Source organism: Phragmites australis, chromosome 11 (assembly GCF_958298935.1).
Source record: "Phragmites australis chromosome 11, lpPhrAust1.1, whole genome shotgun sequence".
NCBI lineage: Eukaryota > Viridiplantae > Streptophyta > Magnoliopsida > Poales > Poaceae > Phragmites > Phragmites australis.
In genome coordinates, this window is record NC_084931.1 from 19,714,975 (window position 1) to 19,787,063 (window position 72,089).

At 41.7% G+C, this 72,089-nt stretch overlaps 3 protein-coding genes across 7 annotated transcripts; 2 read left to right on the forward strand and 1 right to left on the reverse strand.

Annotated features, from left to right (window-relative positions):
• Positions 1-9,606: 9,606 nt before the first annotated feature.
• Positions 9,607-13,866, forward strand: LOC133885598 (uncharacterized). 2 transcript variants are annotated; one of them, XM_062325326.1, is made up of 6 exons: positions 9,607-9,779; positions 10,342-10,788; positions 11,193-11,506; positions 11,646-11,708; positions 12,235-12,674; positions 13,157-13,866. In XM_062325326.1, the coding sequence occupies exons 2-6, from the start codon at positions 10,427-10,429 to the stop codon at positions 13,556-13,558; spliced, it is 1,581 nt and encodes a 526-aa protein (XP_062181310.1). In that variant the 5' UTR covers positions 9,607-9,779; positions 10,342-10,426; the 3' UTR covers positions 13,559-13,866. The 2 variants fall into 2 exon arrangements, with proteins under 2 accessions (XP_062181310.1, XP_062181311.1); XM_062325327.1 differs by lacking the exon at positions 9,607-9,779 and adding an exon at positions 9,824-10,237.
• A 13,804-nt stretch (positions 13,867-27,670) lies between these two features.
• Positions 27,671-33,714, forward strand: LOC133885840 (uncharacterized). 4 transcript variants are annotated; one of them, XM_062325602.1, is made up of 6 exons: positions 27,671-27,759; positions 30,255-30,558; positions 31,296-31,603; positions 31,678-31,725; positions 32,089-32,495; positions 33,081-33,714. In XM_062325602.1, exons 2-6 carry the CDS (start codon positions 30,284-30,286, stop codon positions 33,426-33,428), a joined length of 1,386 nt encoding a protein of 461 aa, XP_062181586.1. In that variant the 5' UTR covers positions 27,671-27,759; positions 30,255-30,283; the 3' UTR covers positions 33,429-33,714. The 4 variants fall into 4 exon arrangements, with proteins under 4 accessions (XP_062181586.1, XP_062181583.1, XP_062181584.1 ...); XM_062325599.1 differs by lacking the exon at positions 27,671-27,759 and adding an exon at positions 29,650-30,027; XM_062325600.1 differs by lacking the exon at positions 27,671-27,759 and adding an exon at positions 29,650-30,023.
• A 21,022-nt stretch (positions 33,715-54,736) lies between these two features.
• On the reverse strand, positions 54,737-59,007 carry LOC133883850 (nucleolar protein 16-like). Its single transcript, XM_062323234.1, has 3 exons — positions 58,562-59,007; positions 55,209-55,330; positions 54,737-55,111 (listed from the first exon to the last, which is right to left on the reverse strand). The coding sequence occupies exons 1-3, from the start codon at positions 58,896-58,898 to the stop codon at positions 55,001-55,003; spliced, it is 570 nt and encodes a 189-aa protein (XP_062179218.1). The 5' UTR covers positions 58,899-59,007; the 3' UTR covers positions 54,737-55,000.
• Positions 59,008-72,089: the final 13,082 nt, after the last annotated feature.

Genomic DNA, 72,089 nt, shown 5'->3' on the forward strand with positions numbered 1-72,089 from the left:
TATTACTGTGATATACATGCTATGTATTTTTAAGATACTTGTTTATTATCTTAGTTGAGATGCATATTTAAATTGATGATATTATTATCTCTTATGTTCAATACATGTTTACTATATTAATAGATATACAGGCGTGCTTGCGGGTGGCCGACGCAAGTATCAGTTTTTACTTGTGACAAGTAATCACTATAAGAGAAATTATTTATATAGATGGTTCAAAAATCCCGTGCGGGACGTTTTTTTAATTATTTGTGAAAAAAAAGTCTATACTATAAAAAATCATGTGACTTGCGACCGTACCTATATAATAATAAAGAGAGCTGGTGTGAGTTGAAAAAATAGTTTTTTAGCTAAAAAAATATAATACATACAAACGATTTTAAACTTAAAAACATCTAAATTAATATTATAAACAGTTCTAAATTTAAAACCACCTGTACTAATCTTTTTATAGACAGGCGTGGGATCGTGTAGCGTCCCGCCTGGCTGTTCTCATGCGCAAGGCGCCGTATGAGCACAGAGCGGGCGAAGGCAGAGTGGCTGGCCGACTTGTCCGCGACACGCAAAGCGTAGGCAAAGATTATGTTAGTGATTCTTGACGCAAAGGCAGTAGTGGGTGCTATGTTGGATCATGCTACAGTCAGCACGCAGCAGCACATGGAAAGAAACGATAGGCCATATACATATATACACCATCATGTCGCCGTTGCTTGTGCGCATTTGCACTTGGCAGGGGCCGAGACCAGTGCTATACGAGACCAGTGCTATAGTACAGACGGTTGAAGTTTGAAATTATCTGTATTCTTTTTTTATAAAGATAATTTTAATTTGGAACTTTATACATTATTATTGTCTACAGTACATATGTTTCTAAATTAGAATGTCTGTATAAAAGTAACAATACAGATGGTTGGAGTGTGTAACTATCTGTATTGTAGCGTTCCGTTTTATTGAAATTGTTTCTTGCTATTTTCTCAAATGATTCTAGTTTGGAACTATCTGTGATACTTTTTATATAGACGGCTTTATAGATTCGTCTGTATAGGAACGTCCCACTAAATAGATTCTGTAGTAGTTTTTGGGTGCGAGTGTGGATTTAAAAATTAGCTCGTAGATATGAGTTTATATAGCTTTTATTCGCAGGTATTATACCAGTTTTCATCCCTAATAGAAGCCCAGTATTGAAACGTTGGCGTTGTTCATGCAACTGGCACCATTGAGAATGGGAATACAACGTGTAGTGTGCGATGTTGGTTACATTTTTTTTGGAGAAGTTTATTTTGATGCTGCGCGATAAGGTTGGCAATCTTGGTGACAAGTGGGCCTGAGGTGTTTCGTGGTACTGTAACACACCACAAATTGTCATTAAAGCTTTTACTTTAAAGGTAAGGCATACGTGCACGCGGTTGTGCTCTAAGGATTGAGTGGTCCTTGAAGCATGATGTCGATGCGGTACATTATTGTAAGATGCTTGATAAGAACAGTTTTGGTACACCATGTTATGCATGAGACTGACTGTTGGAATTTGGCCTATTTATGATCTATTTCTGAAATTCTAAACCATACATAATTTAGTCCCATATTACTAACTCAAGAAGAGTTGAACATAGTTAAATATATAGCTCTCTACTTTGTCTAAACTGGAAGTACATGGGAAAGAAAAAGGAGGGAGACTTTGGCTATACTCACTCACATGCACCCACGAGTGTGTGCATTTCACGTATTTTTCAAGTGAAAAATCACGTGACTTTTGACTCACGAGTAGGGATAGCAATGGGTCCATTCCTACCGGAGAATGTTTTTCCATCCCTATTCCCATTTAGCTATCGAGGTAAGTTTTCTCTCATCCTCGTTCATATAAGTTCACAGGAAGCAAATTTTTTCATACCCATCCCTCAGGGGAATTCTCGGTGGATTACCTAGGAATGGAGCACCATTACTATCCCTACTTGCGACGAGCGTGACAAGTACATGTGAACATGGCAGACAATTGTGCAATATTTTTTTCTTTTTATTGCGATGATACTGTTTTAATGTGATTAACAGGCATTTGAAATTACAGTTAAATATGACATTTTAAATCTGACAATTTAATGAGATCAAATGTCTAATTTGATTGCGATTGATAGCCATTTGTGACAGAGAAACTAACATTTTATGGCTATAAGAAACCAGGCGACGTCCTGGCGCGAGCTCTGATTTTTTGGTCTCTCTAATTTTCCTAAATCCTTCTCTCTCGCGAGTTGCTGCACTCATCTGTTCTTTCGCCGAGCCTTATCGAACTTTCCGATCAGCGTGCACCGATGAGAAAGGAGAGCAAGATCTTCGAAACTGGTGCCGCGTAGAGTCCTCACAAGGCGGTAATTAGATTTTTGGGTAGCGTCTTCACGTGACCACTCGGTGATTGTGAATCACCTTCGACTACTTTCTCGATGTCCTCGATGATGACTACTCCCATGACGTCGAGCTGCTTCCACGACACTGACCAGATAGCCCTTTCGGAAGCACGTATTCATCAAACTGAACAAGTAACTTGTACGTGCAACTTTTAATAATGAGAAATATCTATTTCGATCTGAAGTACATGATAGGTCTGCTAGTTATAGTGTTTGCATATAGATTTTTATCTGTAGTTTTCCTCCTAATAAAATTTGGACTTAATATTTGTCTCATATTTTCAGCATTGACATGGTTGAGAGGGCATGCCATGGGCAACCTTTTTTACTATCGATTTTTGTAGAAGCTTAATTTTGATGTAAAGCTTTGCACCAAGTTAGCACCCCTAGGTGTGTCAATAAGGTATGGTGCAATGCTATTAGTATCTATCATAAGAAGTGTGATTCCTTAGGCATTTCATGTGTGCTTTATGCTATGGTGGATTCCGGAAGAGATTAACTTTGAAGTAAAAAAGGACTTTACGCATGTTTAGCTCCTTAAGAGAGTGACCCTAGGGTTCCATGGTTTTAGCAAAACACTATGGTCCAAAATGAAATTAGTGCACTAATAGGCATTGTTGATAGTAAGCAGGTTCGCGGGCACGCTGTGAGGACCATGGTCACCAAAATTCTTAGTTTGGATGCATTGTCATTTATGCATAAAACTATACGTTTAGCAAGATGGTGGGCTTATGGCGTTTTATATTTTTAATTTTTGACTGAAAAAGTAGGAGAATCCCCTACCGAGCTATTTTATAAAAATAAAACAAAGAGTTTTTGTACAGTCATTAGGGGAAAAAGGATGTATAAGGGGCGAACTATTACAGACTACTCAGCCAGTTAGACATGGAAGCTTTCAAGGATGGTTTAGCTCTCTGGATAACTAGCCTAAACTCGTCCTTTATGGCATAGTGTGGTGCCATTGGTTGCCAAGGATTCCTATAAAAGGATCTGATGAGGATTATATAATAGACCTCTAGCGTATGATCAACTTAGAGGTCAATGACCATAACCTTTGGTCAAACACTTCAAACTATCTAATAGACAAAGATCTAGAACAACCTACCTACACGGTAATACCTAAGAAGTGTAACAAGTGGGGGGTGCATCGGGCCATGTTAAGTGCTAGATGGATGGGTATAGGAGTCTAGGTTATTAGAGTCTTATCTTATTCTATTACTGAAAAATAGTTAAAAGAGATATAAAATTAATAATGGGCAATAATATGATCCGTCACTTATGATAATAGTGACGGTCGTAATTACGATCCGTCACTTATTACCGGTAATAAGTGACGGGCATCCTAGACTAGTCATAAGTGACGGATCAAATTGTGAATCATCACTTATTACTTGTCATGAGTGATGGGTCATCCTTAGCTAGTCATAAGTAATGGGTCAAGTTGTGACCTATTACTAATAACCAACTCATTAGTGATGGGTCATCCTAGAGAGTTATTAGTAACGGATCAAGTTATGACCCGTCACTAATGATTAGTTTGATAAAACAAAGTAATAAAAATCAATCATTAGATGTATTAATAAATCAGCTTACTATCAGGACCTACTTAAATTTTTGCTTATATAGTAAATATGTATATAGCATTATGCTATAATTTTTTTAAAAACAATTATTTTTCTCTTATATTTTCTCACCTTAGCAGCACTAGAATATGAATCATTATACATTTTTGCTCAAGTTTGATGTAAGGGGTGGTGGCTATAAACACAAGCGCGTGTTTCAAAAATGGTGCATAAAAATCAATCTTCCAGGCCATTTTTAGCATCAAACAATTCACCAAACCTGATAAAGTGGGGCAGAAACGGATGTAACTTTTTCTATAGATGTCCGTAGAGTAAAAAAAGTCAAAATCAGAGTCTGTATGCAAAGTTATGCCTATTTTACCGAAAGGTTACTCCGAGTCACCTATCAAATTACAATTTGGTAAAAAAAAAATAGTAAAGAATATGAGGCAACAAGAATCATAAGAATTGAAGTGTGAAATCTCATGTTATAAAAGATTTATTTAAGGTCTATTCAAAAATGATCGTAAAATTAAGCTAGCTATCAAGATTAAATGAGCTTCATAATTTAAACAACACTTTCATACCAAAGTATATTTTTCCTAGATAGCAGTGATCATAAGATTAATTTTCCAAGTGGTTTCATAATTTTAGGATATCACATTAATTGATTGTGATTTAATTAAGTTGAAACACACTTAAATAAATAAATAAATATAAAACGTATTTATGGAGTTTCAACATTTTTAACATTTATTTCATACTCATACGAAGCTAACACAACTGGTCTAATGATTTTTAGAGTTCGTATGAATTAACTATGAAATTCACAAGCTATCAGCAAAGTAAAAAGAAAAAAGAAAAACCTCTCATAAACAGTAAAATACGGAGGGTCCGGGTTGAACCTGGAACCTCCGGGTATTGGAACCTATGGGTGAGGTTTCGGGCAAGGGTTATCTATTAAAAATTGCTTGAATTAACTTGGAACCTCCGGGTTATAAAAGAATGAGTGTTTTTCGATGATTCGTCGGCTGAATCAAGTTGCATGTCTCTCTAAATTGATGATAAGCATGTTTGGAACTAATGCGAGGATTCTACACCTCAATTATCCACTCCAAAAGCATGAATCACTAGCTCTATCGCATCCAAACTTCTCATATTTGCTCCATTTCAACACGAACAAACGACGTTTCACAACCACATGTTCGCAGCTCAAAAACTTACCCAAAACTAAACTAAAAATGTGCATTCTCCCCATGGATACCTAGGAGACTTACACAAGATCCTTACCAAGGTTTGAGACTGTCGGTTGGGGGAAGAATCTGGAGGAAAAAACCCAGAGAAGAGGAACCAAGCTGTTGAAATTTTCAAAGGAGGAAGATGACGAAATTGGTTGCAAATTCTTCAAAACTTCATGCATGCAAGAACGAATTAGATGAATGGAGAGCTAGAGTGGTGGGGAATGCAGTGATATATCATGCATACCTCGAATCCTTGTCCTTGAGTGGGATTTTGGGTGAGGAAATGGAGAGTTTGAGGGAGAGGGGAGAGGGTGCTGCAGTTCTTGCTCTTTGGTTGGTTGGAAAAGAGAGAGAGTGGGCGTGGGGGAGAGTGAGGGGAGGGTGGGGCTACTGGTGAAAGGAGAGGAGGGGGTGTGGGCTGGCCAAGCCCAAGTGGGCCCACTTGCTAGTGTTTCAAACCCATTTCAACTGAAAATCATTTTTGTTCCTCCTCAATTTATCCTTCCTTTTTATTCACTCAAGAGAGGTGGCTCCAAAATTCTAAGGATTTTTATTCCTCTAACAAAATGTGATGAACCCAATTAAATTGGATTTACCCAAAAGCCTAGGCGAGACTTAAACTAACGAAAGTGCTAACGTCGGTTAGTTTCATAACACATAGCAAAAGCCAAACCACCAATAGGAATAACAAACAAACCATAATGCTTAACATTTAAACATGATACTTATGATGCTAAATTATGCTTAATGACATGATTAGGAATTGGAATGTGACATGTGTTGAAGTGTTCTCGTGTCCAGCTCCGGTCTAGTTCCCCTCTAGACGCGTGGCCTGGGGATCATTGCCGGCACCCGAAACACGGGAGCCTCCGCTACCCTCTGTTGCATGAACTGTCATGCAAACCTTTCATTGGGCCTTAGAGCCTTCAAACTTCGGTTCAATGTCCTATTCCTAGAGCACACCGGGCTCATCTGGGTCATATCCCATGACGTATACCTCATGGTGACCGGGGTCCTTGGAAAGGGACTCAGCGGTTGCCGTGGATCCGACCATGGGTAGCCCAATCTAATCTCTAACACCTACCAAAACGCAGAAACACGTCCCCTACCTAGCACGCCAACTGTCGAGAGTTAATCCCTGACAATGATTCTAGGGTGTACCGGTCGAAGGGCACAACGCTGAAGGTGTGCGTTCGTTGGTATGTGTGCGCGCGTTGAACTCAAAAACACCGGGGTTATCCAGGCTCAGGCCTCCCGAAGGATAACAGTCCTACGTCCTGTGTATTTTGTTATGAGTGCTTGTGAATCAGTTACCCATCCTCCTCTACAAACTAGGTCCTCCTCTCTTTATATACCACAGAGGGAGAACTTATAAGTGGGTCCCGATTAGCAGACTCATGCCTAGCTAGATATTATACTCTTGGATCAAATCCTGGAGAACCGGATGAACCTAACTTGCCCTGAGAGCTTTGAGTGCCTGTCCCAGTTGTGGAACGCAAGGGCTGGTCGCGGGATCTCATAATATCACAAGGAGGTTGGTCCTGCAAACCTTGCACTGGTCGTGCGAGCTTAGGCCTGGTCGCGCGAAGGGCTAGGGTTCAAAAAATACCCCCCATCGGTCGTCATACCTCTCATGGGGCCCGTTAGCTAGGACGCCCTCTTACTCAATACTCCGTTAGCTAGGATCGACAATAGCTGTGGTGAGATTGAGTTCAAATGAGAAAAATTGAGTCTGAATTGCTCAAACCATCGTAAACCCTAACTCATGTCAAATCCAGAGTCTTAGGCCTCCCCGACTATATATGTTCACCCCTGCCCTCCCTCTTGACATCCGCTGGCTATTCCCTCAAGAACCAGAGCAAATCCACCGCTATAGCACTATAGAGGCCTTAATAGAGTTGAACCGAAGCTTCTCATCAATGTTGAGCTACTGCAAATTTTCCTAACGAGGACACGTACCTAAAACGGGTTCACTGTTCTTTACTGATCACTTTCTACCGCTTGTCGGAGACATCTGACCAGCGTGATGTGCTTTTGACCAACTTTTGACATGTTGCCACCGCGAAATAGACCAGCGTTGCTATCCATTGTGCCAGAACCGAGCAAGGTGAGCATTCCATCGTCGGATCTTTCGTGTAGGGTCGCAATTAGATCTAGGGCGTACCGGTTCATTGAATTGACATGTCGGATCTAAATATTCAAACATCATGGAAACAACCTTATCATATGTAGGGGTGATGGCTTTAGAAGCTGCTTTGTCTGTTTTGTCAGCACAAGACTTCATAGGCTCCATTGAAAGAATAAGGTAAGGTGGACAAGGACTATCGCCAGAGAAAACACCCTAAAGATGAAGTTCACACATGTGAATGTATATATGCTATGCAAAATCCCGATAGTTAACACCAAAAAAATTATCGAGCAACAAGGAACAAAAATGTTGCCCGGCGACATCATGAAGAAGTGGCGACGGTAAGAGCGCAAAGGAGTAGCGATGAGCAACGGTAGAGCGCATAGGAGAGCAACAATAGATGCAATTTTTTATATTCAACCCTCTTTTTCCTTAACCACGCTGCGTTGTTCGTGTAGAACAAAGCAAAGCAGGTAAAGAGAAGAGAAAACAGATGGAGCAGGCGACGATGTGTGAGAAGCAGTCGGGCAACTTGGCACGATGATGGCGTTCGGATCCTAGCGGCAGTGGAGGAGCAGGCAAGTAGAGGCGAACCTGGTCGGGCGAGCAGATGGTGAGCCTGAGTCATGAATCCCAACAGTGGCGGAGGAAGTAGAAAAACAACTAGGGGCGGGGAGAGGAGGTCGGGGTTGACCGAGGAGAGGTCGGATCTGTTCAGGGGAAGGTTGGATCCGACCAGCAATGGGCACAACCGACCAATGACAGGCATGAGAGAGAAACCAGTGACGGGTGGGCTAAGGTTGGGAGGAGTTGCTATGTCCCAAAAGAAAATCTAGCTTTAGTAGCATGTTAGAAATAACAACTTGTATTCTATAGAAGCTATAGGGGATATATACATGTACATGTGATCAATATGCAAATAATCTCTTGTTACATGGGGATATTACACAAACACAATTTATCACAATATATATCTCTAACACAATCAACCTATGAAAATTTTAATAATCAATTATTATTTTTATTGCGTTTGGACATTTGAAATTGGTACAAGTAGGTATGCCTCAAAAAGTAATTTCTTAGTCACACTAGAAATTAGTAGTCGATGTCCAAGACGAGGGATAGAGTGAGTATAGAAGTTTTTTAAGTTGTGGCAGAAACAAGTCTGAAACGTATTCGCTGCTCTGTGTTTGTGACGTGAATTTTTTTCTTTGAAAAAAATCTCCTACCCGACTTCATGGATTATATTTGTTTGCGTTGATTTGATTTTGGGAGAAAATGTGTGGAGTTCCGTTCATAGCACCACGATTGTTATATTGCTGCAATTCTTTTACTATAAGGGAAGATGTGATGCAGGGTTCTTGGCTGTTTTTGACACCTTCACAAACATAAGGCTTCACCGACTTCTCGGATACCACTAGCAGTTTACTGGACAATACATTTGTGATCGCTGCACTCTCCACTCTTCAAGACAGCACGCTACAGCATACGTTGCAAAGCATAGAAGGTATTGTAAAATTTCTCTTTCTTAATAGCTGTTGGCCTGCGTTGCTAATTCTGGTATTAGGTGGCTATTCTGTGTTTTAAACTCTGCTTGTAACATGTTTTAATTCTCTCTTCTAACGTTAGTTGGCGGAGCTCCTGCCATTTTATTAAAAAAATCACTTTCAAATGGTATCATTTTTTAATCACAAAGTCTACATATTGTTAGACATATTATTGTTCCAAGAACCAGAAGCTTGAATCTTGAAATACTAAGCACACATCTTACGAAAGACATTAAGGTAGTAAGTTTCACGACATATGATGTGCCCAACCACATGAAGATGACAATTAGCACGGAGGAACAAAACCTCAACACAAAAATTGTAAGGACTCTAAACAAATTTCTAGCCCACAGAAGCATAACACGTGGTCTTTTGGTCTATCAATTTGGACACTATTCAAATCATACAACACCAGACTACATCAAATCATAAAACTCTCATTTTATTTGATTATTTTTCACCTTCGTAAATATAATGTTTAACCCACTTCTCGAATACCATAGGTGTATACAATAGTAACAATCTATGCACGTCTAACGAGAGCTAACTCGTGGTTTATAATTGATAGTGATAAGCTAACATTTATCACTGTTTATATGCTATAAGATTCAAAATCTAACTTAGTTGAAAAGACCGGGCCAGTAAATTTTATTTTGTTTCCTTTACTAGCTTGGGTGTGAAAACAAAATCTAGCGCCTGGGCGATCCTAGATTACCCCGAAAGAAAGGGAAACAGAATCCAGAAAATAGAATACCAAAAACACCCCTCCCCTTCTCTTCCCTTCCGTACTTGGCGGCGAGCCGAGGCGAGGCGACCAATCGACGACCCTACTATATCCCTTTCGCCTCCCGGCTCCGCCGAGCAGCACGCACGCCTCCGGAGTCTCCTCCTCCCATCGAAGCGAGGTAAGAAATTCTTCTCCTCTCTTGGATTGGAGTCTGTCCGCGTCCTCCTCCCCTCCCCTCCCCTCAACTGAGTCTGGACTGGAGCGGAGTGGAGTGGAGATCAATCGAGACTTGATTGATTTGATCCCTTCTCTTGCTTTGGTGAGGAGCCCTCGATTTCCTGGATGAATTTTCGTTTTGTTTTCGAAAGATTTTTGTTTTGTTTTTCGGAATCCAAATCTTTCTTGGAAAGAAAAAAAAAATCAAATATTTCTTGCTGGGATGGATACACCGGTCCGTGCAGTTTGTCGCGGAATTTTCTTTCTTGGATGGTATTCCAGTTCGTCTAGTTTGTTGCAGATTTGTTTGCTGTGCTCCGGGGGTACTAAAACCGCTTTATTTTCCTAAATCTTGCTAAACCCCTAAATTGCCAGGGGTTTTGGTCGCGAGTGAAGAGCTTCAATACTTTTTCTTGGATGGTACTCCAATTCATTCAGTTTGTTCTCGATCGTTTGTCTTTTTGCTTTTTGTAGCATTTTCTCGGAATTTTGTCGCTGATGTCTGTTCACCGTGGAATTGGCAGGCCCCTTGCGTGATCTTGGGCCATTGGTGAAGGCGCAGAGGTTCTTCTGGTCACAGGCACTGAGTTTTTTTTCTGCTCTGTTGCCATGGCCGCGGCTCCAGTGATGAATGGCAACAATAATGACGTTGACAGCAAGGCTCGCAATGTAGTTGTTAAATCCGAAATCGTGGATACGGTAAACGGCGAGGATGACGTGCCTCAGCACACGGTGCCTGCCTGTACTGATCCCATGGTGACATTTGGCTCTCTGGGTAACATGGTTGCTGATGATGTTCAGTTTGCTTATGATGAGCATGGGGACAGCACAGAGTGCTCGAGCTCGTTCAGTGCTTCTTGCTCTGTGTCTGATGACGACATGGAATCAGCCACAAGTGCCATGGAAGTGGATTCACTGTTTCATTCACATATCAATGTGGATGATACCACTGCTGTGCCACATTCGGTCAGGTGAGCATCAGTTATCAGGATCCTTGTACACTTTGAATTCTGTTAATTGTCTTAGTGCAATTAGCATAGTGTTGTTGAAGTAGAGATGCCGTTAGATATTTTTTGTGGACTATCTTAGGAACTTAGATACTTTTTAATCATTGGATGCTCTAATATTTTTTATTTACTCTTTACCACATCGCAATGCATGAAACAGGGCCTTCCCACAATTGTGAAAGCATGTGGACTTGTAGCCTTGTAGGTGTCTTTTACTCTTTTTTGTGGAAATAGATAGGCAACTAATTATTTGGGTGTCTTGCACAATACTTCCATTGTGTGATATCTTTTCATGACAATCGGATACTTATGTTTTTATATCTTTTCCTTTTATGACTAATTTGTAAATAAGGTGAATCATTTTTCAGAAAGAAAAAAGTGACAGCTGAATGGAGAAAGTTTATTGGCCCAGAAATGTGGCGATGTAAATGGTTAGAGTTGCGTATGAAGGATCTTTTGTCGCAAGTAGCAAAGTATGACAAGGAACTTGCTTTAATCAATCATGAAAAAGATCTGCAGTTGGAGATGATTAAAGCAGATAGTCCTGAATCAGAATGGCCACAAATAGCTCTCCAAAGCCATGAGAGCAATACCATGAAGAGGAGGAAACGGAAAAGACATGAAGACATTATGGACACCTCATTGTACGCTGAAAGGCACCAAATATTATCCTATTACCATGGTCTGTAATCCTGTCCTTTTCATTTGTAAGGCTAGAGAGATTCGTATCTTGTATGAGTATCCATATTCTGAACTGAGTTCATGTTGATACTTGATAACAATGACTTATTGAAATGTTCTGATATTCCAATCTTTTGCAGAAAAACAAAAGAAAAAGACCGAAACAGATGAGGTCTTGGATGATGATGATTCTAACAGTTTAGGTATGTTGGATGGCTGTGTCTGTGCACTCAAGTCGTTGTTGTTTTAAAGTAGAAAGTGTAGTCTTTGTTGTATTCTACATTAAATTTAAAATACAAATACTAGTAATATCCATTGTTAGAAGTAGTGTACATGATTTTTTTGTAAGTGGCCAGATCATTGAATTGTCAAGTGTCAAGGTAGCTGAGTTCAATATATTAATGTAACGTTAAAGGCAAAGTATCAGGTGCGGCACACCCTAGGGTTTAACCGTAATTCCGTAAAAAATGGCTTCAATTGCGGAACCAAATCAACAAGAAAGTTCAAGAAAAATTTAACGCATAGTCTGTGGCGTGTTATAGTACCCTTGTTTTAGAAGGAAAATGAGATAATTTTATGTAAACAGTAACATTTAACTTATTCTTTCTAGTTATTAGAACTAGATTAAAGAAGTTGAAATGTCTTTGTTATCTATTTTGTTTATCTGTTTATTGGAGTATTTGTCTCTTATCAATAGCTAATCATATATATCCTTGATTCCTAATGCAGCTGTTGAGAACACCATAAGAAGTCTTGGTTCAAATGATACATTGCTGGAGTCCAAGGAAAATGATACTATCTTAGAACAATATTCTTTAAGAGACATTCTTTCATCAATTGATGGTATCCAGTCCAGAATCATTAGTCTTCAAAATCATATCAGCGAGGCTCAGAATAATGTAGACCATAGCCAAAAGACTCAAAAGGCTCAGAAAAAGAAGGATATGCATAGTTTCCTTCGAAAAAAGGATATGGGTAGACCACTTGGCGCAGCATCATCTATCTTATCAGATAGATCCACTGATCGTGTAATGGAATATGTGAAGAGAAATATTGTGGAACCTGGTGCTGTTGATATAACACAACAAGATGATGAAATCACAGTTGAGATGCTCTTCGGTGTAGATAATCCCCTAATTGATGCTCGTATTGGAGGGTTATACAAAGAAGTAAGATCATGCTACATAGTGCATAATTATTCTATATTTAGTTAATGTAAATATTTAGTAATGATAAACTTGTATTTCATTTGTCACTTACTGTACTAGATTTTCCAATTTTATTGGTGTATGTCTTTATAATCTTCTTTGAGTATATTGTTAAAAGAATTATATAAAAGTATTTGAGCTCAATCAAATGAGCTGGAATAGGTAGAAGATAACTTAGTTGCTTAAGTACCGTTTAATAATCACAAGGAACAGTGCTGCATCTTTTGAAGCTTGTGTCTAACTTTTGTTGCAAAAGAATGCACATTATTATTCACGATGTTCCTTTGGTGTTTGCTAGATCAACAGTTACTTCATGATTGCAGTTGTGCCATGTTTAGTATTGAACTATATCATTTACATAGTTTGTGAAAAAGGTTGTTGCTACTATCTTCTGGCAGATCCTGTTCCGAGGACACTTTTGATGTTTTTGGTGATCTTTGCAGAGTGCCGATGATGTCCTAATAGACAATCAAGCAGCCAGGGAAGAAGGGTATTGGCTGTTTGAAAGGGTCAGCCAGACAGCAGAGACACAACCAGAGCTAGTTAAGAATGTTGCTGGACACCCTTCTTCCAAAGAAGTAAAAACTAGTGCACAGGTGGGGGACGATCTTGTTTCCAGAACAGCTCCAATTGTGAAGCTTGTAAACAAGCGAGGGCCAAAACCAAAGAAGAAACATGATAGCACTCTGCCTCGTACAGAAGACCAAATAGAAAAGAGTCATACTATACATACAAAGAAGAAAAAGACGGAGAAAGACCTCAACAATGCATACATTGAGAAGACTATGTTGGTAGCTGTAGACACGCGGAGGAGCCATCGAGTACGAAAACCAAAAATATACTGAAGTAAATGAGTTCCAGGGATGCCATTATCTGTATTGGTGGAAATTCTTTCTTTTGCTCTCAAAAGCTGCAGCAGCTCGGTTGCCATGTAATTGGCTTTAATTGGCTTTGTAAAAAGATTGGTTAGGAAAGAGAATTTCAAGTGACATCTCATTATTTTTTGGAAGTAGCCTTTCTTTGAACGTAGCAACAATCTGCTGAGTTCGCACGTTGTGAACTTCCCTGCTAGTTTTGCAGACCTAGCAGCGATTTTTTTTTTGGGTAGCATCCTTCTTGAGTTTCCCTGCTAGCTTGACTGAAATCTTTTCTATATTTGTTCTGCATTTTGTCCAGAGGTAAAATCCTACAGTACCAAACTGTAGCGAAGTACATTTTTCATTTCTATATCTTTGTGCACCGAATCAACATGGCGCCAACAGCTTTGTAAAGTTTGTAAAGTTCTTTGTTTTTTTGTAAAAAACAGACTACGACGAAACACATCATTTAAGGCTGTTCTGAGTTTGGTCATAACTTTCAGGATTCGAGTATCTGCTTGTTTATTGGCTTGTGCCTCACAAGACAGATATCTTAATCAGCCTGTCAGAAACAAATCAGAAGTTCAGCAAACCATTGGCGTTCCAAGCACGACACCTTATTTATTACTAGGAAGAATCCGAAACGATATTTTTTGCGTTGGTTGATGTTCTATGAGCCGGATGACAATGGCGAAATTCTGCACTTATACGGCGATTGCTCCAGAGCCGACACCGACACAAATGGGGAGACTCATCCAGCTGCTCTTCCTCTCCGCATGGCTGCTGCTGCTTCTGTCTGCACACGGTGTGAGCTCACTGCAGTTCACAAGGGATGACTTCCCGGATAGCTTTGCGTTTGGAGCTGGAACTTCAGCCTATCAGGTACCATAGCACCATGCTATTCTGACCCTAGTACACTCTGCAATCAGAACATTTTTGTGACGCTTTTGAGTAAAATACTTGCCTATGCGTATTTATACAAATATTGTCTAGAAGTATTTTTCTGCACTAATATTATCTAATTTTTTGAAATTTCACATGATAAAACCACACACATGTTATGTGGCGATATGTCGTTTGTACTTCCTACTTTGGCGAGTTACTGCAGTGTCCAATGTCAAGACAGAACTAGCACATGGTGTTGATTCATCAAAAGTCACATCATATGACTCTATGATGGTGTTAGTGTCAAGATTAGAGACATTGTAAGAATGACTATGAAGAAAATACCCTAAGAAATACCATTGGAAGAACATGACTCAAACTTGTGAATATTACCACGCTTTAGGATGAAGCGAAGACAACTGAAACTCTCAAATATGAAACCTTCGACTTCCTCCTATGCAACTCATAAGAAGTCAAATTCAAGATCGAGCGCAAGAAAATTCGATCGGAGATGTAGCATGCTGTGCTAATAGCCTCAGCCCAAAACCTCCTAGGAGTCCTATGCTCATCGAGCATCGTCCTAACTATCTTCACCAAAGTGTGATTCTTTCTCTCAACCACGCTATTCTACAAAGGAACATGTGGGACAGAAAACTAATGCTCAATGCCATGCTCAAAACAGAAAGCATCAAAGAGATAGTTCTTGAACTCGGTGCTATTATTATTGTGAATTGCTTTTAATGTACCAGGGAGTTTCTTGAACAATCTCAAAGCTAAGCTATGAAAGTATAAGAACATTTCATCTTTGCTCACAAGAAAGAAGACCCAAGAGTAGCGAAAGAAATCATCAACAATGACAAGAACATACTACTTCTCACCCGCCAAACGAACCCAAGAAGGACCAACAGTGTCCATATGAAAAATTTCTCCCAATCATTCAGTCATCACTAGATTGACTAGTGGGTGGAAGATAACAACCATCTTGCCATGTTGACAAGGATTACAAACAAGATTTTTCTCAAATTTGAGCTTGAGCAATCCTCGGATTAAGCCTAGGGCATTCAAACTAGTAATCAAATCAAAGCTCATATTCCATAGTCTCCTATGCCACATCCAAAGCTCAGAAGAAGATTGAGCAATCAAACAACGAGAAGAATCAAGAAACTAAAAAAACCAGCTTCAAAAACTCTAGCAACTTGAGAAATCTTGCAAATCAAAGCGCTAGAATAATCAAGAACTTGAGAAGTATCGTGTTTGAAACGCACTTCCAAGTCCTCATCCAACAACTGCAATGCAAAAAGAATGTTGTATCCCAGATGCTCCACCAAAGCTATATCCTTGAGTGAAACTCTCATTCACCCTTACCATACATTTGGCTTTCACTCTTCCTTTCCGATCATCCCCGAATGTGATGTACTCATGTCGCTTCACGGGGGTGAGGCTAGAGAACCAGGATGAATCTCCGGTCATGTGGCACGAACAATTGGAGTCAATGAGCCACTTGTTCTCTAGACCTCCGCCTACCATCTACATATGAGAAGAATAATAGGTAGATGGCTCAATACTGGGGTTAGTCATAAACCTCTTGGAATCCATACTAGGTCATCTGCTCTGAAGTGGTAAAAGCAGGTGCAGGTAAAATAGGTTTAGTACGCCGAGGGCGAGTACCACGATAAAGAAAACATGGTCCGCCAAAGCATTGGGATTCAAAACCTCTTACACGTGAACTAAAACCATACGAGTCATGGCAAAATCCACGCCGGGCAACACCTCTAGGAAGAGACTGAAAAGCGCTAGGGACTCGTGAGTGAAAGTGAGAAAAATGCTCATGTACACCAACAGAGAGGCGGTACATGTCTCGAGTGCTCCACCCCCACTCACACTACTCATATCTCCTACGGCGAAAGAAAAATCCAACCAAGTGACCCTCTCTCTAGCAGTGGGTGTAGTGGTAGCATCTCTCAGGAACTCATCTGCCGATCACTCGGGGCTCTCTCATATGCTCCCTCATCTTAGGCTATGGAGCTCTCTTGGGCTGTAGTGCGGGTTTCTTCTTTGTGAGTTGAGAAATGAGTTTCTTGATGGGTTGTGGTGTGGCATTGATTTTGGACTTCTCAGCTTCTAGAGTAGTAGATGTGGTGAATACAGTCTTACTCTCTCCACTGTAAGTCATCCTCTTAAAACCCAACCCAAGAGCCAAATCCGCCTTGTCAGCACATATCTTGGTCTTGGCCAACATCAAATTCATTTTTCCTTTGCTCTCTGAGCACTTCTCCACTAGAGAAAGGAGATACTCATTCTTGGTCAAAAGCTTCTGAACTTGCCCTCTAACCCAACTGAGTTTGTCCTGAAAGATGGTGTAGGTGGAACAATTTGGCTACATATCATTATAACTCCCAACACTCTCCAATCTATACTCTAACTCTTTTAGGCGCTTGTCTTTCAGTTCAACATCCTTTGCAAGTAAAGGGCAATTCTTACAAGCAGCTAAGAGAGTAGACCTAGACTCCTCCTCAAGGAGCTTCTTCTCAGCACTCTCAAGCTGACTAGCGATTTGAGCATGCACATTACGAAGCTCAACAAGTTTAGCCATGACAATCAGGCAATACTCACAGTCCTCAATATTGGGCTTAGATCTAAGCAATGCAAGTTTAGTAGAGACAGACTCATACTTAGGCCTAAGATCCTTTAACTTGTTCATAGGACAACACTCACGCACAACTTCTTTAAGTAACCTATCCTGGCTAACGAGAGTCTCATTCGAGGTATCGACTTGGATAGAAAGTTGATCATAGGAAGGCAATACCTCGAAAGGATCCAACTCAGGGTCGATGTCATCATTGTTGTCGTCCGCCATGAAGTAGAGGCCGGTGAAGTCCTTGGCCTTCTTCTTGTTCTTTGCTTGCGATTCATCCTCCTCCGAGCTCTCCTCCAACCTGAAAGAGGTGTCAATGTCACTGAGAGTTGCCACAAACACACTAGAAGTCGCCTTAGCTACCTTCTTGGCCATCTTGTCATGATTCTTCTTAAAGAAGGGTTTTTTTTGTTCTTTTTCTTATACTTGTTGTAGTCGTGGTTGCCGTCCTCCCTCTTCCTGAGCTTGGGGCAGTCCTCCTTGAAGTGGGTAGTGTCACCACACTCAAAGCAGGCACGAGAACCACCCCTCCTCCGGTCTCGGTGATTGTTGTAGAAGCGGGTGAACTTTTTCACAATCAGCACAAGGTCCTCATCATCCAATGCGTCCACCTGCTCCTCTGTGACAGAAACCAAGGAAGACAAAGAAAATTCACTCGATGAAGTGTTAGCACAAGAAAAGCCAGCTGCAGACTGATTGCCACCATTAAGTCTAGAAACCAACGCTATGTTCTGAGACAGGGGATTCCCGAGACAGAGGATTGAATTTCTTTCCATCAGTCAGGTATGGGCAATTAGGATAGCAGGTATCTGAGCCACCTTGGCTATCTCGGTAGACTTGAGCTTGATGAAGAGCTCATCACAAATCAACGTGTCGTAACTTGGAGACTCTTCAATGCACATGATCTTTACTTCCCATATGCTACGGTCAATAGCATAGAGAAGCTTGATCGCTCTCTCGTAGTTAGAATAGGGCAAAACAATAGTTGATTGAAGATTGCTAACAATTAACTCTAATTCCCCAATATTTGTACATATTCAAATGCAACTATTCCAATGTTTCTATTAGTAGTTCTCTAAATTTTCTAAATTTTTTGGCTACTCTGCGTCCCTATGTCTCGATTCTGAATTCTCTCTATTCCTATGTTTCTACCTAAATTTTCTACACCTGGTTCCTATCTAAATTTTCTATTTAAGCCTCTATATCTCTAATAATCCTATTTTCTCTATTTATTCTTATTTCCTAACTATTCCTATTTTTCCTACTCCTAGTCCCTATCTATTCCTATTTTTCCTACCTACATTTCTCTATTATTCCTAAATTCCTATATCACTAATATTCCTATTTTCTAAAAAAGAAAAAAACTTACCTCCTATCACCGTCGCGTCGCCGATTCTTGCTGTCATGCCTCCTGTCGCCGCCACGTCAATTCCACACCGTCGTGCATCGGCCTGCATCACCGCATTACTTGTGGGTGCGTGGAAGTCGATAGGGATGGGATGGGAGGCACCAAATCGGCGGCCGCGCTAAGGCCTGTCAGCACGTGGAGTGTCGACAGGCCTAACGTGGCACCTGTCAGCACTCCACGTGCCAACAAGCCCTGACATGTCACTTGTTGGCACTCGGAGTTCCAATATGCCTCCTTGGTCCTCCAAAAGACTGCGTTGCACCCTCGTTTCACTGGGTCTGCCCCCTATCGGCACTTCGCGTGCCAACAGGCCCCTAGGCCCACTACCACGTAAGATGTCGGCACGTGGAGTGCTGACAGGTCCCTAGTCAGCACTTTGTGTGCCGATAAGTACCTACTCTTTCAGTTTTATGATTTTTGTTATTATTTTTGCAATTTTCTAATAAAATAATATTTTTTAGAAAAAATCACACTGACGAGTCACGAGTGCTACTCGAGAGGTAGGGAATGAAACATAACTGGCACCACTTTTAAAGCGCACAGTAATTTAGTTTCACCTCACGAGCGGTATAAATTTCCTCCGTAAAAAAGGCTTTTGTTTCCGGTCATTGTTGTGAGCCTGCAACAACCAAAACCGATGCACGATGCCTAACCACAGAACAAAGTGTATAAGTGAGGCATGCAAAACCATAGCACGCATGCGTAACCATAACACGTGTGACATCCCACCTAATTTGGATAGAGCCCATGAGTAGCACATGAGTGCATGAGTGTACATGTTCAGTACCAACTTGCTAGTTGAGCAAGAGTGGAACCAACTTATAAGGCTACTATAGTTCATGCCACAAACCATGGGTTAACTCTTTTACATGAAGCGAGGACAAAAGTGTAATTGAGTTGGTGTGAGTGTGTGGTCCACACAACGTGTGAGTGTGCCTAAGCCAGTTTGGACTCTGGACTTTTACAAATGGTGTTAGAGCTGACCCTCGCGGTTACACAGGTTCGAGCAGGCTAGGGGTGCGGGCATATGGTGCATGGCGCGTGTAGGCCCTAAGTGGTCACATGGCATGGCATGTGTGCCAGCACTAACGCACGAACGTATGTTGAGAAGGAACTTTCCTGGTCATTTGCCCAAGTGTGGGTATGTTGGTCCGACGAGGATGTAGAGTCCTTTGAGGGTGTGTGTGACATCCGACCCAATTTGGATAGATCCCATGAGTGGCTCATGAGTGCATGAATGCACATGTTTAATACCATCTTGCTAGTTGAGCAAGAGTAGAACCAACTTATAAGGCCATTAGAGTCCATGCCACAAACCCTAGGTTAACCTTTTACGCGAAGCGAGGATGAAAGCGTAAGTGGGTTGATGTAAGTATGTGGTCCACCTAACATGTGAGTGGGCCTAAACTGGTTTGGACTCTGGTGTTTTACAACAAGTAGTGTGTGGGAGGTCCCCACAAAACCATAGCACCCAGGCATAACCACCGCGCATAGTGTGTCCCACGTAAGCATAGCGCGTAGGCGTGTTGCTACAATATTTTGTGGGTAGAATTATCGAATTGTCCCTACCTCTTGGAGGCTATAAAAGGGGACATGGGAAGCCATCCAATCAAACCATTCATGAGCTCTGTCTACTACTCTTGCTTAGTGTATTATAGTGAATAAGAAATATCAATAAAGAAATAGTCCCCCTTTCTCTATATATCTCTGTGTTCTACTTGCGTTGTGTGATTGTGTGCTTGTTTGGTTAAGGAAACGAATGGTTTCTTAACACTTATGATTTTATTCTATTCTAATTTACAATTGAATGCTCCATTGCAAGTCCGGACACTAGAACTAGAACTACAAGCTATAGTATAGCCAACTCTATTCATATTTCTTTTTTTTTTTTGAGAAAATCATATTTCCTTTTTTCTGAGACAAAGAAAATCATATTTCCTAGTTGGAGTTAGACTTATACTTGGAGCTCGAATTCCATGGGTCCCATTCAATTTCTAAAAACAAAAAGGCTAAATGAGACAAAAACATTGGGAACTTTTTATTTTTATATTTCAAAAATTCAAATTTAGCAATTTTAGGCTCCCAATTCAAAAAATTACATAAATAGCCTTGTGTTGCCCGTTAGAAGGGCGACAGCTACCCGACGCCCATCCAATGGGTGATAGAATGAGGTGGCATGCCAGTGTGCGGCGACCTTACATGGCACAGCACCTGTCGTTCGTTGGTTGTGTGATAGGTGCTATCACCCAATTAGAGAGTGACATCTTCCTATCGCCCGTTAGATGGGCAATAGGTCCTTGTTGCTCAACCAATGGGTGACAAGTTGCTATGGTTTGTTGTGGTTCCCTCCAGGGTTTGCGTCATCCAATTTCGGTTTGCACCAGGGTTTGCGTCGTCCATTGCCATTCATAGTTTTCAAATTAATTTATTTTAAGAATTTGTTGTTTTTGAGATAATTTTATATGTGGAATCATCGAACAAAGAGAGTTGAAGACTACAATTTTATTCGCACAACCAGCAGACATGATGACATGTACGATACACTTTCCCACTAACCTAGCCATATACCGCCTCTAAACCTAACATGCCTTAGGGAATGTAAACAAACCGATTACAACTGCAACTCTACTGAGTGCAATGTGGGTACTTTCCTTCCTCGCAGCATCTGGTCCTGCCTCATGCACTCGACATGCCCTCTCGCACTTCCTCTCCCTCTCTGCTTCACGGGCTTCCTCCTTCTTGCGGGTTTGCTTCTCCCTCAGCTTCTGCTGCTTCTCCTGCATGTATTTGTGTTCAGCCTCCCTCCTCTTATTTGCTTCCATTTAATGAAATCATATACATGTCACTCGGTGCTCCTCGTGTAGGAGGAACATCTGCTGGCAACTGTCAGTATAGAGCCACTGTATGAACTCACAGAGTGGTGTCAGAGCCTACAACGGAGACCAAAATGATCAGTGGTAAATGACAGATAGATGTAAAGCAGTTTGCCATAAGTGTTTACCTGGCGGTAGCCGCCATGGATCCTACCCTCGGGTGGATCGTACTCATAGTTCGGACACATGAAGAACCTCCTTCCGTAGGTGTCCGAGAAGTCGTTCATCTTCTTCAGTCTACAAAGGTCTTCACACCAGTACATCGGTACTTCGACCCTAGGAGGCGCAGTAGCCAGCATATATTTTTTGAGGAGAGGATTGGATACCATTTTAGTAGGAGTTCAAGAGGTTAAGGTGATTGGTTTCATTCTACCAATGGCTAGTAGCTATTCTATTCATAATGAAATTTCGTGTTGGTTCATGGACTAAGTCCATGCAAAATCTCCTGGGAAAAGCAATTGATTACTCTGTATGGAGTGATCATGTTAACTGAATAGACTAGATCTAAAAAGGCTATGCCTGAAAATGCTACGTCTAGAACGGGTACAAGTGTATTAATCGGATGAGTATAGTACAAGTTGGCAATTTTATTAGCAAAGTTGGACGTCTACAATTAACACAAAGTTCATGGTAATATTAAAATGTAGGGGATTGAAAATGGATTCTACTTGGTGTATTAGGGATTCTTTCATGTGTCACTTTGTGCTCAGCTTCTTCCTTCTGACGCAGAAGGGCTTCACACGTCTGTAGTAGTTCCACATGCCTTTGATGTTCAACCTCTTGCCTCCTTAAAATGCCCTCTCGGAGATGGTGTTTCTCTTCCCGCCTTTGAAGTTCCTCGACCTATCGCTTGCATTCCTGTTCTTTGTGTTCATGTTCCTGTTGGTGCTCAAGACGTGCCTCCTGCCGCTGGAGTGCTTCTTCCATCCTAATCTCATAGTCATGTCTACTTTTAGTCTATCTGATGTAGCCCCCATTGTAAGGTGGCCTGACCAGGTCGATCCATTCTTAGAAATGACAAGGCTGGGGAAGATAAATGTGGCATTAGTTGTGTTGTGCGCAATATATTGTTGGGAGGTGCGAACAAAGTGCAAAAGAGGGACACACCATAAAATGAACCTCCTATAAAAAGTCTCCACCTCGAAAAACGTTGACATCTGAGGTCGGTTGCCATGTCTGCACAAAGGACACCCGTGATATTGTGGCACTCCGATGGGAAGGTTCCTCTAAGAATCCATGATGCCCTGTTTAGAGTCAACAATAGTAAAAAATTTGTATGAAAAATGATGAAAAAATGAGGCGCATGTATGGATAGTAATATAGTTACAAATGTATGGATATTTGTTGTGTTGTTTTATGTCTTGTATTATGGTGTCATTTTGGTCCAAAAAGCGATCCTGCATGGGTGCCTTCTCACCGCACAGGAGGCGGAATGTGTGCATCACGGGCCACCACCTATCAACAAGGGCTGCTAGCAGGGCCCTGGCAAAGTTGAAACTCCCCGTGGACTCAACACCCCCTGCACCGTGTCCACCTTCACCAGCCTACACAGCACGATTAGCCCAAGACCACGCAACCTGCAAATAAAATATAATGAGCAGTTTTCCCAAAGGAAGAATTAGACGAGGTCAGAGGAAAGTGTTGCAAACCTGAGGATCCAACACTCGTTAAGCCTCATGAGCTCATCCGGAACAAGTGGTTGTAGTACCGGGACCTTGTGAGCCAAGTATGAGTGGTGCTTGACATCCAACAGAGGGTCAAGTAGCTTTGGGTGCTCTATGGTTATACCTGCAAATACAAAAGTTAATTAGGCTTTGTTAAAGAAAACAAATATAAAGTAACAAATTAGAGTGCAACATATGACATTACATAAAAGTGTTTTAAAAAATACACACATATGTTAACATAGTCCCATACAAACATACCACATTACATAACATACTCAAAAAAAACAAACATAACTTAACAAAGTTCCGTACAACGTATAACAGTACAACATAAGTGATAATAATAGTCCAACAAAAAGAATTACAAACAACAATGTTCGATACACGAATAATCTTGACACAACGAATTACAACATCAAGCAAACTTATGAGTGGATGAGGCAGACAATCGATGAGCACAGGGACATCTCCCATCTGTAGCTAAGCTCGAAGGACCTGCTTCAGCGATGTTAGCACTTGATACACCAATAGTGCATTTCTTGTAAGCGTGGCTTGTTCCATTGCACTTGCTGCACCATTTCACACAACGCCTGACTTCTGGTTCACCCATGTCATTACGAATCATGGTCATCCTATACCGTCCCGTCTTTTGTTTCATCTTTTTGGGATTAGGGACAAACACTTTGTCTAGCCCAAGGTCTTTTGTGAATGAACCTGCTATCCCAAAACCATAGAGCTCATGGTTCCATGCGGCGAAGAGAACTTCCTTCTTGAAGTAGTCAGAGACATACTTTCGAGTCCTAATGTCTATCATAGTGCAAGCAGCATTAACATGGGAGCATAACTTGTACAATAGCATTAGCTTGTAGCAACTGCAACTGCACCTATCCTCAAATATGGTGCACTCCTGAATAACTCTCTCACGCTTGCCCCTGCTACCTTTGTCCTAACACAGAATTTCATATCTATGCTATGAAGTATCCATGGGTTTCACCCGGTGCATCTCTACCTTCTTCATCTTGTTCACATGTACTGAGTGATCTTCGTCCCATATATTAGACAAGCATCGTTGATTACTAGCAAAGCTAATGCATAACTATGCATGAAGTATTTGCAGGTTCCTTGAATAATGAACTCAACAATCCAAACTAGAGGTAGGCCTCTCACACCTTTCCTCACTCAGTTGTACACCTCTACTAAATTTTTAGTCATAATTTCATACCTAGCATTGTTAGTGTCGTACATCAAAGCCTACTTCTCCTTAGACTCATTCTCAATCCACTCGCTGAATGACCTGATAGACGACCTGGTGCTCCTCATCATTCCTTCATGGTCTGTTGGTAGAGCTTCAAGAGCAACGGGTAAGTCCTCCTATCCCCTCACTAGCCTCCGTGCACAGTCTTGTGTTTGCTTCTTGGTCAACTCATCTAGTGTATTTCACAAGACAACAAACTTTAGTTGCTGGTTATGACAACACAACCTGTTAAACATGTTCATGAGGTTCTTGTTCTTGCATTATCAGAAGAAGTTAGCACCCACATGTTTGATGCACCACCTACTCTTTAAATCTAGCCACACATGACCCACTAAGTCATCCTTCATACAATTATGTAGTTCTTGAATTACCTTGAGCATCCCTACATGCCGGTCATGTATAATGCACACATCTGGTCGAGCACCCATAATTATCATCCTCACATGGTACAAGACCTAATACCAATTATTTATGTTCTCACTCTCCACAAATGCAAAGGCCAATGGTAACACTTGGTTATTTCCATCAACCCAATAGCAGTTAGTATCTGACCCTTATACATGCTGGGTAAGGAAGGTCTCATTGATGTAAAGGATATGGTGACATTACTGGAAACCTGTAATACATGATCTGAAGGAAAAGAAAGTGTGCTGCAGGACCAACTTGATAGGTTCAGCCACCGATGATTAGTAGTCAATGTCATAATAAGTCCCAGGGTTCCTGTGAGCAAATAGGAGATTATTATATGATGCTTTGTAGGTACCGAATGTCATCTCAATTATCTTCTTCTTCGCCCTTCAAGTTTTGTTGTAGCTAATAGTGTACAGGTACTACTCCTCAATTGCTTTGATTATGGATCCTAGTTCATAGTTGTGGTTGTTCACCATCTGAGAATACATGACATTGGCAACAAAGCTTGATGAAAGGTTCATGTGGCTCATCTCAAGTTCATCAAGCATACAATTGTGGTCCACGACAATTGATACTTCCCAATAATCTACCCATTTTCCCTTGAAGGTGTGCACCCATCACAGGTAACCATCTTTCAAGCACTTCACATTATAGTCCTTATTGCTAAACTTCACAACAATAATCTGTCTTCGAAACCACGTCGGCCATTAAACCAAAGCATCCTTCACGGCCTAGCTTGTAGGGTACCTAGCCTCCTAGGTCACCTCATTTTGAGTATACTCACATACCACCTGTTTCCCTTCATTTACTACTAGGTTGTTAAAATTCAGATTGTTCCAGTTCGGAGGGACAGGAGCATCATCCTCATCATCCGACATGTCATATTCAGGAGCTTCCTGTCCATCCCGATCCTCTTGCTCCATCTATTCAATTAAACCAGAGATGTGTTCCCTCTTGTTTACCTCACTGGTAGGTTCCATCATAATGGTCGATGATTGCTTAGAATATGGTTCCCCAACATCTTCTTCCACTATTTCATCACCTGCCTCCTCCTCCACATCCTCTCCACCCTGCTTCTCCTCAACTCCCTCCTTGTACTTCCATTGCACAAGCAACATAGGTAGTCAACCACTATCAACTATATCTTGTATGTACCCCCTTCAAACCTGGTTTTTCCTAAGCTGGTACACCTTCTAGTAGACACCATCAGTCATATAGTTGTTCATAATGCTAATAGTCATTTCTTGAAGCTCGAGATTTATTTTGAAACCTTGCATTAACCAATCGTACAAATGCCCAACACTCTTACACATCGGTCTTGATATATCCTTTTCTATTGACTCAAACACCGACAGAATTACCCCTTCCAGCCATAAAAAATATCGCTTTTCTCATAAAAAATCCTAAACTACTACTTATCTGACATACCTATCCATGATTGACAAAGAAAGTCTACTAATATTTCAGCTAGCAACAACTATATTCGCTAATTTACAACAATAAAACATAAAAAACACATATTTAATGCTACCCAGCAAACCTAGTCTAACCATGCAATATTCCTTAAAGAATTAGATCCAACATTTACTCTACAATACTAAAAAAAAGTTAGATCTAATAACATTACATCTAATATCACTAAATCCTACATCTAATTGTTACGATATATCTAAACCTACATCTCATTGCTAAACTATATCTAAATCCTAGATCTAATTCTAAACCTATGTCTAAACCTATATCGGATTGCTAAACTATGTCTAAACCTAGATCTAATGACTACCATAAGTGGTTTGTAAAAAAAACAAAGCAAAAAAATTACCTTCACCGGAGATGTATTCCGACAAGGCATCGCCGCTTCATTTTGCCTCCCCTTCCCTCACCTCTCCTCTCCTTTCCTTTCTCTCTCGGTTAGCACTGGCAGGAAGACCAAATGAGCACAACACGCTGGGGGAGGGCCAAAGTGTGCTTTACATAGAAAAATATGTCGCCCTTTTAACGGGTGTTGCCTTTCCAACATGCGACGCCTTTTCCTATGGGTCCAAGCGCGTGTAGATGATGTTGCCCTTCTAACGGGCGATAGGTCGATGTGGCAACCACATCAACGTGGGTATTAAATATTTGCCATTGCATGGTAGGGCCCACCACTTGTCGTGCGTTGGATGGGTGATAGGTCGCTATCGCCCTTCCAACAAGCGACATAAGGCAATTTATGTAATTTTTTAATTGGGTGTCTAAAATTGCTAAATTTGAATTTTGAAAATATATAAATAAAAAAATTGGAGCCTTTGCGTAGGTTCTGGCCTCGGCCCAGCCCTTGTAACCTATGGATGCAAAAAGATAGAAACGGTCGGGAAAACTCCCTAACTATTTTCATTTTCATATTTTCTCTCGAAAACTTAATCAAATACGGGAAAGCCGAAAACAAGTATGAACTCGGTAACGTCGAGATATCGAAAATGAACCAATCCGAGTGAAAACATACCGGTATCGGTCAAGAACTGATAATTCAAATAAGGAACACTGACCTATAGAATTATGACTTCAAGCATCGATATGACATATAATTAATTTACACCAATAAAAATAATTTATACTATACACAGATAGATCATGTTATGATATAAATCTTAACTGAAAAATAACCAATGTGTCGTAACTCAAGTACTCGACATAACATACAGTCACATAAAAACTATGATTGGAGGTGGCGCAGGTGTAGGAACTTAAACGATATCGGTAGGTCGGTAGCTGATTGAGATCGCGTCACTAGAGTCTGAATGAAGTTTAGGATATAAGTGATATTTGGTTGACCAACTGAGCTTGATCCGTGAGCTATATTGTAATTTGTGAAATTTGATCATAATTAGGAATATAGGACCGGATTTCACCCGTCCGTTTTCATCCCAATGTAACCCCCCGAACTGAATAAAACCCGTTCCTTCCCTCGCTCCACCTTGCGGTCTGACGCCGGCGCTCAACCCAGCAGACAAAGCATCGAAGCCTCTCGCTCGCCGCCAGCGGCCAGCGCAGGTGTCTTCTTAATCGTCCCCAGGTAATCCCCTCTTTCTCTCCCTCTCCGCCTGTCTGTGGAATCCTTTCACCATCACACGCGCACTTTCCGACACACGGAGAGCGCGCGCGGGCGGCGGCCGGGGCCGATCCCAGCTCGCTCGGCTCACGTGCGTCTCCGGCTTGCTCGCCGGTCTTTGCTGTAGCTTCTGCGTCTTCTTTTATCTCCTCTGTTGATCGATAGTCATCGGTTGGTGCCCGAGAGCTCAGACGATTTGCCGCCACCCTGCGAAGTGGAAAGTAAGGGCCGCTCGCCGCCGCTTTCCCGCCGGCCTTTACTGTAGCTTCATGTTTGGAAGGAGACTATCTACTTCCTTGTTGTCGTGTGCCCGGGTTCTCACTACCAGGATCGCGACGGTTCTGCTTGGAAAATCCGTGTCTTCGGCGCCCGCTCTTCACTACTCCTTGCCATTGTTGAGTGCCTGTTCGACCCGCATCGAGCTAGCTTTCCCGTAGTTGTTTGGTTTTGTGTCTAGCGCATGTCACGCACACGGACAGGGTCGGGCCTTCCTTCCTAGTTCAGTCTTGACGAGCAAATACTTGTGAGGAACTCTTTGGAAATCTATTTCCTGCTGGCCTCTTGTTTCATTTGATAAGCGGCATGATGTCTGGGTCTGTTACTTGCTTACTCGGTCTAGGATCACGTATGCGAGATGCCGGCTTTGGGAGCTATTCACCATTTGAAGCTAGTGGAATGCGCAACATCGAGGAAAAGTGCTTCGGTGTGGTATTTAGGATGACATGCAGTGTTATCTCGACACCGGTGTCCAAATTTATTTGCAGAATCGGATACCTAAATTTAAATTAGATTCTGATACCTGTGTCGAATTTCGAGTTGTATATCATGTGTTCAAATTTTCTTTACTGAATCGAAAATCTGAGTCCGAGTCTTATTCCGACATCTATGTCCGTGTCCAAGTAACATTAACGACATGTCATGGTACTCCTCAAGAAACTCCACTTGTGGGGCCGAGGTCTTTGTGCTGTCCTTGTTTGCAGCATTCAGGATCTACCGAGCTGGCTCGCTTGTTTGATCGATATCCTGATGTGTTCAATAGGTTTTGCTCCGGTGGAAATACTCGCTGTTCATTTAAACTAGGATTTGAGGTGTGCAGTTTGTATCCTGCTTTTACTTTGCTGGTTAGAGTTGCCAGCTTCACAAAGAGTGACGACAAACTGGTTGATCCTATGCGTGCCCTGTGCCGTTGGTTCAAATGCGTATGAAGCTGCTCAAGGTTGATTCATTGGGGCTCGTCAGGAGCGATCAGATGGGCGGAGGACGTGAAATGCATATGGAGGCTGAGTAGAAGCACCAAAGTGAATTAATTCCAAAGCAGATGGACATTCTGGGAGCATGAATGCAATGCTATTGGCTTAAGTTCGTCATGTTTTTGGATTGAGATCCTCTTACTTCAGTGTAAAGTCAGTGACTTCAAACGGATCTGAGTTATTAAGATCAAAAGTGAACAGTTCAGATCTTGTGCTACAGTATTTTATAAACAGTAATCTCGTACTTCTGTGTTGGTGAACAGTACCCCCGTGATAAGGTTTCCGACGGAAAAAAAAACTGTTCATCAAGACTCAGTTTACTGTGTCTCCGACAGCTAAAGTCACAGATCTGGATCCCATGTCTTTATGCTTTGCCCTGTTTAGAATGACTGAATTTCTTCCTCGGGAATTTACGATATTTTTGCAATTTTTAACTTTCAAAATATAAAAATAAAATAAAAAATAAAAAAGAGTGGGAAGGATCGTGGAATTTGCAACACCCGACCCATTACAAGGGCCCAATTAGGCCCATCTAAAAAGCCCATTAGGGTTAGATTCCCCTCGCCTCATTGGCCTTCAGTTACTCTGCCACTGCCTCCCTTTTTGTTGGTTCCCTCTTTAGTTTTTCTCCCGCGAATTGTTAATTCCTTCGCCATACTCAGCTGCCGCCGCCGCCGCCACCATCACCGCCGCCGCCGCTGATTTTCGCTTTGCGCCGCGTGAGCAGAGGACAGGAGCGAGAATTCAGAGGCTGGGAGAGACGTGAGATTTGCCGGGTAAGCGCTGCTGCCTGGTGCGCGCGTGCGCCAGGCGGCTCTGTCCCGACCTGCATGAGCCGCCATTGTCCCTCCTCGCCGTGGATGCCGGCCTCTGTGGTTCCGTTGGTCGCATCGCCGCCTGTTAGCTCCGCCACCGCGGCCCAGGAGTAGTTAAGGACAGCCGTGCCAACATCAGGCGGCTGGCGCGAGAGAAGCCGCGGTTGGTTAGTGTGCGCATTGATGCTATATATTCGAATTCATTAGCTCGGACAAGTTGCAAACTGTGTAGTTTTCCGCGAATTGGGGCTCTAACATGTGCTCATGTGATGCCTACATGCCAAGGGAACTCAGTGGGGGATAAGTTCTACAGCCCCCTCCTCAAGTTGTACACTTCATATCCTTATGTTATCGCATTCTTTTGTTGAAAATGCTAACTTCTTAAATTTCTCAGTACATATGGAGGTTGACGCCTAGTTTAAAATGGAGGATGCTAATGAACTACTGGACTTGGAAGTTGACATTGTCGGCCTGGACGGTGGCACCGCTTGGAGCAAATTGGCCACAGCTGAAGACCCCGACGCCACAGAGTGCTCAAGTTCTTTTGGCGACACTCTATCGGGATCAGAGGGTGATGCGAGGCCTTCGGAGATTAGTGACATTGAGGTGGCCTCACCGTTCTGCCGCTATCATCCTAATGGAGATGCTGCTGCTCTGCTAGACGCAGCTGCTTCTGACAATTTGGATAGATTGTTGAAGTAAGTAGGTTGGGTATCCATTAGTACTTTCAAACTTGCTTTTCTGCCTTCTCATAAATGTCGAATTCATCCTTAAGAGACTAAAGATCATCCTTATCTGAAGATCTGATGTTTTTAGAAGATTGCTCTAATAAAATTTTAGGCACTTGCTTACAGTTTCAATTCGTAGGCTCTAGAAGCTAGCTTCTGAAGCTAGCTCCAGAGCAGCTGAGCGCCTCAGACCTGGTGCTTCTCTCTCATAGTTCTTTTTGTGCTCTAAGAAGCTGGGCTTCTGAGCCCAGGATGATAAGGACAGCACTGTGTATTTCAATATCCATCATATGAAAAAAATTGTCTTAGTGATAACAAACCATCTCTAGGATCTAATGTAGTTGATTACTGAAGTAATGAGTTTACAAAATCCTAACTATGTGTTGGCTCTTGTATCCAACTTATGCCATGCTGAATCCAGTTTGTGACTGAGGTCTCCCTTGTGAGTTTGATGATACTGTAGATGTCTATTCCTAAGCGTTTATGAACATACAAATTACAAAATTCAAATCTTGGCAGCATGATGCCTGAACATTAGGTACAGAATATGCCATTTTTATTTGTGTAGTTTTCAATTTGTTTGCAGCAATGTCCAGTGCCTTTGGTTCCAATCCATGGTATTATGTCAATTACTTCACTGTTTATGCATTTCACCTTACTTTAGATAAGGTAAAGTGTATGTAACAACTATTTATCATCTATTACAGGAAGAAAAAGGTAACTGATCATTGGCGAAAGTACGTAAGCCCATTAATGTGGCGATGCCAATGGTTAGAGCTGCGGATGAAGGATCTGCAGTCTCAAGTCTCCAAATACGACAAGGAACTTTCTGTACTTAAGCATGAGAAGGAGTTGCAGACAAAAATGATTGAGTTGGATTGCTCCTCGTCGAGATCAGTACCCTTCTCCTCTCATTGCTGCAGGAAGACTATGAAACGGAGGAGGAGAAAGAAAAACGAAGAAAAAATGGATGCTTCATCATACATCTCAAACCACACCATATTCTCTTACTTTGGTAAACACTATGGTCTACTTTACACATAGAGATACCAATTGTCTTGTTGATATCTCACATCAATTATCCTGCAGAGAAAACAGAAGGAGATGGCCATTCTATTGAAGACAATGCGAATTTCGGTAACACTGTCATTGCTGATTGCATTGTTTGTTTCTTCATACATATTAAACTCCTTTTTTGTTATAGTTTTTGGAGTATCTTTAGTATTATATTTGTTAGAGCAAAATACCTTTATTAGCTGCATCTTCCATCAAGAGATCGCACAGAAAAGTAAGTAGAAACTCAATTCCTGCTTCTGTGATGAGCGTAGCACTAGGTATGCTGACCCAATTAGTAAAAATTTTGTTCTAATGATTACATTCGGAGCTCAGTTTACCAAACCTTGTGACCTGATTGGTACGTGCTTTTATTTAGGAGTACAGTATGTAATTTTTTGTTAAATGGTGCAGTTAAATTAATGAAACCTTTTCTTGACCATCCAGCGGATGACAACACAAAAGGGAACAATGATGCTGATTGGCTACTCGGTATTGAAGGAGGTGATACCACTGCTGAGCAGATTCTTTTAAGTATTCAATCTGTTCAGGACAGAGTATTTCTTCTGAGATCAAATCTCAAGAAAGCAATGGCTAAGAAGAAGGGAATAACCCTTAAAGTTAACACATGGGTCAACAGTACACAGAGCTCCAATTGCTCACCAGGAAAGGGCAAAGTTGCTGGACTGCTTGAGAGATCTCCCCAGGACACATCAGATTGTGACATGGACGACTCTGCCATGCCTGGAAGTGCTGTCTCGAGCTATGGAGAAGCTAGCAACATGGATATTTTTGAGAGCACCATGAGCTTATTGTCAGCTGAAGGTCCACATCAGATGGGACAATTACGTGAAGTAAGCTTCTATGACTATTGTCTCACACCATAATAACTTGGCAGTGTCGTCACCTATTTAAAGGAGCTTGAGCTTCAACTTCTATCAGTTACAAGTTAAAAACTGTCCAGCACAGCATAGTTATGGGTGACTTTCTCCTAAGCACTTCAAGAAGGCCTAACATAGCATTTGACTTAGATGTTGTCAAAATTCTGATTAGTAATAGTTGTTGTCTTCTGGAATTTTTTACGCATGCTCATTGATGAGATGCAGTGCATATCGAATCAAAGGAGGTCTGAAAAGTAGCAATTCAAGTAACTGATTAGATGAAATCAAATATTAACTTGCATTAAAGCTGGGTCTAAAAGAAAGCACAAGAGAGCGCCACATCCTCTCAAATGTTCAGTGCTGTCTGATAATCAATAAACCGGAATATATCTTTATGTTAAGATTATAAACCCGAATTAAACTTCTAGTGAGTTTTCCTTTAGTATCTAGACTCTACTATAAAGTAACAACTTTAAGAATTCTCTCATTCTGCAAAGAATGAGAATTATTGTTGTTTTTGGCTAGTTTATTTACTATTATTTTTTCCTTTGCTTGCAGAGTTCTGAAAATGTATTGATTGACAACCAAGCGGCTGAGGAAGGATACCAAAACTTTGAGGTGATCAGTCATCCAAGCAAACGACTAAGGGTATCGGTGAAGCGAGAAACCGGCGCACATTCCGAGGATGAGAGCGTTGCCCCTGCAGTCGGCGTCAAGAGAGAAGCACTGGAAGAAGGCACGACAAGCTTCAGCCTTCAGGGAGCAATCCTGAAGCCCTGCTTCACGGGAAAGCAGCGGGAGCGGAAGCCGATGAAGCAGGTCAAGCAAAGACGAGGTGGCACAACCGCAGCAGCTGCTCTCATGTCGTGGAGGAGCAAGAGGATTCGGAAAAAGAAGCAATTCTAGGATCGGGCTACCTCCATCTTTCTGTTTGCAGTTTCCGATTTCAGTTTAATTAGATGAGAGATGATGACGGCAACTTCGGGTTTGTTTTCTTTGTATCTGGTGTTATTTAGCGGTGCCATAATCAAGAGCAAGATGGAAAATGGCGCCTTGGGCTCAGGCGAGAGGTGCTTTTGAGGCAGTCTTGCTTCTGTTTCTATTGTTGTTGTTGCTGCTTATTGTCTTGCCCTGAACAGTTGAGCTCGTGATAAGGATTTGTTTGTATGGATTCCGTTCGTTTTTGTTGCTACTTTTGTCTTCAATTGATTCGCATTGCATTTTGTTCTGGTCATCCAATGTTCGAACATATGTGAGCAGAATAATGATTGTTTTCTGCTCATACATTTAATTAAACGTAGCGAAAGTGCAGAACTTAGTTCATTACTGCCATAAGTTCGTATTCCTTGCTATTAGGTGAAAACAGGATGGATATTTTTTCACTGCCCGTCCTATCGAAGTCTTGCAAAATAAATATAGAATGTAATAATAGCTATCTGATACTATTTGTGTTCGATTCTGAATTAAAAAAAAAATACAGAATGATTGGTACTCATTCAAAGTATCTGAATGTTTGATGTTAAAGAGAAAATTTATTATGATTTTAGTTAAAAATATGATAATATATAGGTAGATTGTCGCACATCTGTAGATAGATAATACTGAATACTCTTGTTTTCACATCTCAGTGATTACTTTCTATGCTCACTTTAATTGCACCTATATATTGTCTAATGTGCTGTATGGAGATGCAAATGAAGCGAAAATTTTTCATATATCCGACTAATTGAAAGCTTGCGGCATTGTCTACTCCGACTCTGACTCTGAGAAAAAAAAGAGGATATGATACAAGATGAAGAAATAATTATCTGACACTATCCGTGTTCGACTTCAAAAAAAAATATATGATACAATACATAATAAACTATATACATCTATATCCGATCTGATTACACTCATACTTGCTATCAAAAGCTGCTCCATGTTTTTTTCTTTCTAAAATTTGATTTGTGCACAAGGGATCCTTGCTGAATGCATCAACATAAGTTTTCGAAAACATTTCATGAATATAAACTGCCAAATCGAGCACAAGCTAGAAAGGTGCTGCTATAGTGGGTCAGTTGTTCTTTTTTTTTTGGGAGGGGGGAGTTTGAAAGGAATTGAGGACGTCCTAAAAGGAGGTGAATTAGGACACTTAAAAACTATTGGTTCCAAAACTTTCACAAGATAAGCCTATCTCAATTTCTATCTAAATATACTCTAGGCTTATCTAGTGTGTCTACTCTACCGCTTAAGAGAATTGTAAGGTAAATTACAAGTAAGTAAATGTAAACGTAAATGAGGTAGAAAGACAAATTCGGCACGAGAGATTTTTATCCCGTGGTATCGGTGGCACACAAGCCACCCCTAGTCTAAGTTGGAGTTCCACAAAGTATATATTCCCAGTCGTCAAGTCTCTTCCGATCACGGCTCTTGAGATACTAAATCACCAAGATAAGGCCTCAAGCACCATGAGCCACCAAGCCACCAAGCCACAAGGTGAGGTCTCACCACTAACCTCTCTTCAGGTCACTTGTACGTCATCTTCACTTCGAAACTTTAGTCATAAAGACAAGGGCCTCCGCGTCCCTACACAATCCTCTTGTCACCGCTCTACACCAAGCCAGAGGGTCCACAAGTTACCGACGAGTCACCAAGACTCCAAGGTGCCGACGTACCTCTTGGTATATGTTTGGATCACTCCTTGATCCGCACTCTAGGTTGCAGTACTTAGCAACTCTTCTCTTTAGGCCTATAAGCACTAATCACTCACTAATTGTGCGCTTAATCACCTTGGATGAACATTTTATGCTCTTGGATGGCTTGGATGTCTTCTTAGGTGTACAAGGGTTTCTCTAGACTCCAGCAACTTCAAATGAATGAGTGGAGGGGTATTTATAGCCTCAACCCCGCGGACTAGCCGTTATCCCAACGGCTCACATATTCTGTGAACACCGAATGATCCAGCGTTAACAAAGGTACAAGCACCGAACCATCCGGTATGTACATTCTCAGAAACTAGCCGTTGGAACTCCACTCAGAGTTCTTTTGAACAGGGGATTGTACAGTGTAATCTTCAATCCATCACCGTATCATCCGGTGCCTTCTAATCCATTTCCTCCAAAAATACCAAGCTTCTGTTAAATAGTCCGGTGATAATTCCTATAAGTCACCAGACAATCCGATCAGTTCAACTCAGATTTTCTCCAGAAAAATAGTCCTTCTGTTAAATAGTCCGGTGTATGTGTCCTTCAGATCACCGGATAATCCGGTGCATATAACTTCAAATTTCTCTGAAAAATGACCCTTCTGTTAAATGCTTCGGTGAAGCCTCCAGTGTGCATCACTTCATCATCGGACTATCCGCTGAATAGATCTTCGATTTTCTGCGCTTGGATTCTTCTCTGCAAGAATTAGTCCGGTGTACATCTCTTTTGATCACCGGACCTTCCGGTGAGTGCAATCCACTCTGACTCCTTCTGACAGAATTGCTCCGACGTGTACACTCTTTATCACCAGATCATCTGGTGGGGCAAACTGCCTCTGGACATAATACTCTGGTGAGTGCAAGTCTTCCAGCGTCGGACCTTCCGGTGAGAACAATTTCTTTGGAACTTTTTTCAATTCAATCAAACTTTGTCCCGGCTATGGTGGCTTCTTGATGTATTGCATCCATGAGATCTAGTAACATATATTCTTGACAAACATATTAATCCCATTGACTATATTGTCATTAATCACCAAAATCACAATCATGACCTAATAGGGCCATTTTCGCTACAGAGTTATTGTAGTTTAATAGAACGGTCTTCTTTCCGGTGGTTCATTCGGCAACTTCACGTGCCTCAGTCCAAGTCTCGGAAGCCAGCGAGTTCCTCCGACGAGAGCGAGGGGAGCGGGGGCAATGGCGTTGTGAGTTGTGACAGAGAAGAAAGGGTCTGCGATCTTCGACTATATAGTCTTTCTAGATAATCCCCTTTTTTCCATTTGGTATCTTGTGTGAGGTTGGAGTATTATGTAGTCAATCTCCTCTCTGTCTTAAAACCTTTTTGCAGGAGACTGCATCCATACAACAAAAATGGAAAAATAGACAACATACGTTGGCATATTTATCAAAATAGACAATATATTTGTGTATTTACAAATTTAGTACTCATATTCGGTACCTTAAATTCCGAGAAAACCCTGGAACAGTGTGCCCGGGCCATATTCAGCACTTCAGGTGCTGAAAACTCACCGTATTCGGCATCTGAGGTTCAATAAGTATTTGAATAACAAATAAAAATATGTTACAAGCTTCATGGTTCAATAAATAGGTGAAAAACAAACTTTATGGTTAAAACACTGCAGTTTGATAGTGCGGGATAGTTTACTGTCGGGTCGGACATGTCCTCTTGTCATGGTCAGGTTGCTTACAAAGTTTGCACTTGTGTAGGCCATCAACAGCATCTGCTTTATCCATGTCACATTGCAGCCTCGTGAATCTAGGCCTTCCAGGATCTGTGTATCGTGCTCGGGGATGAGATACCCACGTAGGCCCATCGATCGCTTTGTAGCTGCTTTAGATATTGAAAGACCGCATCTTGGAAAGTCATGTGCTCCTCAATGCATATATCATGAAGTACGGTGCTACGCATTGTGATCCGTCATAACATGTGACAATAGTATGGGATTATTAGTTTACACACAAAAGACTCATAACATATGATTTCAGGTCATCTAGGTCATTAGGTACCTCAATCAAACTCTCTATGTGTTGGCAGTTCTGAATTGTTATGAGCCTCCCGTACAAAACTGTGAGACGTTTTTCATAACAAATATGAAAATTCATACCGTATCTGCTAAACAAAAGTACATCTAATAAAATTACTACTTAGATATTTGCATGATACACATGCTAAATATTTAAGTAATTAACAATGCTAATTAAATCATCATTATTGAATACAAATGAAATAATCAATATTCAATATTGAATTAAAATATGATTTAAAATAACATAAAAGTTATATTGACCAAATATTCAATCTCATTATAAATTGACTTTGCACTATTAACCTATTCATAGATTTCATTGTGCTGAGTGAGCTGAGGGGAGTAATGGAGTCTACGGTGAGTACAAGACACTAAAAACATTCATCTATTTTACTTCATAGCTGCTTCTTTTATTTAACTAAGGCTAAGAGTTCATGTGTACATCGCTATTTTAATGGATTACATTAAAAACTAATTAAACCGACGCACACCACTATTAATTTGAAGATTTCAATTTGATAATTTATCGGTGCATTGTGATTTGAATCAAATCTTTCTGTCCAGTCTAAGTTTTTTTTGACTAATCAAATTCACACTAATGACTATTATAAAATCTACTAACCTAAGCAAATAATTACTATTACACAACATCATGCTAATTACTATTATACAAATTCACGCTAATTACTATTACACTAACTAAGCAAATAATCAGATTCATATAATCAAACTAAGAAAATAATTGAATAAATATAATTAAATGGATTAAACACTCTACTTACTCTAATTACTATTATTGCTGCAAGTACTAATTAAAAACATAATTTAAGTACTTATCGTATCTCGCGCTGCTACTCCTCTTTGCTTCGGGCTGATTCTCCTCTCATCGCGTTGCTGTTACTCCTCACCTCGCGCTGATTCTCCTCTCTTCTCCACGCGTTGCGCTGCTGCTTCTTCTCTCCTCTCCTCCTTACTTGCGCTTCTGCTCTCCTCTAGTGCTGTGGCTCGTGCATGCGCTAATGCTACTCCTCACAAGCGCGCTCTCATTTTATAGCAAAAAACAACAGTGCGAGGATCACTAATTACCAGGGACAGTAGAGACATGAAGTGATAGCGAGATGACATGACATCACCGTGTGCCAAAAGCAGAGATAGGAAGTGATGGGAGCAGCAGGTCGAGCTGTATTCGGTGCCTGAGGTGCCAAATATGGCACTGTGCACCGTATTCATCACCTTAGGTGCCGAATACAGGCAATTTTTGGCACATGAGGTACCAAATACGGCACTGTTGCCCATATTTGGCACCTCAAGTTCTCCGTACCCCCGGTCCTCTTCGGTGAGTCCGCCACCGCTTGATTCCCTTCTATCATCGTGCCGAAGCCCATCCACCGTCGGCAAGACTCCAAAGCATTGCCCATCTTCCTTGGCCATTAGATCCAAATCGCATGGTGAGATCAGATCTATATATACCCCTTCGCCGCCCAATCACATGATGACTTGTGGCTACATAATCCTCGTCAGTGCTTTTTGCCATGTCAGCCAACCACATCAACAAAACCTGCCGACGTGTCAAGCCATCAGTAGAGCCTATACCTAGTCAGCCCAATTTATTTTTAATTCGGGAAAATTGGCAATTTTGCACTTTAGCCCCTAAACTTTCCCGTATATACCTAAAAGCCCCTATATTTTTGTAGTTTAGCCCTTAAACTTTCCTATTTTTATAAAAGGCCCCTACTCTCTGTGTTTTATTCAAAATAGGTCCTTTTCTTTTTCAGATTTAACCCTAAACTTGTTTTTAGTGTAACTTTCTCGTTTTAGCTTCGATTTAGACGATTTTCGCACTCACATGTTTGTAGTAGCATGTACTCTCTTTTAGTACCTTTTTAATAGATGTTAGCTATTGTTTGGTGTACTATTCTTAGTTAGTTTTGTTGTGTATTTTCCAGTGTGTTTCGAGAGCAGACGAGGAGCAGTTCAAGAATCTCTAGGACCAATTCTTTGAAGAGTCTGAGCAGCAAGTTGGAAGAGGCAAGTGTCCTTGAACATTCTGATCCCAATTTTTGAAATGTGTTCTTTACTTCAAACATGTATGCTGTTAATTTTGAATCACATTTACTTATAACACCATGTTCCATATAGTCTTGTCACCTAGTTGTTAGTAGTGGTTATGATGGGTAGCTTTTGCTTAGCTTTGCACAAGGGTATGGATAGATTGTTGGTTAAACATGACTAATGAACTATGCAACTATGAGTTAGAACATTTATGGAGAAGCGGAAGGGAAGAATAGAACTTTCTGAAGATACAAGGTGCAAAAGGAGGCTTCTGGGTAGTGTGACACCACTTTAATGGCAGTGAAACCTTAGCGGGCTTATTCTTGTTGGGAGGATGCTTTGTAACAACCTTGTAGTGATTTTCTGAGCGACACACCATAGGCGTGTGTTAAGTGTCTTGCAAACACGGCAACATGGAAATCATAACTCATGGGGAAAGGTTGACAACCTCTATAGAGTGTAAAATTTTATATATCAATCATGCTCACGGTCATGAGAGACTTGGATCCTCACATGATTAGTTGGATGGTTTGGTTGGTTAGTGGGATGTTACCTATGATAGGTATGAAGTCGGTTAGTTTAGGAACTTGATGTGCTTTCTAAGTAGTTGGGAAACATAGGGAGATGTTTTTAGGAGATGGAAGTCTAGTGATGAATCACATAGTTAAATAGGATGCTTTTATAAATCTACGTTAGCACAATTGTCATTTATGCAAATTTAACCTGTTATAGTATGTTCCTTTATTTAAGCTTGCATGTCATTTATTTTCCATGCTTGCGGAGTACGATATGTACTCACACTTGCTATTTTCATCCAAATGTACATCAAACGCTGCTCAAACACTGAAGGAGAATAAGACTACTACATCGATGAAGATGAAGATTGCTAGGCTGGTGGACCCCTAGTCAATTGCTTGTGGAAGATGGGAGCTTCGTTACGTTTTGCTAGTGTGCTTAGTTAAAGACTTTGAGGTCTTTCTATCTTGGTTAAGTTAACTGTTGTAATAGTGACACTGTGTGTGATACACTGATAAAGTCGTTACATGTATGAAATTTGATCTTGGCATACATGTAGTTTACATCTGGTTTTGTCCCTTTATAAAATCGGGTGTGACACTAATTAACATGAAGCACCTAGCTCAATGATTTGAACACCCAATAATGGAAGCATTAGACCTTATGAGAACCTGATGGTAGGTAGATGAGTTGGTGATGAAGTGGAACAATGATGTAGATGATTGTTCGGTGAAGATGATGTGGCACTCATGGTCGTCAGGGTTGAGGTAGAGGTGGCCAGCGTGATGAAGAGATCGATGTAGTTGATCACATTGTCGATGGTGAGATGTTGAGGATGGAGTGGTGCAGTGATAGTCTTCATCCTGTCATCAGCGCTCATGAGGATCGGTGGGTATGTTGGGGGAGCCAAAACCCTAGCATGAATTGTGATCACGAAAGCACCAGACTCCCCCTCCCCCTATTTATGTAGTGCTGCACATGATGGGACCACAAACAATAATGTTGGTTGCGCCTCTGATCGGTGGGTGTGTGGCGCGTGTGGGAACGGGGATCCCCTTTTTCTCTTGGTAGTTAGTTACGGAAAACGTTAGGGTGTTCGTTACGTAGCCGAGATCAATTCCAACAAGCCGAACTGCAGAGCTATAGTCTCCGGCATGACGGTGAGGTTGTCGTTACACGCGCCCTGGTTTGTTAGTGCGGTGTTGGGCCATGTCGTCACCTTGTCAGCATAGCCCACGGTGCCGACGAGAGCGTCGTTGAGCTGGTCGAGGCTGATGTCGAGCAACTCGACGTAGTCGTACATGCCTGACGATGGCCGTGGCATCGTGCTGCTGGACTGCACGAGTTTCTCCCATCTCCTCGCGCGTGGGATCGCTGACACGCCTGTCTTTGGCGGCGACGACGTATGAGCCCACAACAGCATGTGCACCTTCCTAGAAGGTAGGCTCACCCATCTTGCCCCTAAATTAACTACATACATAACAAAGGAAATTGATCCTCGTTTTTCTTAAAAAAAGAAAAGAAACTGATCCACATACAGAACAAATGAACAACCGAATCCATCCAAGCAAGCTAGAATCCATCCAAGCAAAAACACCTTTGGATGGGCCCATGGGTATTATTTGCACGGTTTTTATAGTTGAAGGGTGCTTGTTGTCTGGTTTTCGAGCTAGGGAGGAAAATTGAATTCGGATATAATAGTTCAGAGAGGTAAATAGACTTTTTTTAATCCAAAAAGGAAAACTGACCACTAATTAGCTATCTAGTGGTCGACTACTAAATAGCAAAAGCCAGTTTTTCTTGCTTGATCACCCATGGTAGTTGTTCAACTACAATTTGTTTTAATAAATTTTCGTAGTTTATTCTTTATTAGGAGATGAAATATTACTCCTTGTTTCTCCAAACACTTACTGTTCTCCTTTGAGTGTTGAACGTATTTTTCTGTTCACAAATACTCGGACTTTCAAAAGTTCTACAAAGTATATTATCCTCGGAGGGTGGTTAAACAAATAAAATGTAATTGCATTTCAAGCCCACATTAGAGAGACACAAAAAGAATTGGTATTCAGTCCTACGTATTGTCGAGGTTGTGGAAGTTGTACATCGCTATCATTTATCGTTCACTTTCTGTATCACTATCTTAGGCTTCTTGTCAGTACATACGAAGGCCATTTCCTGACGCCAGTTTTCTTTATGTGGCTGTGCCTTCAGGGAAGATGCCGGACAAGAGCACCGGCGATTTGGGCGCAGACGGTTACCACAAATACAAGGTCTGCATTTCACTTCACTAAAGCACAAATGCACAATCCAGCCTTGCTATATTTGTTGACAGTGATGTTTGGACCATACCAAGAGAAGTCTTGTGTGTGATCCTGCTAAAACTGCTGTGTCTGTCCTTTCAATCACAATTTCTTGTTAACAAATGGAAATGTAACGAGGGAGTTCTAGTTTTCACTTCAATATACAATTCTTTTGTAGGTTGAATAAATACATTTCCACATGTGTTTGCTTGCAATGCTCATATTATGTGCAGAGGTTACTGTACCACGAGTTCAGTAAATGTTATGGCAGGAGATAAATGCTTGCTATTTAATTAGAGATAAGTTTGGTAGAAGTTGGATTTGATTTGGATTAGGAGATAGAGTTTGATTAGTTTCCAATTTAGCTAGAGATAAATTAGATAAGTTAAGATTTTTAGATTTGGATTGTAATTCCTCCTCTATATAAAAGGACAGCCGCATATCATTGTAATCAAACAAAAGAAGAATTAATCTAGTTTGCTCTAATATTATGTCTCCTCAATATATGGCATAATCTCTCACCTAACAGTCGACGTCACCTAGCTATCCTCCCGGTGAGTGTTTACTCTAACAGTTCAGGTGTAATCTCCAATCTTTTGGTTGCGGTGAAACTCACAAACATTTGCGTGTATAGTTGTGGACTGCTTTTACTAATAAGGGTGCGTTTGATAATTTTCCAGGAAGATGTCCAGCTGACGAGTGACGCTGGGCTGGAGGCCTACCGGTTCTCCATTTCTTGGTCCAGGCTCATTCCAAGTAAGAACATTGTAGCAACTTTGGGAGACTCATCTTTCTAGCAAAATTGCCAGAAAGAAGCTGTGAATATCATCTAAAATACCTCACGGCAAGTTTTAATTTTAATCTTTCCCCTTTTATACAATCGCGGGAGGAAGAGGACCCGTCAATCCGAAAGGACTCGAGTATTACAACAACCTGATAAATGAGCTAGTAAAACGGGGTAAGTCTTGATGGATATACAGTATATACTATACTTCTCAGAGCTCGTTTGGAACACAAATTTCACCGGAAAAATTCATTGCAAAATGCATAAATTCCACACCTCAGCTATTTTGTAGTATCACCATGTGTATGCCAGCTCTCAGAAGAACAACAGGAAGTAGTAGACTGATCATCTCTCTGAATTAATCCACTGCAGGAATTGAGATACATGTGACCCTGTACCACCTGGATTTCCCTCAGATCCTGGAGGACAAGTACCACGGCTGGCTCAGTCCCAGGGTCGTGTAAGATACTAAGATCTCCCTCACAGATCACTAGCCCTGCCTGAACACTTGCCACTTCTTCATCTCAAGTCCTGCTAAATGGTATCCCAGGAAGGAAAATTCAACATGCTAGAGAGTTGTGTCAGGGTGATCCCCCTATCTCCAATGCCTTTTATTTTGGCGATCGACTCATTACAACGCATCATACAAATGGCAGCACAAAGGAATCTGCTTAAGCCAATCCTTCCAAGAGCAAGGCAGCTTCAATGTTCATTATATGCCGATGATCCTCTTCGTGAATCCTGACAAAGAGGAACTACTATTTCTAAATGCAATACTTGTTGCTCAGGACAAGTGACCAATCTACAAAAAATAGAGATTTTTCCAATACATTGCTCATAACTACCTATGGATCAAATCTTGCAAAGCTTCCAAGGGACGGTAGGCCAATTCTGATGCAAATACCTAGGTCTACCACTACACACCAGGAGGATACGAATGGTGGACGTTCAACTGTTGCTAGACAAGTTGAGTGGCCGGTTGCCACGGTGGAAAGGGAGAATGTTCACCACACCAGGAAGAGAAACACTAGTAAAGACGGTGCTATCATCACAACCGATTTATCACTTAATAGTCTTTCCTTTGCAGAAATGGTTATCAAAAAAGATTGACAAGATTCGACGCAGCTTCCTATGGAAAGGAGACGAGCCAGAGAAAGTGAGCGGAGGACATTGTCTAGTCAACTGGGAGATTGTATGCCGACCTCAAAGTTTAGGTGGGCTAGGAATCTCAAACGTACAGAAATTTGCCCGAGCCTTGCGGCTTTGATGGCTATGGTTCCAATGGAAAGAAAAAGACCAACCGTGGGCAAGAATGCACATTCCATGCAATCAGACGGACATGGATCTGTTCAACGCATCAACGGTGGTCAATATCGGGGATGAAAACAAGGCATTATTCTGGCATTCTAGCTAGGTCCATGGCCAAGCCCAAAGAATATAGCACCGGCCCTATATAACAAGGCAAGGAGGAAACATCAAATGGTCAACAAAGAACTGCCAGATCATAACTGGATGCGAAGCCTGGTGCAAATTGATACACCTCAAGAACAGGACTAGTTCCTGCTATTGTGGGAGAGCATACAAGACGTGGTTATGCATGCAGGAGTCTCTGGCAATATCTTATGGCGATGGATGAAAAATGGAGAAAACACCACTAAAAGTGCTTATTAGATGCAGTTCCAAAGATAAATACAACGCCATAATATGAAGCATGTTTGGAGCACGCATGAGGAGCCGAAATGTAAGTTTTTCGCGTGGGTACTTCTATAATAAAAGATCCTAATGGTGGATAATTTGGTTCATCGTGGATGGCCACATGATCCCACATGTAAACTTTGTGGCAACGCTGATGAAACAACACTACATTTATGCAAAGATTGCCCATACACTAAGGAGGTTTGGGCATGGGTTGCAGTTGGTTTCACCTAAACACCCTACCAAGCCTAACAGAGTACCACACCATCAAAAGATGGTGGCGAGAAGCAAGCAGAAGGGTGGACAAACAACATAAGAAGAAAGTCCTGGGGCTGGTGACTTATTTCTGGTGGAACGTATGGAAGGAGTGGAACAGGCGAATGTTTCAAAACTAAGTCCAGCCACCATTGCAGGTGGCTCACGGCATCAAAGATGTTGAATAGCGGTGTCGTGCTTTTCTTTTCAATAATATGTTTCCTTTAATAGTTTTTCGTTGCTAGTCAGAGTGTTATGTTCTTACTTATGACTCTAGTTGGTGTGCCGTAGTACTCTGTTGGCAGGCTTCTTGTTTTGTCTATACCCTCTTTTACTCCTTCCAATATAAATTCGGTAACTCTCCTACCATCCTTTCGAAAAAAACCATGTAACTTTAATTTGTGCGTGTAGGGATGACTTCACGGCGGGCGTGTGCTCACTACTACAAAAACTATTTTTAGAGGCAGGTCATAACCCATTTGCACAGGCGTTTAGCCAACCCATCTGTGATCGAAGGTCTGCGAAAATGGACGATTTCCACATGCGCAAACGAGACCGCCTGTGGAAACCTATTATCACAGGCGCCTGTGATAATAGGTTTCCACAGGCGGCCTCTTTTGTAACCGCCTGTAGATAGGTAGATTTCCACATGCGAACAACATAAAGACCCGCCTGTGGTATGTATTTCATTCAAAAAATAATAAAGAGCATATATTTTATTCTCTCTAGATTTCAACACATTTTCAAGACTGATTGCAATATCACAGATTTCAACAGCATTTGAATCAACACAAGTCTAATATTTAACACAAATACAAAATTATTCACAAGTACAATATTTTTACATCACAAGTCAATTTACATCATAAGCTAAATATTCAACACAGGTATTCTTTCATCTCCTACTCACAAAGCCTCGAATGGCTAGCCAATTCACCTTCGAGATCGAAGAATCTGCCACTCTTGTGGATGACTTCGTGCATGATGAACCGACACATGTCACGTTGGACGTTTTGGATATCTTCATCTTTGAGAGAGGTGTGGGTAGGTTCGATCATCCATACCTGAAATGAAAACAGAACTTAAAGAGCTAAAACACTACTGACAACGGAAACATAATCAAATAAGAATGTGCAAGCGCAATGATGACTTACATCCTCAGGGTTCGTTGTGTACCTCCCGTTTACCCTAAGAAATTGACAAACATAATATCCACAAAGAACGGTGTTGAAGCCTTGCTTGTGGCACTTAAAATAAAAACGCAACATGTTCATTAGTTCAATAAAACTCTTCATCATAAATAGTGAGATACAAGCATTAGAGGTGTGTTATTACCGGAAAATGTGTACGAACTACCATCGCATCTGGCTTGGCCGCATCGTGTATCCCACCTTTTGTTACGTACGACTTGTAGGCTCTATTCGAATGACAATAAGTAATTATCAATTCATAAAGAATTTTATGTATGGGGATTTAACGTCGATGAGATCTTGGTACGATTTTTGGGGGAGATCGGCTGAGTGAAGGACCACGAGCCTGCTCGACTTTGGCATCAGCATTATAAAATAAAGTGATCGCTACATGAATCTTTATGTTAGGTTCTTGATCGGCCATTAAGTTGAATACTTATGTTAGGTTTTTGATGTATCACACTTACTTAAAGTTGTAGGGAGCTATGATGTAGTCCTTGTCTTGCATTTCTAACATAGCACTTCCTATGTATGTTGACATTTCAAGCCTGCGTGATTTGGTCATTTGTCTTATGACCCTTGCTTTCTCATTGTTACTCTTTTCCTTAATCTTTGGGTCATTAGTCCTCAACTTCACGACCAAGTTGGGCTAAAAAATTCATTGCGGATTAATGAATCCGACTGGTAACTTCAACTTTTCCACATCGTTAAATTGCATTCTACAGAACAAGTTAGTAGTTATTAGCTTCTATAGCATACATTGGTAGATATATAAACGTAGGGGTAAATTGTAGGCACTTACAGGCACCACACACTTATGAGATTGATGTCGAGTTTGTCGTGATGGAATAAAGCGTGCATGTCCTTAAAATCCACCATGAGATAGGAGTCTCTGCTTAGATAAACGTTAGCGCAGATAGAAGCAGTGATTATGGAGAAGCCCGCGCGGCATACCCTCATGTACCATTCGTGGAATCTCCTCATCTCTCATGGACCTTCTTGGAGTTGAAATAATAGCAGAAATGGCTTACCATTCTCATATTTCTCAGGAACATCTGGTGTAGGCAAGAAATCCAATTGACGAGTACTTAATGTTTTGCCGGTCTCTTTCACCAGATCGCCCTTCACTGGAGATTCCGGAGCGGGTGATGCCTTTGCTTTTGAAGATAGAAGCCACCTCTTCACCGGAGATGTTAGAGTCTTTTCGAATAGGGTAACCATGATAGGGACTCTCCGATGCTCAGGTGAAGGTGCCGGAGGCGGAGAGACTGGGCGCGGGGGCGAAGGTGCCTGAGGCGGAGAGGCTTGGCGTTGGGGCGGAGGTGCCAGAGGCAGAGATGCTGGACGCGGGGGAGAAGGTGCCGGAGGCAGAAAGACTGGGTGCGGGGGCGAAGGTGCCGAAGGCGGAAAGACTGGATGCGGGGGCAAAGGTGTCTGAGGTGGAGAGGCTTGGCGTTGGGGCGGAGGTGCTTGAGGCGGAGATGCTTGGCATTGGGGTGGAGGTGCCTGAGGCGATTGTGACTGCTGACTGCTGAAGATGATATCCCGTCTGGGCCACAAAATGAAGTTGCCAACAGCCTCTTCGAGAATCTTGATACCCTCAAGTGTGCTGATGTCTAGCTTGTACTTCATGAAAAGTGGTTGTACTGAGTCCACTTGTACCTTGGCGTAACTGGCCGGAATATCTTGATTGTGAAATGCACGGCCTGGAATGGCCTGGCCTGTGGCAGCCTCGACAGTGAAGTCTCCCTTGCTGATCGGAACATATAGCATGCAAGGGATAGCCTCTGTGATATCATCCATAGGATATCTCAGGTTATCGGCCTGCGTGGACCTAACGCTGCTCCAAAAGTATGGGCTGGTTGGTTGCTCTATCATCAATAATGTTGCCATTTCCTTCTCCTTTTCATTCCACATTTTCATGAACTGGACCTTAACTTGTTCTTGTATCTATTCTTTTAGGGTATTCTTATATCTTTTATGGGTCTTGTACTAGCCCACAGCGGCTGGGAACCCATGCTTCCAGCCCGCTTTTGATCCGATGCCTCGAGTACCATCCAAGTGTTCCTTGTTCCCCAGGGCCTTGGTAAGCAGGTCATTCTCCTTGTCAGGCTCTAGAGACCCTTCATTAGCAATCTCTTGAATGGTCTGGGTGACTTCCATGGTCTCAGGGCTTTTGAAGGCTAAGCCCCAGACCCAGTTCCTACTTCGCTCGTCACAATTTTCCAAAGGGTTGGGTTTCCCAGCCTGGGCAGCCTCTTCTTCTTTCCTCCTCCATTCAGAAATTTTGGGGGCATACCTGGACGAGCCCAGGTGATGGTGGTACTTGTTCTTCTTCACAATGTGCTTAAAAGATTCACCCAATTTGATAGTCTCAGATGTGGTCTTCTGCCTAACAAACTCCGTCCATTGGTCTGGCGTAATCTTTCTGTATTTATTAAAGGGTACCAAGTTCTTCTTCATGAAGTCCTTATTCAGCTCACTCTTCCAGCCCCAGAAGCTCTTTCCCATAGTTTTCAATGCATTCTGTTTGCCGGCTTCCTTTGTTCCCAAGAGGAATCGGATGGTTCTCTGCAATGTTTCCCACAGGAACTCCTTCGTCTCGTCCGGCAGCAACCGCCAATCAATTATAGTGATTGAGACGTACTCCTTGATAAGAAATCCGCAATTGTTGCAAAATTTGGCGCAGGCCTCACAAGGTGCAACAGGCTCCCCTTCAACACTGACTTGGGTTATTGTATAAGTGCTAGACGGCAACTTTTTTCTACTTCGCTCACCCCGTCTTCATTTCAGCGTACCCCCAGAGGGACCCGAAGTTTTGGGCACAGAGGGAGCGGAAGGTTGTGGCACAGATGATCGATGCAAAGATCTTTGCACCCTCACCCTCTAGAGAGAAAAAAGGAGAGTTGACATAAACAAAAAATATTCCTCCATTTAAGAAGTATAAAATACATTGACTCAACTAAATACCTCTTCGGCGGGATCGTACTCGTTGTCACTTTCCCGATGTCAGCTCTCTCAATCGCACGGAACAGGACTCAGGCTGTGATACGAGCCTGAGCTTTCGCTGCTGTCGGAGGAGGATGGCTGGTGCAGGCTTGGGCTCTTATCCGACCTCCTGCTTGCATCCGCCCCATCTTGTGTCAGGGAGCCCTCTATTGCGAGCGTCCTCTGTGCCGGGGAGGCCTCTATTGCGAGCGTCCTCTATGCTGAGGAGGCCTCTATTACGAGCATCCTCTGTGCCAGGGAGGCCTCTATTGTGAGCATCCTCTGTGCTTCTGGTTTCTTCGGGGGGCTTGGGCTCCTATCCGACATCCGCCTTGCTTCTGGTTTCTTAGGGGTTACTGTCCTCTTCTACCCCATGGTACTTAATCGACCACTTGATTATTGTTGTCTAGAAAAAATTAACAAGTATGCAATGGTTCATCAATGAAATTTCTCGTTCAAATATGCCATTGTGAAGCAAGATGCAGTAAAGATCAAATTGCAATGGGTAATATTATTTTAGAGGAAAGAAAAGGAATCAAGGAGAGGTTGAGGTGTTGTATGCACCCTAGATGGACCCAGGCCAGGCTTGGGCTTATTTTCAATGTCAAATCTGAATACATGATAGATGTGGCAGCTAGTCTCTTGGGAAATCCTACCTTGTGAAGTTGAGAGCCTGAGCTACCTGTTAACGCAATCGGATAACTCTTGGCAGTCAGCCTCAACGTCTTCTGCTCGGTTCTTCCTCCGCATGCAAGACCTGGCTCGCCACGACTCACCAGCGCCTATGGCACAACGATCGCCCATACATGCAAGATCCACAACTAGCACCCGTTGTAACTCAGCGCTTATGCGCTCCTGTATCTTCTATATATGTACGTGCTCGTGATGAATATATTTAATCACTTGGAGTTCACACTCTTTCACTGTCATCTTGTCGTGGAGAAATTTTATCTTGCAGAAACTTTATCATGTCACCGTGACACAAACTGATTTGTGTAACCAATCAACCAAAATCTCATATGGGTCATGAAAAATTCTAACAAAAATATAAGTGTAGAGTGTGTTATCATCTACCATCTCATAAAATTCTTCTTAGGGTGCCAACGATCTTGTTAGGCCCTACAGGCTGCATCCCTTGGTCAGCCACCGCATGCAGAGGTCTGGTTCATGGACACGGGTGCGACCTCCCATATGACCGGCGACTCTGGTAACTTCATCACTTACTCCTACTCCTTGCCACCGCATTCGGAAGTGAATTGCGAACGGAAATCAGATTCTTGATTAAGTGAGATGTATCACTATGGGCAAAGGTGCTAGCATTCCAATTATTGGCACTAGCCATGCTCATCTTCCCACCCCTTACTGCACCTTCTCCCTCCCTAACGCATTGCATACATCTCACTTAATCAAGAATCTGATTTCCGTTTGCAAATTCACTTCCGATAATTCTTGTACTGTTGAATTTGACAAAGACGGTTTCTCTGTGAAGAGTCTCACAACCAAGCGGGTTCTTCTGAGGCACAATAGCTCGCATGGCCTCTATTCTTTCCACCACAACATCGAATCATCATCCCCTGCAGCCCTTTCAGCTCTTTCAACTTTGTTCGAGCTATGGCACCACAGGTTTGGCCACTCTGGTCGTGAGTCTATGTCCCATTTTCCTTTTCATTTTGAGTCCACTAGTTCAAATAAATGTAATCATAAGCGACTTTGTCATGCCTGCCAATTGGGCCAGCACATTCGTTTGCCTTTTTCTGCTTCAACCAGTACTACATATTTTCCATTCTAAATAATCCATTGTGACTTATGGACCTCTCTAGTATAAAGTGTCTCTGGTTTCAAATATTACCTTGTTGTTTTGGATGACTACTCCCATTACGTGTGGACATTTCCCCTTCGTGCCAAATAAGATGTTCCTACTATCCTTCAAAACTTTTATGCTCATATTCTTAACTAGTTCCATAGCTATTCAATGCTTGTAGTGTGATAATGAGCGTAAGTTTGACAACAGCTCTCTCAGGTCCTTTCTTGTATCCAAAGGCATTTCCTTTAGGCTTTCTTTCCCTCACACTTCGCCACAAAATGGCAAAGCCGAGAGAATTCTCCGCTCCATCAATGATATTGTGCACACAATGCTATTTCATGCTCACATGCTTGTAGTTTACTAGGTGGAGGTGTTGCGCACGGCTACCTATCTACTAAATAGACAACCTTGCAAGCCTTTGCATTTTCAGACCCCCTACTATATCCTTTTTTGGCATGCTTCCTCGGTATGATCATCTCATTGTTTTTGGGTGCTTATGCTACCTGAAGCTAGCTGTTGTCATTTCCCTTCATAAGCTTGCTCCAAAATCAGCTGCTTGTGTGTTTCTCGGGTACCCGGATGAGCACAAAGGGTACTAGTGTCTCAACTTATCCACTCACAAAATTGTCATCTCTCGGCATGTCTCCTTTGATGAATATTTTTCTTTGATCCATAGCAGCGTCCTGGCACAACCTCGCCATCCACAGCCACAACCAATCCGGTGATACCTTCGTTGGATCTGTTGCCTCTTCGAGCACCTACGCGATCCGTTTCCTCGACTTTCATTCCAATTGATTCAGCATCCACTAATCCTTACACCCCGCTGCCTCCTGCACAGACTGCATCTCTCGCACCAATCATCAGCTCATGCACAACTGCTCCAGTCATCCACCTAGCTTCCCCGATGTGTACTTCGCCACCACGCTGCATGTCCCCGCACCCAACACACAACAACCCACCGCCAAATCCAGACCAAGCATCGCCACATGCAATAACACAACTTGACCATGCGCCAGCCTCCTCTCATCCAATGTAAACTAGAGCAAAATCTAGAATTTTTGCCCTGAAATAGACCTTCAAATTGTCTGCTATTTCTTCACCCTCTCTATACCCACTTCATACCTACAAGCCATCAAAGATCCACACTAGCAGCAAGCCATGACCGAGGAATACAATGCATGGATCTCCAACAATACTTGGTCTTTGGTGCTACCTCTTGCAGGTGTCAACGTTGTGACTGGGAAGTGTGTTTTCCAGTTTCATCTAGATGGTTCCCTTGCTCGGTAAAAGGCTAGGTGGGTTGTGCGAGGCTTCTCCCAGTAGACTGGCATTGACTATGCCAAGACCTTTAGTCCGGTCATTAATCCATCCACGGTCCATGTCGTCTTAAGCATCTCCACCTCGTTGTCTTGGCCAATTCACCAGATGGATGTGAAGAACGCCTTCTTGCACCGTAACCTATCTGAAACAACAGCTGTCTAGTTTCATTGATCCTTCACGTCCCTCTCATGTTTGCAAATTAAGCAAATCGCTTTATGGCTTGTAACAAGCTCCACACACTTGGATTATTTGTTTTACATCTTTTCTTCATGTCATTGGTTTTACTTCCTCCCGTGAGGATTCATCGTTGTTCATATATAAGCATGGCTCTCACATAGCTTATTTGTTGTCTCTATGTAGACGATATCATCCTCACAGCAAACACATCCACTTTCCTTCAAAGCATCATCTCCAAACTTAGTTTTGAGTTTTCCATGTCTGATCTAGGTCCTTTAGACCATTTTCTTGTAATCACAATTCATCACAACTCCAAGGGTCCCTTTCTTTCTCAAGATCAGTATGCATTAGATATCGTAAGTCATGCTAACATGTGAAATTGTAATCCCTGTACTACACTAGTTGACACAAAGAACAAAGTGCCGGTCTTGTAGGACTTCTAGTCTTCAATGCCATCGAGTATAAGTCCTTAGCTGGTGCCCTCCAATACTTGACTCTCACTAGACCAGACATCAGCTACGACATGCAACAAGTCTATTTGTCCATGCACTCTCCAAGGGAACATCACCTTCATCTCCTTAAATGAATTCTTCGTTACTTAAAGGGCACAACTTCCTTTGGGTTGCAGCTTCATCGCTCTACCTCCAATGAAATTATGGCTTATTCTGATTCTGATTGGGCTAGGTGTCCCGACACCAGGCAATCCACATCAGGTTATTGTATTTTTGTTGGTGCAAATCTAGTCTCCTGGTCATCTAAACGCCAAGCCATGATTTCACAGTCTAGTGCTGAGGCCGAATACAAGGCAACTAATGTTGTCGCAAAAGGATGTTAGCTGCACCAATTGCTCCAAGAACTCCATCAAGCGCCTACCCATGCAACTGTTGTCTTCTGTGATAACATCAGCGCGACCTACATGTCTTCCAATCTGGTGCAACATCAGCGAACGAAGCATATTGAGATCGATTTGCATTTTGTGAGAGAAAAGGTGTCTCTTGGGGAGATTAAAGTCCTTCATGCGCCGTCGTCCATGCAATTTGCTGACATCTTCACGAAGGGCATTCCTTCTGTACTTTTTGGAGATTTTAGTTCCAACTTGCATGTCGATCGACGATGCAGCTGAGAGGGAGGGGGGATGTTAGCACAATCGGATAACTCCTAGCGGTCAACACTCAACATCTTCTGCCCGATTCTTCCTCCGCATGCAAGACCTAGCTCACCACGACTTACCAACGCCTTTGGCACAACGATCGTCCGTACATGCAGGATCCACAACTAGCATCCGTTGTAACTCAACGCTTATGCGCTCCTGTATCTTCTATATATGTATGTGCTCCTGATGAATATAATTAATCACTTAGAGTTCACACTCTTTCGCTGTTGTCTCATCATGGAGAAATTTTATCGTGTCACCATCACACAAACTAATTTGTATAACCAATCAACCAAAATTTCATGTTATGGGTCATGAAAAATTCTGACAAAAATATAATAGTGTAGAGCGTGTTATCATCTATATTGTACAAGTTATTGTTTAAGCTCAAATTATATGAGGAGGCAGATGATAGGATGCTCTACACTATTATATTTTTGCTAAAATTATTTATAACTTCTAGCATAAGATTTTGGTTGGTTGGTTACATAAGTCGGTTTGTGTAACAGTAACATACTATAACATAGGTCCAATTACGATCAGTTTTGGAACCGACAATGTGGATTCAACAGTGATAATGGGTTTGGAACCTCGACCATTGGCAAAAAAAGACCTGGCTACCACCAGATCACCAACTGTCTCCTCCACACCGTCGCTGTTGCAACCAAAGCCAGAGCTAGGGGGACCATGAGAGGAGGCAAGTAAGGCGGTGGCATGCTGGGGATTTAGAGTTTGGGGATGAGGAAGGGACATGGGCGTAGATGTTCTTATCAGAGACCATGGTCATAGAGGCCATGGTGGCTGAAGGGGACCTGCAGCGGCGGACGCAGCAAGAGAGGAGGCAGCAGCAACACGAGGGAGGAGAGAAGGTGGAGAGTCCGACAGGCGACGGAGAGCGAGATGGGACACGAGAGGAAGGGCCCACATGCCAGGATGAGAAGAAGGGCATGCACACTATCACCGCCAAGGGTTTTTTCGGAGTAGAGAATCATGGCAATGCTGAAGTCAACCAAACAGCTCAACACATGTGGCAAAAATGAAAGGTGGAACATCAGTAGTAAAAGCAACAATTGGTACCTCTTAGTGGCAAAAATATTCTGAAAAGCAAACGGTCAGAGCTACGAACAATCAACACAACGCGAGTGTCCATTTGCAATAATTAGTTCCGAGTACTCATGCTAGCACAAAACTGCACGGTTTGTACCTGCCTCGTTCACGCAAGAACAATGAAAGCATCGCGCGTAAGTAGTGTGTAATCACAATTGTCAAACCCTGAGGTCACAGAAGATCCCAAGCAAAAGTACAGCACAGTTCTGGATTAGTTAACAATTCCACTCGATGTCAAAGACACATGGCATTGCCAACATCTGACTATAGTCCTCCAGCAGGAAACAAGCTCATTGTTACACTAAGTCATCCGCAAGTACCATCTTCACAGACAAAATTGTTCTTGTTCCATTAGTCGGAGGAACATACACTGTGAAACTGAACTACAGATATCCGCATGATACTACAGTGGATAAAGGAAGTTCTTCCCACTAACGTGGTATCTTTCGCAGAGCTGCTTCAACGTACCCACTGAGTGCTGCATCGCATTCAACTTGGTATCCATGAACATGGCCTGCAAGCATGATATTTGTTAGACCACATTCTTAGAACATAAATCTATGTAAATCATTAACTCAGATGAATGACACGTTTTGGATATTTGGTTGTACCTTGTAGTCATCACCATACTTCTCTATCAATTTGTCAATGCAAACATGTTGAATTTTAGTCAGTGGTTGCAAAGGTGCAGATTTCCCATCCTTCCTTTTCTTCCCAAGTGCAGATTTCAGATCTACATTGCATAGAAACATTTGGATGAGATTCTGCACAGTTATTGTCAATCCTCAAATTTTTTTCATAATATCATTTTATTGGATAATTGCAAAAATAATAGCTAAATTTAAAAATTGCAAGAATAGGTATATGTCGGCACGCGGAATACTAACAAAGGACCTGTCAGTATTCCACATGCCGACAGCATACGTGGCACTAGGCTCGGGGGCTTGTCGGCACGCGGAATGCGGACCAAAGGTCTGTCGGCATTCCACGTGCCAACAGGCATCTAGGTAGACACCGATAAAGGGTGTCGCAGTAGCGGATAGCTGACAGACATGTCCACAAACGGAATGCCGACAAGCTGACAGCTATCTCTTTTAATTGATTCTTATTAATAATTAGGAGAATATCATGTATTTAATGAAAGTTTTTTATTAATAATTAGGAGAATATCATGTCTTTAATGAGACAAGAACTCAATATGCATCCTATAAAAGAAGTTAAACTTTTTTGAAAATAGCAACTAAAGGCAATGATGCGCGATGTTTGTTGAACGGCCAAAAATGTTTGTTGTTCAAAGAGTTGTCCAAACGACATCACGGAGTGATTCATTTTTTTCTAATATTGATTCGATGTAATTTTGTCGATATTTCTTTATTTAGTTGATGTAGAATTGTGTGAGTAATTTTTTTTAGTGAAGTAGCGTTGGAAGGATACAAAATCTAAATTTTTGAACAATAGTAGTTGTGAAGCACAATTATCATAGTTACAGCACAGAGATTACATACGCTGGTAAACATTATATGGGACATGGAGTTTATCATCACTGCACGAATAGACCATAACCATAAAGAAATGATGACAACAAATGTTGGTATGTACGGTATGCCTAAAGACTAACCTAATAACGTGCCGCTGGTAAGCCTAGCATGCCTTAGGGAATAAAAATAGACCAGGTTACAATAGATGCTCTCTAGTGCACCTCCAATATTTGCCCTTTCTCAGGCCGGTATACACATCCTACGTGGCACACCCCTTTAGCTGGGCCCACAACCTATCGGCATTTCGTGTGCCAGTAGGCCCCCAGGCCCAATGCCATGTAGACTGTCAACATGCAAAATACCGACAGGTACCTATTCTTGCAATTTTTTGAATTTAGCTATTATTTTTGCAATTTTCCAATAAAATAATATTATTAAAAAAATTTGTCAATGCTCACTATAAGATCATAAGAAATTCCTTGTGCAATCTATATTGCATAACTATGTCCTCTACGCACAACGAATTAAGGAACAATAATAGCATATCTTGAGACTATGCTAAGTGTAAAAGTTTATCCTCAATTGCTAACCAAAGAACCAAGAGACTATATCCATTAAGGCTCTAAATGTATTCCTATCTATATTGCCGTGCCATAAGGAAGCTTAAAAGAGCTATGATGAAACAACAGAAAATACAGTTTCTGTGGACATCATTGATGACCAAGGTTTTGAAAATAGGTAATCGGCACTCAGTCAGTCACCTCACCTAGTAGTCAGTTTTTTTATTTATATGTTAGATTTATACATTTATGTTCATAGAGGGCCAAAATAAACATCAGGTGCAACTCTTTCAACTAAAATTGTGAATGAACAATTTTAATTGTAAAACAACTAGTGGAAGGCAATTTAAAATAAAGTAAAGCTCTTGATCCATATCATACATTGTTCCAAAAGTAATACTTCATGATTCATTCCTTATAGTTTTCACCTACACCTTTAGCACCCTAGTCCCCTATGTACCTAATTAAAAAAAGAACATTGGCACTCATCCATGACATAGTTATATCTAGTCACTAATTCCCTTTCATAAGAAGTAGGACAATTGTTATGCTTGCTACGATGTGCTTAGTTATTAATAGCTTAATAATCTGTACAGAAAACAGCAAACAATATCCTAATACATGGTACAAATAATCACTATAAGCACTAAGTCATCATCTTGTACTTAAACTGATGGGCTGTCTGATGTCTAACCGGCCGAGTACTCGGGCTGGTAGCCAGTTATGCTGAGTAAACCTGTTAACCAACCGGTTTTGCATCCTCGTAACAGGTTAGGCCACCTGTTACAAGTACACGGCCAAATACTCGACATGTTAGACCTGTTTTCAAAATACTGTTGATGACTATTATAGATGGAAAAGAAACGTGATCAGATCGTTTGCAGTAATAATTAAGTTATGTTTTTCAGGTCTCCAAGCAAGTGAAACAGGATATAGGCACTCACTTTAAGAAAAACATGGAAAAACTAGCATTTATCACACATTTCGAATATCCAGTAAAAGCCATGATGGGACTTGCTAACTGAAGTGAAGACCATTTTTCTTTACAATCTTTACTCTTTGGACAATGTATCATCATGGTCATACACAAGAATAAAGCTCGTAAACAAGCATGAGGCAGGTCAAAGTATACTGTAGATAACCAATTGAAACATATACATAAAAAATAACTGGCTTAAGTTAGAATTAAACCGTGGATCAATTCCAATTAAGTTTCATCTGGTGCCTCGTTTACAATTCTTTTTAAACTTATTTGCTAAAATGGCTGAACTCATTATAATCTCGGCCTGATAGGATATATAATTTATCAAACATTAGGTAGAGCACAATTTAATTGAATAGCTACAGTTCATAATCATTATTCTATCTTCTTCACCACTGTTTTGATAAAAAAAAACACAGCAATCCCAATGGAAGGAGTTTGCTACAAAACTACTCACTTCTTGGATTGAATATGAACAGCTCTCTTCCTAAATTAAAGTGTAATAGAAATGTGATTTATTTTTCTTGAACTTTCCTTGTTGGATACACATAGTGCCCATTTTAGGATTAAGCATTCCAAAACAACCATTTCCAACTCAGAGGAAATCAAATTTAAGCCAGAATCATCGATAGCACAAATAACAAAACAAGCTGATTATAAGAATTAGAACCATGCCACCACATGTCGCTGGCAAAATCTCGGAGCACGATACTAATCAATCTCTCAAAATAGTGTATCTACTAAAGCCATTTACCACGGCGAAGGTTTGCATCATCAATGTGACCAAAAACACATCTCATTCCATGTAAAGCTGCCGCCTTTACCCTAGCTGCGTGGAACATGTGACCCGCAACAAATCGTACACCCATTACAGCACTTCAACTTCAGGATTTCCCCAGAAAAATCACAAAACAACGCAGAGAGAGCGAATTAAATGGGCTGACCGTCGGACTCGAGGTCGCTGCCGGGATCCATGGGTTCGAACTCCGGGACGGGGGCGCGCGCGGCGGCGACGTCGGGCGCCTGCAGCGGCGCGCTCTGGACGAGCTGCGGGGTGCCGCGGGAGTGCGCGCCGAGGAGGTTGGGGTTGGCGACCACCCCGAACGCCGCGTAGTTCTTCACCACGCTGCCCTCCGCGTCCCAGCCCTGCCCGCCACCGGCGGCGGCCGCGAGCGCCTCCGGAAGGTCAAAGGCCGGCTTGAACTCCCGTGGCTTCCTGCGCGGGAGCCCCACGCGGACCTTGGCGTGCGAGCGCTTGAACTTGCGCCGCGACCCCCCCATCGGCGCTGACAGGCGGCGGCAGCTAGGGTTTCAAGGGGGCTGGGGTTTTGGGGGAAGAGACGGAGATGGAGGACGAAGAAGAGACTTGAAGAGAGGCCCGCCCCTTTCCTTTCTGGGCCAATTTGCCTGGAGGCGGGGCCGACTGGGTAGATTTGAATGACGGCACACAAGAATTTTGGGAAAAAATTAAAAATATTTTCAGTAATTAGTATTAAAAATAGGCGGACATTTAAAAAAAATCACAAAACCAGATGCTTGTCGTCCGAGCGATAAGGAAAAATCGTCCGTTCACTGGGGATTATAGAAAAAAAGCGCCCAACGGAAGGGCGATAAAGTGGAATGCATTGTGATGAATGAGTGACTTTAACCTGGAATTTTTATATTTAAAAATAAAATTCCATAATTTTAAAATTATTAATTATAGTCAAAGAAATAGAGAACTGGGAAGGCCCCCCATCCAAAACTGCCGTCCAGATCTGGGCGCTCTTCTTGATAGCGGCCATGTTGTGGTCAAGTGATCCCAAAGCTGGTTCAGAAGCCGTTCGTCGGGGACCTCTAGGGCATCGTATTTGGTCAACAACCATCATCGTTCGCTAGCCCATCATTGTCCTCTCCTCTTCTCCGTGTGGTCGCCGCTGCTTCTGTCCTCGCCATACTTGCTCGTGGCTGCCACATTGCATCCTCACTGCGTGTCTGCAGCCCTCCTGTCCTCACCTCCCCACATGGTGAACCGTAGCCGCCCTCGTGGCATGTACCTCTTGTCGTTGCAGCCACTCTCCCTGCATAGTAAGTTTAGTTGTCCTAGTTATTCGTATAATTGACTTTAGGCTTCATTTGAATTGTGTTCCCCAGAAGAAGAAAGTTAGTCCTCACCAACCCCGCTGTTGAGAAGTCTTACTTGCAGATTGCTATAAACAATATCCAAAAAAAAGAACAATAGAGCAAAGCTTGTAATGCCACTATAGTACACATGGCTGTGCAACAAGAAGAATATTTTCTCTACTATATAAAGTACAAGTTGGTTCATACATCACTCCTCGTCTCCCCTCCCCTCCCCTCTCATCTTCTAATAAAAAACCACGCCGAACCCAAATTCCCTCCCATCCTATGCTATCTAATAAAAAACCAATGAAAACCATTTGCCAGTGGCCACAAAAACGGAAACGCCCCCGATGAACCACAGGCCCCACCCCACCGCTCGTTGTTCCCACATCTGCCATCCTTTCTCCACTCCTGCCCCAATCCTTGCTCGCCGTGGAGGGGGAGGCATAGCTGTCATGGCCATGCGGACGCTACTCCACCACAAAGGCGGCCAACGTCGCGGCTTCATTGTCATTCACATCGCCTTCAAGGTCCCCACCTTCCGCCACACGCGTCTGCAGGCGGCGGCTACGGTGTGCTAGGAAAGCTGTCCTCGATGTTGGAGGCGATGTGAATGACTTTGTGTTGTATTAGCGGTATATGGTAGAATCCTAGTAGGATTGTTGTATTCATACCTCCTCATAAATATGATAGGAGGTCGTTGTTTGTAACTATGATGGTATAGCAATAGGTTCACAGGGGGCAGCATCGGTTCTGCCCATAGTCATACCCCATAGTTGGGGAGTAGCGCACGTAGCCATGCCTCAGAGATATAGGCTTTGGTTGAACCTCGTTAATAAATATCATGCATCTAGTATCATCTACAATCGTGTGCAATGTCTCGGTAGATCGATTTGTTGCCTCTGTTGTTGACTAATTTTATTGCAAGTGGTATCAGAGCTATTGTTGGATTGGATCTTGAGGCGGTGCACGGAAGATCACGTGGAGCGCGCGAGGATTATTCATCTATAAGGCATCGTGCAACGCACAGGTGGTGCAGGTGAACACGACGCAAGGTGGAGCATCACGGCGGCCGGTGCATGAAGGCGAGGCGCGTGTGGCCGCGATAGGTCAACACAGGTGTCGTAGACACATGGTGTGCACAATCGTGTACGGGTGCGTCGGCGACGTTGTTGAAAGGACAATGATGTCGCCTAGAGGTGTGGTGAATAAGCGTTTTTTACAAAAATTCATTTCCTTTTACTATTGGCCTAAACTTGCAGTGGAAAATAAACTATTTTTAAGTAAAAAATCCTAAATATGCTAATCTCAACTAGTGCACAATCACCCTAAGTAAGTGTGAAAGATACAATCCTAGGGTGACAAGATTTATTCAATTCTAGAAAAAGATATGCAAGAAAAACTCTAACTGAAAATCCTACAAATACTATTCATCCAGAGTATCCAGGTCAATCCAGATACTCCGGGTTGTATAGTATCCGAAACCATCGGATTGATCCGGAATATCCGGGTTCTATACAGAATGAGCTCGAAACTGATATTAAAGAACGGTTAAAGAGTTCTAGTTCAAACCAAATGAAGTCGTGTGTTCCAAGTGATGATTCCAAGTAGATATACAGAGAACCTAGAATCGAATACACACGAACAAGTAGATCGAGCAAAATACACAAATATTAAGCAAGAACGCAAGAACAAGGAAACAAGAGAGGAGACACAAGGTTTGTTTCCTGAATTTTGGACACCTCCTCTAAAGGTTCCTACGTCTTCGTTGAGGGGCTCGGTCACACTTGAGCTGGGTCTCTCTCAACTATTTTTCTCTCCAAGCTCGATCACACTTGAGCTTGGCTTCCACTCTTGATTTCTTCCCTTACGGAGGTAAAATTAAAACCTTCACAAACTTTCTGCGACACACCACAACATTGGGTGCTCATTGGCGATGCCTAGCCACCTAGGAGCTCAAAGATCCAAGAGTAACAAACATGACAATAAACTTCTTGTCGATGAACTCGAGTGCTCAAGAATGGATTTTAGCTCACTTCCACTCAATATTCCAATCTCTCAATCCAACTCACTTTTCTTCTCACTCACACTAAAATGGAGTGAGAAGGGGTTCTTTTGGCTCTAAAATGTGTTCTCTTTCGTGCTCTTGCAACAGTAACAAAGGATGGGGGTGAGGAGGTATTTATACCCAACCCCTAAAAACTAGCCGTTACACAGCTTTTTGTACTGACCCGGAGTATCTAGATCAACCTAAAGTATCTGGGTAAACACTAGAACGCATAACCGAGAGCCCTGGTTGGAGCTCATCCCCGAGACTCCGGCCAACCCGGAGTATTCAGGCCAACCTGGAGTATCCGGATGAAACATTTAGACCCTAACAGACCACCTGGCTCGGAGCTAAACCCGGAGTCTCCAGCCAACCCGGAGTATCCGAGCAAACCAAAATTGGCCCTAATAGACCACTCAGCTCGAAACCTCACCCGAAAACTCCGGACAATCCGGAGTATCCAAGTTCAACAAAATTGACCCCTGAAAAATGGCGATAACTTTTGATCCCGAAGTCTGATTTCGACGATTTTAGACTCTATGGAAAGCTTATTCAGAGGGCTACACATCCCAACTGAATTCATGATCCCAAACACATTTGATCAAACTAGTAACACTCCGAAATCCAATTCGAACACTTCCACACTTTTCGCACTGGATTTCTAAAAGGAACTCTCAGTTGGGTTTGGTTAGAAACTCTAGAGCACTGAGACACGACAATTAGCTCTACGTTGCATCCTTCTTAATAGTGCGGCATACCTATACACAAATTCAAATGTAAAACTCATTTGAATCAATTTGAGCCTTTGAATACCTTCAAGTACTGCTTCTTTCTTTCAAACTTTGAGGGTTGCCAACTTTCATATAATCTTCACTCCATCTCTTCTTGATTCTTCATATGATTGACGCGAATCATTCATAGCTTTCCATGGCCTCACACGGTCCATTGGCACAAAGCCTTCACTCGCTCTTCACCACCGTCTTGGTCCTTTGGCGCCAAGTCATTTGCTTGCTCTTCACTACGGATAGTCCATTGCAGCCGAGTCTTGCTTACCCTTTACCGTCTTACCATAGAAAACCATTTTGTATCCAACATCTTCAAGGAATTTGCTTTATCATATATGGAGTCCAGTCTTATTCTTCACTTATTGGCATATATAATATCTCAATTCAACTTATGCCTCCTTATGGAACCTAATCATAACTCACTCTCAAGTACAAAGCACATGTGTTAGTTAATAAAAACTCAGTTGACAATATCATACCTTTAGTTACTTGATCTCCACATGTAATTTAACATTTACATTTATTGTCAATCTTCTCACGCTTCTCCTTCTCCTCATGAGCATCACTATACATCCCCGAGCATCACCTAGAGCTCATTCATCTTGATACACTTTAAATCTCCCCATTCACCTATAGCTCATGCATATCTCTCCTACATGTATCACCTATGGAACAACCTATTAACAATTCTTAATAACATTGTTAGTCCATAGGTATTATCATTAATTATCAAAATCACACATAAGGGCTAGATGCACTTTCAATCTCCCCCATTTTGTAATTGATGACAATCTCACTAGATGATTATATTTGAAAAAATTTAAAGTTCTAAGTATACATATAATCAGAAGATGAATGTATACAAAGAACAAATTTTAGAAACATCAATCATTACAATGATATTTGAGGTTACCAAAACTAGTTTTACTAGCATCAAATATCACAAAGGTTTTGATGTTAGTAGAACTAAACATGTATAAAACAAACTCCTCCATAATCTATGCATGTGTGAATGCTTGAATATCATTACATATATTATTTATCTCAAATTTCGGATGGAGTTTCCTTTATACATATGAAGCAAGCATGATAAAGTGTATATGAAGATAAATATGCTCATGCAAAGCAAACTTTTGCTTTTTAAAACTCCCTCAAATGACAACCTCTTTACAAACATAAGGAACTACAAAATTCTTCCCCATGGGCAATAATTCTTCCACATAAGCAAAGCCTTCTTACAAAATATAACATCTAGTCTAAATTCTCCCCCGATTGACATCAATGCCAAAATGAAATCATCGAAATGAATTCTCCCCCAATTGACATCAAATTGGTAAGAATTATAGAGGACTTGCCAAAAAGAGAAATTTTCTCCAAAGCACATTGGCTCTATCCCACAAAAGGAATTATCGAAAGCTAGTGCAAGACCATGTATAGTGTAAACTCCTCATGATATGTGTACTTCTCATAATTTGAGTTAAACCAAATAAACTTATCCAATTATGAACTATGTGAGGAGAACAAACTATACAATAGGTCAAAGGGTTCAAAATGATGCCAAATGATTTTTTAAAAAGATACCAAATAAAAAGATATCAAATGAAATCGCAAAGAATACCAATTAAAATTCCAGAGGATATCAATTGAATACCTACAAGAGATACCAATTGAAAACCTAAAGCATTCCATTTGAAGGAGATACCAATTTCAATTGAAATAAATATCAATTGAAACAAATTTAATTTGAAGATGAGTCAAGCATGAGTCCGAGATTAGACACAAAATTGAACATAGCAAAATAGTTGACATTATAATGAATATCTCATTTAGCACAAAGTGTCATCATCTCATAAGCATACATGTTCAATAAGGCCAAACAAACTGGACTAAAAACCTTTAAGCAAAAGATTTTGCAATTTTCATCAATATTGCATATAGGAGCAACTCAAACATTTGATATAGATTATTTTGCATATTTGGGATTGAATGAATCATAAGCATGATTATAAAGTTCCCACAAAAATATGCTACTTCAAATTACTCATATTTTCAATAAAGAGGTTTTTAAGCACTTGCAAGAAAAACACATTTTCGCAAGTCATTTCATATAATCTACACAAGATGGAATCTTTAAAATTAAATGCATGAATTAAAAACAAATTACTTGATCTCGATAGCTTGTTTATCTCGTTAACTTGTTCATCCTTATTTGACATTATTTTAACTTCTTGCCTGGGATGCAACTAGGACATCACTTTGTTGGTATTTTAGGCTGTATACATATGGGTGTACATGGAGCATGAGGGGGTCATGACTCCCTCTAGCCCCCCCCCCCCCCACCCTGCCTATATCCCTGGTTTGTTGCCTTCAAAGTTAAATTCTGCAATACATACTACAAGAAGTACCAAAACTATGCTAACAATGATACTTCAAAGTTAGACTAATTTGGTCTATCTGCACTTTTTACTTTTTCCTGTTTTCCTTTTCCTTTTCTTTGGTTATCTCCTATGTATTTCAAACTCTTTTTCTTCTTCTTTAATATATGATAATCAATAGGGGCATGCCCCTCCTGTTCCTTAAAAAAAAACATTGAAATGGCAAGTACAGAAATCCAGATTCACTATCCAGTAACCTAATATTTATGATTTACTATTATTTTTAAAGTCAAGTGTCGAGAAAGTACTCAAGATAAAATAGCAGGACGCCTTGATGCGTGCATGCATGATAGTGTAAATAAAGATGAGACATCAGTGTACAGGTAGTTCCTTATTAACAACATCCAACATTCTAACTTTCTCAATATATGCTATATATAGCTCGAGATATTCTACTACAGTTCAGCTCGATTGAACTCAAGGACGAATGTCATAAATCATAATCAAAAGTATATCGTTCGTACTTCAAAATATATTTATCCCAATATACCATATATAAGCCTTTCTTATAAGCATGCTTTCCATACTTATCCATTGTTTCCAAAAGATCAATGATAATAATATATCAGATATTACTTGCTGCCCAAGGGGGTTTAGCCCCCTACCACGTTCTCTCCCACTTCCATATAACTGAGGCTATTCTCCACTAACAATATTAACGATAGAAATTTGAACGTACGTATGGTCAGTATGGTGAAGGGATGATTGCTAGCTAACACTAAAAAAGGCTTTTTGATATTGCAACTGCGGCGTTAAACTTTAATGTCAAACACTCTTCGGCTGTTGAAAAGTTAGCAATTGGAATTTCTTTGCAGAGGTGGAGAAACGACAGTGGGATCTGCCTTAGCGTATTTAAACTTGAGTCATTGAGAGGTACATGATGATGCCCCTAAGCCAACCCCAGACTTCGAGTGCTAAAGTTTAACATGTATCTTATAAATTTCAGTGCAATCCTTGGTTATGACCAAATAAGCAGCATCCTATCTGAATAAATGACAAAATCGTAAAGAGAAAAAAATAGGCTGCGCAATGATTAGTTGAATCTTACATGAATAATGGAGGAAAATACAACAAGGTCGTAACTGGAGTAGTAAATGAATTAGCAAGCGCACCTAGCTACGGATCTGACTATCACTACTATATAAAAACATGATCACTGTCAGTTTATAATTGACATTACTACCATTTTTTAAATCAATAGTGATACTCGGTGCTATCACTGTCAGTTTGTAATAGTTGGTCCCGAATTCCTACATTTTCAGGGTCAAAAATAAAAATCTTTCTCACACAAGCACCCACACAGTCACGAAGTCTTTCACCCGAAATATGCACATATGCAGTTTGTGGAAGTTGAGCCCACGATATCACATATCGCGCGTAGCTTTCTTACCACCCCACCTCATAGGTGTAGTTAATATATGTGGGGTAATTTATTCTTTTGATCTTTCTAGGTCAAAACTTTGAACGACTATTTTGGTATCTAAATGATTTTAAATGAAAAAGTTGTCAAATAGAAAGTTGTAGATCTCATCGAGAAATATAATTTTAATATAAAGTTTGTCACCATCTGACTCCGTATGAAAAATTTATGAATTTATGAAGATAACCTATCGTCCATTTGAAGTCATTTAGATAAATCGATAGTTATACTCTCACCATTATTACTGCTTGCTCATTATATGAGCCGACAGTAAAAATCTATTATCACTGATTATTCATCAAGAACCGGTATTGATTGTATTAGTGTTAGTTTTTGATATGAACCGTATATGATAATTGATTTTCACTGCTAGTTCTTTCTGGATGGAGAGTGTCGGTTCTTGATAAGAAATGACAGTGATAGTGGAGCAAGGAAGGGTGTTTGCGTAGTGGTGTAGAATGACAAGAATTGGCACTCGACGTTGAGGGCAAAAACACTGGGAGAGAACCGGCCCATGTGGGATTGCACGGGGTTAAACACAAAAAGGGACATGCATGCGCATGACTACCTGAGTGAAGAGCCAAGCAGCGCGCGAGAGGAATCCGTGCTGCTCAGCTCATTGATGATAGTGAGGTGCATGGAGGGAATGCGCTCGGGAAGCATGGCAAAGAGGTGGGCTAGCTCCATCCACTGGTTTAGGTTGGCACCACTGAGGTCGACGTGGTGCATGTGCCTCTTGCCTCTGCATCGCCTAAACGATGCCGTGATTGGCCGCCGTGGTGGGATATGGAGAAGCAGGCACAACACAGAGAAAGTGAGCCGTGCCGCGTCGTCGTGTGCCGGCATGGGCGGCTATGAGAGTTGAAGCACGTGCCGCACGCCAGCGCGTCAGCAAAGGTGGATGCCACATGCTGCATGGGATCACCATCGAGGTGCACATATAAATTCCAGTTGCATACACACAATAAGTTTTGGACGGCAACATATTGCATTGCGCTAATAATCCAGGTTTGATGCATTATGCATGCAACCAAATTAACAGTGACAACAAGGTTAAAATGAAACAAACACAACGTGAAAAATAGCCATGGTGTCACTGAACACGTCACTGATAACTAGTCATTAGTGATGGGTAAGAACCCATCACTAATGATATCATCGGTGACGGGTCTTAACCTCGACCCGTCACCTTTGAGCTTCTCTCATGTGCTTTGGTGGTAGACATAAGTGATAGGTAATCTAATTATCTGTCACTTATGTTTGTTACCTATGCGTTGGGAGGAATACATAAGTGACGGGTAACCTAGGTTACCCGTCACTGATGTGTATATTACTCAGCAGGAATGTACTGCTTCCAGGCTACATCCTGGAGCGTAGCCAGGATTTGGCAGCCGTCTTCTCCCTGCAAACAATAACAACGTATTCAAATCCATATCGACAAACACAGTTATATAAGAACTCACATCATCATAAAATCATAAATGTTACAAAGTTCCAATCAATTCATTACAAAATCATAAATGTTACAGAGTTTCGATCAACTCATATTACAAAAGACCTAACAACCTAGGGATTCTATAGTGGAACTCGCCGCGTGGGTTGATGACTTCAGACACCAAGAACTCGGCGATCCATTGTCGAATCTTCGGGAGTGCACCATCGTTGGAAAAAAGAGTGTTAAATTTTTGTATAATTTGACGCGTAAGCAGTGTCATGTTATCATAGAATTAAACTAATTACTGAAATTAGTTACGAATAATTTTGTATTGAACTTACATCGGGGGATTTGATATCCTTTGCTCGGATTGTGAGGATCATGTTCCACGCAACATAGAATCCACATTGGTTGCCCGGTGGTTGTTGGTGACACTGCTGGAAAGAAAATTTAATGCTAGATCAAAAGGAAAAAAATAACAACAGAGAGTATTTAGTAATCTGTTTGGTACCACTTACCGTGAAGCCGGTCTTGTGTGTCAGTTTGCAGCCGTCTTTCTCGTTGTATTCAGGTTGAGCTCGAATGTTCTTGTCAAAACCCTGCATAAAGATGGATCGATTAGGGAGCATTTGAATGTTAGAAAAGTTAAATATGTAAACTAAGTCATGCAGAACTTACACGTCGAGGAGTCCTTTTACAGCGTTGTAATCACGCTCTTCAGGTTTGCCTTTTCGTTCTACTTGTCTTGACGAGTTGAGATACCACACCAAGTTTCACTTAAGGCAAAATGACCAATAAGAAACAAAGGTCACCAGTGTTGTGGGCGCCCATCAGGTACTATATTTTGGAATATTATTGCATTGCCTTGGTCACATGGTCCATAGCGTAGTCGGGGTGAAGTTGGATGACTGATATTGAAATGGCCTCAGGGTCAAGAAACGGGACGCGGCCTATATATAGTTACACGGTCATAGGTGACGGGTCAACACTATCACCCGTCACTTATTCTATCGACCCGTCACTTATTATACCTCATAGGTAACCGATGATACTATTCACCCGTCACTTATGACTCTTCACCCATCACCTATGAGGAATAATAAGTAACGGGTGAATAGTATCACCTGTCACCTATAACTTTGATAAAAAATTCAAGATTAAAATTCATTATATTACAAATTTAACATTAATAATTTAAATTTGACATTAATATTGAAAATTTAATATATACAAATTTAAATATGATCTTAATATTACAAATTTGACATTAATATTGCAAATTTAATATATACAAATTTAAATATGATCTTAATATTACAAATTTGACATTAATAGTACAAATTCAAATAACTTGAAACCTAAAATTCAAATTTGACATTAATATTACAAATTTGACACTCAAATTCAAATTTGTTGTTTTCGTGCTTTCTTGATATGGATCCTTTCATTATGGTTGGAGCGCAGGTATGGAGTTTTCTCGGTCGGCGAAAGATGTGGCATGATTGCAGTAGCAAAAGGGGGGATTTCATCTAATTGATTGAACTCCTCCTTATCAACGACGTTTGCAACTCCGACGATGCGTCTTTTCCCAACGAGAACTGCATGGCGTTTCTTCTTTGTTGTGTCAGTCACATAAAAGATTTGGCGGACATCTTTAGCAAGTACGAAGGGTTCATACTTGTATCCGAGATGTTTGAGATCAACTCTAGTGAATCCATACTTATCATTAGCAATGCCCTTTGCCCCATGTACCCAACGACACCGAAAAAGGGCTACCTTGAATTCCAAGTAGTTCAACTCCTAGATCTTGTCTATTTAACCGTAGTATGTGCCCCTCTGTATGTTATTGTCAAAAGCATCTATACGGACACCACTGTTCTGGTAAAATGTGTATCCATTTATATTGTACCCTTGATATGTCATAATTGTGTATATAGGACCCGATGCCAGTTTTTTTACAGAGCACTTGTAGGAGTACTCGATTGTCTAATTCGATCTCGGAACCAAGTCGTGAATCTTTGCATATGTTGCCTCACAACCCAAGCTTTAGTCTGCCCTGAATTCTCTTCAAGTAGCATCTGCTTGTGCTCATCGACATATGGGCACACTTCGCTCAACTGTTGCAGCACGAGGAAATGAGCTTGATCGTATGCCTTCTGATCAGAAGTTATTGCCATTTTCTCCAGGACCCCTACACCTGCGAGCCTCCCCTCATGGCGAGACTTAGGCATGCAAATTGGGTTATTTGGGTCAATGTAAGTAGCAGACCACTCCAATACCTCCTCTGTCGTATAACCCTGCATGATGCATCCCTCAGGAAAGGCTCGATTCCTTACGTACGACTTGAGAACACACATATATCTCTCATATGGAAATGTGTGATGCAGGAACACGGGGGCAAGGTAGTGTATCTCCTTACACGGTAAGTAATGAGATGTACCATGATATCGAAAAAGGATGGTGGGCAATACTCCTCAAGAATACATAGAGTCTGAAAGTGTCTTTTTTCTAGCTCCTCCAGCGAATCTGGATCGAGCACCTTTTGTTCAATTGCATTCAAGAAAAAGCACAGGCTCAGGATAGCCTCGTGAGCCTTAACTAGGAGGATGTTCCTAATAGCTATCGCAAACAATGACATCATCATCACATGGCAATCATGAGACTTCATCAAGGCAAAATTCATTTTCATCTCTTTCACCGAAACAAGTCTTGCGATGTTGGACGAGTAACCAGAGAGAACTTCCACACTATGCAAGAACTAGCAGAATTCTTTTTTCTCCTTCTTGGAGAGAGTAATAGCTGTTGGAGGTAGGTGTTTTCCTTTGTCCGTATCATGTGCATTGTAAGACCCGCGTTGCCGGGATCTCCTGTGCCTCCTGTATCAGTCCCTGGATTACGTAGCTGATACGCACAGTATAACAGTTGTAGTATCACAGTCAAACTTCGTACAATACATTAACGTACAGTGTACTTTAAGTTACAAACCATATTGTCTCTTACAAATATGGATTAGCGGCCTTCATGAAAAGCACAGCGGAAAAAGGACCCAAGCCACAAGCAGCGAGGGTGCGAACACGACACTTAGACTACTCTTCGTCTCCGGCTTCGCCCCCAGCAAAGTCGGCATTATCTTCTTCATCTGAATGACAACAAGAGTGAGTACAAAAGGTACTCAGCAAGCCCTATATTACTTTCAAAGGTTTGATAGATGCATAATGAAGTATTTCAAGGATTAGGCTTTACGGAATAGTTTTAGCGTAAAGCAATTTATGCAGGTATTCAATTGTATCATCAATGATTATCTTTAAAACCGTTTTAATAGTCCAAAACCAGTAACAAGCTTTATCTGGGGGTTTTCGGTCCTGGGAGGGGCTATACCTCACTCCGCAGTCCCTTTTATCACAACTGGTGTACCTCTAGTACCACACATCTTCTGGCGGATCGAGCCAGGAACATTAACATACGGACATCTAGTCCACACACTCACTCATCAAGACACACGCACCCTGAGTTTAGTCAACGCGATTGCTGCTTTCGCATGTCCATGACCGTGGACACGGCTATTCGAATAGTTTTACACTCTGCAGAGGTTGTACAACTTTACCCATGCGATATGCTCAGCCTCCCACTGTTGCATGCAGGGGAGCGAATCATACCGAGACCCTCCATAACACCTTTCCTGCCGGGCTTTTCCACGAGACACGCCCAAGTACCAGAGCTGCATGCTTCTGAAGGCCAGCGTCCCTTTTTAAGCCTTGGCCGGTACTAGAAACCCCCAAGCATGCGGGACAGGATAGTACTTGCCTGCTCGTTGCTCTCAGCCTCCTGGTATGATGTCCGACCCAGTCCAGTGAAAGGAAAGTCAAGTCCTGCCCATACAGGACCTATGGTTGTACGTAGTGGCTAGGCTAGACGGGCCGCAATGACTCGGTCCTTAAGCGGCCAGGGTGGGCATCTCCCAGCACGAGTATTCCTACAATACCACATGCCCCCAAGAGCATCCCCTCCCACAGAGGACTACTCTACCTGCCCCCGCCAAAACAGTTTTCACCAGTTTTCACACATCTCCCACCATATCCCACACACTATCAAGGATCTCACATCTGTCACAGAATTCATATCCATCAAGATTCATGGCATATGACTTTAATACTGGATAATGGTAATTTGTCACCTCCGAGGAGATGCAGTTTAAAAGCGACGCCTCTGAGGAGACGTATTCAATCCTAAGCATGCTAGATGTCAAG

Excerpts from the sequence above, each read along its gene's own strand:
- LOC133885598 (XM_062325326.1), top strand. The coding sequence starts at position 10,427 with ATGGCCGCGGCTCCAGTGATGAATGGCAACAATAATGACGTTGACAGC. Across the intron at positions 11,507-11,645 it reads AATATTATCCTATTACCATG|AAAAACAAAAGAAAAAGACC; the intron begins GTCTGTAATCCT and ends AATCTTTTGCAG. Across the intron at positions 12,675-13,156 it reads TTGGAGGGTTATACAAAGAA|AGTGCCGATGATGTCCTAAT; the intron begins GTAAGATCATGC and ends TGATCTTTGCAG.
- LOC133885840 (XM_062325602.1), top strand. The coding sequence starts at position 30,284 with ATGGAGGATGCTAATGAACTACTGGACTTGGAAGTTGACATTGTCGGC. Across the intron at positions 30,559-31,295 it reads AATTTGGATAGATTGTTGAA|GAAGAAAAAGGTAACTGATC; the intron begins GTAAGTAGGTTG and ends CATCTATTACAG. Across the intron at positions 31,604-31,677 it reads CACCATATTCTCTTACTTTG|AGAAAACAGAAGGAGATGGC; the intron begins GTAAACACTATG and ends ATTATCCTGCAG.
- LOC133883850 (XM_062323234.1), bottom strand. The coding sequence starts at position 58,898 with ATGGGGGGGTCGCGGCGCAAGTTCAAGCGCTCGCACGCCAAGGTCCGC. Across the intron at positions 55,331-58,561 it reads CAGCGACCTCGAGTCCGACG|ATCTGAAATCTGCACTTGGG; the intron begins GTCAGCCCATTT and ends TATGCAATGTAG. Across the intron at positions 55,112-55,208 it reads AGTATGGTGATGACTACAAG|GCCATGTTCATGGATACCAA; the intron begins GTACAACCAAAT and ends TCATGCTTGCAG.